Consider the following 72,089-nt stretch of genomic DNA (forward strand, 5'->3'; position numbering starts at 1 on the left):
CCCTTTCAACCCATTCTTCTGCCTTCTTCTTGTAACCTTTGACGCCCTTACTAATCACAAACCCATCAACCTCTGCTTTAAATATATCCAATATACAGAGCTAAGAATATTACCAAACATGACATATGGCTGACATGTGGCAGATGATTCCGTTCCTCATTCATCTCTCTCACGCTACCCTTTGGAACACCATCTTCATTCCCAGCATATCTAAATGCCATTCACTTTGGAAAAGCAGGCGTGAGATAATGCAGACAATTAGCCCTCACCCTAACAGACTTGAACATTTTTTCATTCAACCAGGACAGTCATGAGCAATTGACGACATTTTTGCAGTTTTCAAAACTTACATCTATTAAATTAAACAAAATTACTTTGGAGTTTTCTACTTGTCTTCCAGGAGCTCATTTACATTTAATGAAGCATCTGGAAAGAATTTGGATTTTATGATTGGCCGACCTTTGTGTAATACTGTAGCTACATGCTGCAAATGTCCCGTGTCACATTTCCTTTGCTTCATATGAACCTTGAAAATGATCCCCAGCAGTGTAGGGCACTGCAGGATAATGTTTCATATACCTTCAATATGGACTTAAACACTAACACTTTGTACTCTCCACCACACCAAGCCCCGCTAGTCCAATATCTTAGGAGTAAATACTCAGTTACTGTATTATTCATGTTTATGCCTCTGGGGAAGCTTTACACTCAAGTCAAAACATTTAATTCATGGCACGGGCCATGTCACTGCAGAGGTTTTTGTAGTGTTCTTTTCAATAGACAATAGAGTAGTCAGTATTATGTTGTTCTGAATCTCCTGGTTTGTTTTATAATGCTCTCTCAAGTACACCATTAATTTCTACAAGTATTGCTCTAACAAGAGCTGGGACATTCACAATACCCAGGCTAGTTAGGAATCCTGAGGTGCTGTACCAAACCTTTCTTTCACTATTTTTCTACTGACATAATTAAAGATCTGAAGCCATCTGACGTTTTCTTTGAGATCCTTACATTCATTGAAGAGCTTTGTTGGTAGACGAGATAAGCACTAATGTGACCCGCAAGAGGGTGAGGTAGGAGGAGGAGGACCAGGAAGTACAAGACACAGGATTGCAGAGAACGATCTCAGGGTGTTGAAGGCAGGAAGGGGGTTGATAAGGGTAAAGTGCTGATTAGGGATGTTCAAGTCAAGTCAAAGTCAAAGTAAATTTATTATCAGAGTACATATATGTCACCATTTACTCCTTAGAGATTCATTTTCTTTCAGGCATTTACAAGAAAATAATGGAATTTATGAAAAAAAACTAAACATAAATGAAGCCTGATAGACAACTAATGTGCAAAAGAAGACAAAGTGTGCAAACATACAAACAAATAACTACATAAATAAATGTATATAAGCAACACTGAGAACATGAGCTGCAGAGTCCTTGAAAGTGAGCATGTAGGTTGTGGAGTCAGGTGAGTGAAGTTAGCCATGCCCGCTCAGGAGCCTGATGTTTGTAGGGTAATAACTGTTTCTGAAGATGGTGATGAGTGAATTAAGGCTCCCGTCATCTTCTGCCTGAAGTAGTAGTGAGAAGAGAGCAAGGCCTGGATGCTGGGTGCCCTCGACGATGGATGCTGCTTTCTTTTAAATTCACTCAAAGTTGGGGATGTTGGACCGGAGGGTGGAAAATAGAACTAGGGAGAGTCAAAGTCTTTGAAGAATTTAAGAAGAGAAAAGGAGAATCTTAGAGGCATATTACTCTGTTTGAGGCCTCAAACTACTTTGCTTTGTCAGAGGCATTGCATTGAAGAAGGCATTTAATTTCCCTGTGCTTGGAAGACCCATGTTGAAGATTAGTGTCATGCAGGGGTGGGCTTTATTGCGGAAAACCTTGTGATGTAAGTAACAGATGGTAGGTGGAAGAAGTACGACATCCTGCTGCAACTTCTTGATAGAAGTTTATAAGACGAAGAGAGGCATAGACAGAGAAATCACTGTACATGCCATCCTGCCAGAGGATATCCGGACAGAATATGAGATATTGCTCCTCAATCCTGAGAGTGGCCACGTTGTGGCAGTAGAGGAGACGACAGACTGACATTTTGGAATGGTATTGGGAAGTAGAATTGAAATGGTGGCCATGGAAAAATCAAGAATTAAAGTTTGTTTGATAGCGGGATGGATCTTGGACTGAGCTGTTTCAAAAGACTGAGGTGGCTGGATTGGAGTCACCATGGCTTAAATTATGGTCAAGAATGATTTCAAATTATTTTTATATCTATATCAGTGTCTGTGATGCCATTATGAAGGAATGTTCCTGTAATCTAGAGTTAAAAGTAATTATTTTTATTGGCAAACACCTCATAGGTTTTTAGACCTCAAGTGCCTGAAGCTGTGAATGAAGCACCATCCATTCTAAATGAACATACTCACAGAACGGGTTCAGAGTTATAGCAGCAAGATCAAACTTTGTAATCTTTGTGGTCATATCCAGGTCTGCCTGGTAACTTTAGACAGAAGATTTGTTGTGTGACTCAAAGACTGGAACTAAATTGAAAACCACAAAACCCTCAAGCTGGCCTGCTTCACATTTGTTTATTAGTATCTCAATTGTGATAGCAAATGCAACCATTTATGCTATTTGAAAGCTTATCCTCGTTATGATACTCTTACATCAAAGGATGATACCATTCAGTCCATTAGTCCTGCTGCTAGCTCTGGCAAAAATGGATTCAGTTGGATCTCTTCCACCTGCCTTTTCAATGTACCTCCACAATTGTTTCTTTCTTACTATATATAATTAATTATTAAAATCATGATTGAAGCTGCTCTCATTCTCCATTCAGGGCCATGCATTCCAGACCACAGTAACTTGGTAGATGCACAATTTCACTTCATTTCTCCACTGTATCCCATGACTTACCTGAAATCTTTGGACACTGGCCCTCCTTTTGATGGAGACAGATTCTCCTTATCCGCTCATAACTCTGAACACTTCTAATAACATCCTTTAACCTGTAACCTTGAAAAATACCACTTGCTGTCGTTGTCTTTCCTCTTTGTCATCACTTTGGAAAACCTCCTCTGACCCCTTCCAATCCTGTCTGTCATTTGTTCCCAAGAATTGGACACAAGGTGTTGTATAGGCTGAACCAATGATTTATGGAAGCACAACTTCCTTTTTGTTTAATTTTAAGGTTTTGTTTGTTCACTGTTTACAACCAGTCCCAGTTTTGTGTCATAAGACCATAAGATATAGGAGCAGAATTAGCCCATTTGCCCCGGTTGACTCTGCCCTGCCATTTCATCATGGCTGATCCAATTTTCCTCTCAGCCCCAAACTCCTGCCTTCTCCCCTTATCCCTTCATAGTTTGATCAATCAAGAATCTATCAAACTTTACCTTAAATAAACATAAATATCTGGCCTCCACAGCTGCCTGTGGCAAAGAATTCCACAGATTCACCCCTCTCTGGCTAAAGAAATTCCTCCTCATCTCCGTTCTAAAAGGACACCCTTCTATTCTGAGGCTGCGTCTTCTGGTCTTAGACTTCCCCACCATAGGAAACATCCTCTCCACATCCACTCTATCAAGGCCCTTTACCATTTGATAGGTTTCAATGAAGTCACCACATATTCTTCTGAATTCTAGTGAATACAAGCCCAGAACCATCAAATGCTCTTCATATGACAAGCCATTCTATCCTGGAATAATTTTTGAGAACCTCCTTTGAACACTCTCCAGTTTCAGCACATCCTTTCGAAGATGAGGGGCCCAAACCTTCTCACGATACTCCAAGTGAGGCCTCACCAGTGCGTTTTAAAGTCTCAACATTGCATCCTTACTTTTATATCCCAGTCCTCTTGAAATGAATGCTAACATTGCATTTTCCTTCCTCACCTCAGACTCAACCTGCTAATTAACCTTTAGGAAATCTTGCACAAGCACACCCAAGTCCATTTGCGGCTCTGATTTTCTCTTCATTTAGAAAATAGTCAACTGTTTCATTTTTCTACCAAAGTGCATGACCATACACTTCCTGACACTGTATTCCAGCTGCCCATTCTTTGCCCATTCTCCTAATCTAAATCCTTCTGTGGCCTCTCTACTTCCTCAATATTACCTGCCCCTGCACCTATCCTCATATGTCGGCAAAATTTGCAACAAAGCCATCAATTCCATCATCTAAATCATTGACATATAACGTAAAAAGAATCGGTCCCAACAAAGACTCCTGTGGACCACCACTAGTCACCGGCAGCCAACCAGAAAAGGCTCCCTTTATTCCCATTCTTTGTCTCCTGCCAATCAGCCACTCCCTTTATCCATGCTAGAATCTTTCCTGTAATATCATGGGCTTATAGCTTACTAAGTAGCCTCATGTACGGCACCTTATCAAAGGCCTTCCGAAAATCCAAGTACACAATATCAACCATCTATCCTACTTGTTACTTCTTCAATGAATTCCAACAGATTTATCAGGCAAGATCTTCCCTTGAGGAAACCATGCTGACTATAGCCTTTTTTATCATGAGCCTCCAAGTACCCTGTGACTTCGTCCTTAATGACCGACTCTGACATCTTCCCAACCACTGAGGTCAGACTAACTGGCCTATAGTTTCTTTTCTTCTGCCTCTCTCCCCTCTTGAAGAGTGGAGTGACATTTACAATTTTCCAGACTTCCGGAACCATTCCAGAATTTAGTGATTCTTGAGGGATCATTACTAATGCCTCCATGATCTCTTCAGCCAACCCTTTCAGAACTCTGGGCTGTACACCATCTGGTCCAGGTGACTTATCTACCTTCACACCTTTCATTTTCCCAAGAACCTTCTCTCTAGTTATGGTCATGCCCCTGAAACTTGGAACTTCCATCATACCGCTGGTGTCTTCCACAGTGAAGACTGATGCTAACTACTTATTCAGTTTATCTGCTATTTTGTTGTCCCCCATTACTACCTATCTAGCATCATTTTCCAGCGGTCCGATATCCACTCTCACCTCTCTTTTACACTTTATGTATCTGAAGAAACCAAGATGAGGAGAAATTGATGGAGAGAAGGAGTAACTTTTCCATGTAGAGGGTGTTGATCCTTGGATTTCTCCACCCTGGTGGACCTCTTATTCAATGTCAGCAAAACCAAAGAGCTAATGATTGACTACCAGAGGAAGAAATCGGACGTCCTTGAGCCAGTCCACATCAGGGGATCGGAGGTGGAGAGAGTTAGCAACTTTAAATTCCTCAGCGTTATCATTTCAGAAGATCGGTCCTGGATCTAGCATGTAACCGCCAATACATGTAGATGTAGCACGTTTAGATTTCCAAAAGGCATTTGACAGGATGCATTTTGAAAGGTACACACATGCATCAAGGTGAATGAAAATATAAATACTGTTGGTTTGACATTTATTACCAGTAGATGAAAAATAATGAGGCTCTAACTAAGTCTTTGAAGATGTTCCTCAGTTCATCATCAAACCAACGCAATTCAAGTTGTGATCACAGCTTACAAACAGCAAGATGGCAATGGTTTCAGAGGACAATCATTACAATTTAGAGTTTTGCTGAGGGTCACTTCAAGAAGAGCTTCTTTGGTCTCACTGACCAGTAGGATAACTAAACCTCACCAGATAATATACTGGCAACTTTGGGAGAGCTGAAATTGGGACTGGGACCATGAGTGAATGGGTTACCTCTGGATGTACAAGAAGGTGTACAGGCGTGAGATATGCCAACTAGTGGAGTGATGTCATAGCAACAACCTGGCACTCAATGTCAGTAAGACCAAAGGGCTGATTGTTAGCTTCTGGAAGGGTAAGACGAAGGAACACATACCAATCCTCATAGAGGGATCAGAAGTGGAGAGAGCGAGCAGCTTCAAGTTCCTGGGTGTCAAGATCTCTGAGAATCTAACCTGGTCCCAACATATCGATGCAGCTATAAAGAAGGCAAGACAGCAGCTATACTTCATTAGGAGTCTGAAGAGATTTGGTATACACTGAAAAACTTCTTTAGATATACCGTGGAGAGCATTCTGACAGGCTGCATCACTGTCTGGTATGGAGGGGCTACTGCACAGGATCGAAAGAAGCTGCAGAGGGTTGTAAATTTAGTCAGCTCCATCTTGGGCACTAGCCTACAAAATACCTAGAACATCTTCAGAGAGTGATGTCTCAGAAAGGCAGCATCCATTTTTAAGGACCTCCAGCACCCAGGGCATGCCCTTTTCTCACTGTTACCATCAGGTGAGATACAGAAGTCTGAAGGCACACACTCAGCGATTCAGGAACAGCTTCTTCCCCTCTGCCATCTGATTCCTAAACGGACATTGAACCCTTGGACACTACCTCACTTTTTCAATATATAGTATTTCTGTTTTTTGCACAATTTTTAATCTATTCAATATATGTATACTGTAATTGATTTAGTTAATAATTTATTCTTTTATTTGTTTTTTTTCTTCTATATTGCATATTGCATTGAACTGCTGCTGCTAAGTTAACAAATTTCACGTCACATGCAGGTGATAATAAACTGATTCTGATTCTGATGTGTTTACTCTCACAACATCCATGTTGGGAATAGAAACACAAACATAAAAACATAGAAAACCTACAGCACAATACAGGTCCTTTGGCCCACTATGCTGTGCCAAAGAGGCACTTACTTTAGAAATTACCTAGGGTCACCCATAGCCCTTTATTTTTCTAAGCTCCATCTCCCTATCCAGGAGCCTCTTAAAAGAATGTCTCCGTATTCCCATCGCTGGATTGGAGAGCTGTGGCCACGAAACCACTCAGTGCATCACAGAACAATTGTCATTCCATTTACCAGTTCCATTCCCACTGGATTTTGGATCTAATCATTTAGGAAATCTAAATATAATTAAACCTGGTTTATTAAACAACATGGCTTTATGAAAGATATATCATATTTGACAAATTTTTTTGAATCTTTTTAGGATGTAACAGGGAGCATTGACGGAGGGGAAGCCGATGATGTAACATACTTAGATTTCCAAAAGACAGGGTGCTACGAAGGAGGCGAATGCATAAATCACTCAGTGTTTTAGGAACAGCTTTGTGCCCTCTGCCATCAGATTTCTGAATGGCCCATGAACACTATTTCATTATTTTGCTCCCTTTTTGCATTCTTTTATTTGTTTTTTATATTCCTTATTTTAAACAATAATGGTTTACTATGTATTGCACTCTACTGCTGCCACAGAACAACACATTTCATGATAGCAAAAGTGATTCTGAAATTAAAAGCCCAAAGATATGAAGAAAGTGTGTTTGAATGGATTGAAGCTTGGCTCCCTCTTGAAAACAGAGAGTTGGAATAACCATATCCATGTCAGACTGGTAGTGGAGTATTGCAGAGATCAGTTCTTAGGCCTCATTTAATGACCTGGACGAAGGAACTGTATGTAAGGTTTTCAGATTTGACAAAGATATAAAAATAATTGAAAGGGCGTGTTGCGATAAGATATTGTGATTCTGTAATGGGATACAGACAGACTGATCAAATGGGAAAAAAGACTAGTGAATGGAGTTTAAGGTGGGGAACTGTGAGTTTATGCACTTCAGTAAGAAGAATCAAAGCGCAGACGATTATGAAGAGGGACTGCAAATGGGTGATGTACAGAAGGAATTAGGTGTTTACGTACATGAATGACAACAAAACTAGTAGGCAGGCCCAACAAGTAGTTAAGAAGGCAAGTAGCATGTTGGCCTTCATTGCAATGGATTTAGAGTCTAAGAACAGGGAGAATAAACTCTTCTCGAGTTTCCAGCCCAGTGCTGGTATGGATTATAACTGACGATTCATCCCTGATGATGATGGCAGAGTTTGACATTGAAACATCAGTTATAAACAATAGCTCTACCCGGCTGGAAGCCCGAGAAGAGTTTATTCATCAAATATACCGGAAAAGCTCTCAAACCTTTTTCAAGAACATGGAGGTTGAGTTGTATTTGTGAAGGATGATGCTGAGGCCTCATCCAGAATACTGTGCATGGTTTTGCTTATTTGACCCAAATACATAGCAATATTTCAGGCAGTTCAAAAGAACTTCACCAGGCTAATTCTTGGGATGAGAAGGTTATCCAACCAATAGAAACCATGTAGTATTGACCCGCATTCCTTGGAGTTTAGGAGAACATGGGGTGACATTCTAATATGTAAGGTTCTGCGGAGCTTTATAGGGTATATGTTCAGATGTTTTCACTAGCATGGAAGTCTGAAACAAGGGGATATAACTACAAGATCAGGGGCTGGTCATTTAAAATGGAGGCATTGCATTAGATGGCCAGCCACTGTGAGATTTATTCACAAGGAGGAAGACACACACTCAGCATTTCAGGAGCAGCTTCTTCCCCTCTGCCATCAGATCTCTGAATGGACAATAAACCCATAAGCACTATCTCACTATTTTTGCTCTCTTTTTGCACTATTTAAGTTTTATATAGATATTATAATTGATAGTATATTTTATGTACTGCTGCCACAAGAAGACATGTCATGACAGATCTCAGATATAATAAAGCTGATTCTGATAAGAGAGAATCTACAAAAAAGAAAAGCAGCGTGACGATCCACAAAACAACAACGCCTGATTCTGAATCACTTTCGCTCTCTCAGGACCCATTTTATCACATTGTTACTTTACTGAACCCTGTGATCATCACTTTAATTTATTGCCCTTCGATTGTCTGAAGTCCAGAAAACCATTCTGTTGCATCATAGTAACACCAGAAGGCTAACGATGTTTGGAAGCTCTGCCTCCCCTGCCATTTAGCAAATGATGACTGAATTTGCTTACAAGTCAATTAAACCAAATGAACCCAATCTACCTTGCTGTGCAAACGAGATTTCAATTGCTTATCTCTGCAGGAGACCCAAATAAAGTGTGGATCAGCAATAAACAACAGCTTGGCAATTGCAGGTTACTTGTTCTTCATGCTCAAGCAGAAGGCACAATATTATTGGAAGGTCCCCTTTTATAAATGATATTGTATATTATATCATATTTGTTTTATAAATGGATCATATAAAATCCCAGCTTTCTGCTACCTTGGATCCTTTCCAGTATGCCTACTCCTCAAACCAGTCCACTGATGATACCACAGCTTCAGCCTTCCACTCCGCCCTGTCCCACCTGGAAAACAATGTCTCGTGCTCCAGGATGTTGTTCATCGACTTCAGCTCGACGTGTAACATAATCATCCCTCAGAGGCTGGGGGGGAAATTGACTTCATGCGGTTCAACACCCCTCTCTGTAAGTGGATCTTGGACTTCTGGATGGGGGAGACCCCGGTCAGTCGAACTTGGTAGCAACATCTCAGGCTGCAGCACTCAGCACTGCTGTGTGCTCAGCCTGCTGCTGGCTCACGACTGCACCGCCAGATTCATCTCAAACTGCGTCATTGAGCTCACTGATTGGCCTCGTCAGCAACGATGATGAGTCGGCATACAGAGAGGAGGTTGAGCGGCTTGCCAAATAGTGTTGGAATAACAACCTGAGTCTCATCGTGAACAAGGCAGAAAAGATGATTGTGGATTTTAGGAAGGCACAGGTCGACCACTCTCCCTTGCGCACCAGTGGTTCTGCTCTAGAAGGAGTGAAGAGCGCAAAGTTCCTTGGTATGCGCATAACGGATGATCTAACCTGCACCACAACACCTCTTCACTAGTCAAGAAGGCACAGCAGTGTCTACTCTTTCCGAGGAGGTTGAGGCATCCTCCATTCTCACAACTTTCTGCAGGAGCACCGTTGAGAGTGTCCTGACTGACCACATCATTGTGTGGTATGGAAGCTGGAAGACATACAGGAGCATTGCAGACAAAGGACCCAAAGTGCTGTTGAGGATCCCTACAACCCAATCCACACTCTGTTTGACCCACTACCATCAGGAAGGAGATACTGAGGCATCAGGACTAGGACTGCCAGACTGGCTAACAACTTCTTCCCTCAGGTTGTGAGACTAATGGACACCCTGCCACCATCGAAGTCTTGTCACTAAGACATCGAGCTGTTTACTGTTCACCTGTGCTGCACTTTCCTACGTGCATTTTGATTTTACTTTATTAACTTACTTACAGTATAATTCTTTTGGTTTTGTTGTGTGCGATATATGCTGCGTGTGTACACCGTGGTCCAGAGGAACATTGTTTCGTTGGGTTGTATATATGTACGGGCAGGTGACAATAAACTGGAACTTGACCTTGATTTGCCAAAGGCAGAGAAGGTTGACTGTGCATTGTTTGTACCTGCATTTAGAAATATTGATCGGGACTTTGGAATGTTCTCTGGCAGTGGTATTCGATACCTGCCTGGAATGTTGACACAGAGCCAGAATGACACAGCTGACGGCTGTGTCCGTACTGCTCGGCCTGTTGGTGTAGTTTGAAACACTTTGCCTCCTGTCACCAAACTCATTATTCAGAGGTGAGGAACAAAAGTTATGTGTCAGCTCAGTGTCTTTCACCAGATAAAATAAAGCCTCTGAGTGTCAAATGGTGTCAGTTTGCAAGGTTCTTACACCTATGCGACACTAAAGACATGTAGCCCATCCATGGAAAAATATTATCAAACATACTCCCCCACACACAACCATCCTAGCCTGTGTCTGTCCACCTCTTCTATTTTAAATGAAATGAGCTGTGTTTCTGTCTTGAATGCTTTTAAGTAAGTCTTTCTCTGAAATACTAAGATGAAAGAAATTACTTTCATCCCACTTTAATCAGGCAGTTGACTGGACTCTTCATCTTTAGTCTACCTCGTTATGATCTTGCACCTTATCATCTAGAGTACCTGCACTGCACTTTCCCTGTAGCTGTTACACTTTATCTGTATTCTGATATTGTTTCCTTGTAATACCTCCTGCTCTGGGGAGTGATTTAATCTGTAAGACAGGCTTTTCACTGTACATCAGTACATGTGACAATAATAACCCAATTCCAATGAGCTGAAGAGTTTTGAGAAGAAAGACTTACTAGAATAGTTCCAGAGAGTTCAGTTACATGGTTAGAGTGGGGAAGCTGGGGTTCTCTCTGGCCCCGGTGGTTCTTTTCTTTGGTTGAGAGCAGATTTGACCCATAAAGTTGTGACTGGTTTAGATGGGGCAAATTTAGTCAAAAGAAGCAAGAGACGAGGAGTCCTGATGAAGGTTCTTGGCCCGAATTGTCGATTGTTTATTCCTCTCCATCAATGCTGCCTGACCTGCTGAGTTCCTCCAGCATTTTACGTTTGTTACTCTGGATTCCCAGCAGCTGAAGAATCTCTTGTACTTAAGAGGCGAGGAGAAACTTTTGTATGCACTGAAGAGTTAGGACTTGGAATTCACTACATGGAGGCAGAGGATGCCTTCAAAAGAGACTGGGACTGAATACTACAGGTATGGAAAATTAAAACCAGAAGACATGAGTGCTGCAGGCACTCAGCAGGTCAGGCAGTATCCTGGGGGAGCGGGGTACAGAGTCAACACTACAGAGCCAATTCTGCTCCTCTCCCCATGGATGAATGCCTCCTGGGTATGCTCTTCTGGTTTCTGTGGAAGGGAACCGGGTAGGTACTGAAATAATGCAGCTTGCAAGGCTGTGGGGAAAGAATGGGACAAATGGGGGTCTCCACTAGGGGCTTGCCTTAAATTTGATGGGCTGAATGGCTTCCTGGACACGGTAATTATTCAACAATTACTATTTTACAAAAATGCTGTTGACATGTTGTTGTCCAATAATGAACTGGGGAAATGAGTGGCAATCTAATCGGGTTCTTTGAAATAAATAAATGACTTGATAGTTATAGAAACCTAATTGACCAGAGAGAATTCACAACTGGAGTACAGAGGACCTGCGCAACCCTTTTCAGCATGACATTAGCAGTGTTATCTTGCATAAACTTTAGCAGAAATCCAGAATTCTCTTCTTCATGAGTTATATTCCCAATGTGTTAGACCAGGGCATCAAAATATCTCTGAACATTCAATATGTTGAACCTTGAAGTGGATGGGCTACAGCAGCAGATCATGAACACATATTCAGTGTACTTCACAGGTTTGTGGCTAATTTGATTGGAACCCCACTTCTGCATTCCTGCCAAACAAAATAGACTTTTAACCCCCAGCTTCTACAGAATTTGTCAACCACAGCCTTAAAAATATTCAAAGACCATCTTTTTAATGAAGAGATTCAGATATCTCTTCTGAGAAACAAAAATCTTGTCTCATATCTGCTTTAAATGGAAGATTGGTTATTTTAAAAGTAGCAACTCTCTAATTTTAGATCTTCCACAGGAGCAATTATCTTTTTTACATCATCCATGTTGTCAAAAGTATTATACATCTCAATTAAATTCCCTCTTTTTTCTAAGCTCAAAGTAAATTTTATGGTCAAAGTACATATATGCCACCATATATAATCCTGAAATTCATTTTCTTGCATGCATACTCAATAAATCTATAGAATAATAACCACAACAAAATCAGTGAAAGACTGCCCAACTAGGGTGTCCAGCCAGCGTGCAGAAGGCAACAAACTGTACAAACACAAAAAGGAGAAATAATAATAATAAATAAATAAATAAGCAATAAATATTGAGAACATGAGATGAAGAGTCCTTGAAGGTGAGTCCATTGGTTAAGGAAACATTTCAATGATGGGGCAAGTGAAGTTGAGTGAAGTTATTCCCTTTAGTTCAAGAGCCTTGTGATTGCAGGGTAATAACTGCTTCTGAACCTAGTGGTGTGAGTCCTAAGACTCCTTTACCTTCTCCCTGATGGCAGCAGTGAAAAGAAAGCATGTCCTGGGTAGTGGGGTCCTTGATGATGGATGGTGCTTTCCCGCAACAGCGTTTCATGTAGCTGCGTTCAGTGGTTGGGAAGGCTTTACCTGTGATGGTCTGGATTGTATCCCCAACTTTTTGTAGGATTTTCTATTCAAGGGCATTGGTGTTTCGATACCAGACTATGATGCAGCCAGTCAATATACTCTGCACTATACATCTATAGAAGTTTGTCATAATTTTAGATGTCACACTGAACCTCACCCAGGATAGTTCCTCCAAAATAATAACATCTAGGAATTTAAAAATTCATCTCTGATCCTCCTATGAGGACTGACTCATGGACCTCTGGTCTCCTTCTCCTGTTCCTGTGGTTACAAGTGTAGCCAATTCAACCTTTTCTCCAAGGATAATCACTTACTACGAGTATTAGTCTGGTAAAATTTCTCTGAACTGCTTCCAATGTATTAAAATTTGTCCTTAAAAACACAGTATTTTATATAGTACTCCAGATGTAGTCTCAACAATACCCTATTTAAACTGAAACAGAATCTCCCTATTTTTTGTATTCAAATATCCATAGTAATAAATGATAACTTTCTATTAGCATCCCTATTCATCACTTGTATGTATCATTGGACAGTTTACTGTTTTCCATAAATGCTGTCTGGTCAGCATTTTGTGTGTGTTGCTTGCATTTCCTGCATTTCAAATTTTCCCATGTTTGGGCATCACCGTACCTGTATTTTAGCCTTTTACAAATGTTTCTTTTTTCGGCTTTCTGCCAAAATGGATAATTTCATATTTCCCCACATTCCTTTGTCTACTCACTTAACCTATTTTATAAAATCTTTTTCATGTCCTCTTCACAGCTTAATCTCCTATCTTTGTCGCCTTTGTTTCAGTCATTTAAACTTGCAAAGAGGAAAAAAAAGCTACCCAATCACTAACCCCTGTGATTTATCATTCATGACATCTCAACAACCAGGGAAAAAATACCCATTCATACCGACTTTTCTTTTCCTTGCTCGTCAGTTAGTCGGCTTCTTATTCCGATGTTACTTCCTTCTCCTGCATTTTGTTTCCTGCAATAACTTTTCTTGCAGCATCTGATCAAATACTTTCTGAAGATCTAAATATAGTACATCGCTCAGATCCCTTTTATCCATATCACATGTTACTTTTTCGACAGACTGCAATAAATTGGCCAAACATGATGTCCCTTTCACAAAACCATATTGACTTTACTGATTACCTTGATATTTTTTCACTAAGTGCCCTGCTATAAATTTTAATAATAGCTTGTAATAGCTTCTCAGTGATAGATATAAGCTGAGCTGACCTGTAGCTTCCTGCTTTCTGTCTTTTTGCTTTTTTGAAGCAGCTTTTATCACTCTGAAATATCTTGGTATCATCTGCAAATTTCTTAGCCTTACCTGTTCCATTAAGTCTGGGTCAGAGATATTTGTCTGGTACAGCTCTACTTGCCACCTTTCAACCATTAAAACTCCCTACCTTTGCCCCCAAGCTAATGTTGGATCCAATATGCATAGTTAAATATCATCAGATCAGCTACCCGCATTTACTAGTTCATGACCTATATGGTGATCCGGTAACAACTCTGAGGTCTGTTCTTTGTTTATTCACGGGGCGTGGGAGTCAATAAGAAGTTCATCATTTATAGTCCATCTGTATTTGCTTGCAAACAGAATGGTTTGTTAGACCACTTCAGAGGGTGATTAAAAGTCAACCAACCACATGGCTCTGAATTTGGAGTCACGCATCGGTTGCACCGGGATACAATGCCAGGCTAACTTGCAGGTTGAGCCAGTGGTGAGGAGGGCAAATACAATGGTAGCATTCATTTCAAAAGGACTAGAATATAAAAGTAAGGGTGTAATGTTATAAAGCACTGGTGAGAACTCACTTGGAGCTTTGGGACAAGTTTTGGACCCTTATTTAAAAAAGGATGTACTGACGTTGGACAGGGTTCAAAGGAGATTCATGAAAAAGATTCTGGGATTGAAAAGCTTGTCATATGAAGAGCATTTGATGGCTCTGGGCCTGTATTGACCGGAATTCAGAAGAATGAGGGGTGAAATCTATCGAATGGTGAATGGCTTCGTTGGGTGTTTACTTTGGTTGGGGGAGTCCAAGACCAGAGGATGCAGCCTCAGAATAGAGGGGCAAACTTTTAGAACAAAGAGCCAGGAATTTCTTTAGCCAGAGAGTGGGGAATCTGTGGAATTCATTGCCACAGGTGGCTGTGGAGGCCAAGTCATTGGGTACACTTAGGGCAACCAGAAACCTGTATTTTTCCCCCTCTGTGGTAAGTATATATTTTTAAGTAAGGAGTCAGAATTGTAGATGACAAGCTGGCTGTGGAATCACTGAGCCCCTAAATATTGCGGGTAGACTCCAAAACACAAAATACTCTGCAGATGCTGGGGTCAAAGCAACACTCACAACACGCTGGAGGAACTCAGCAGGTCAGGCAGTATCCGTGGAAACCATCAGTCAACGTTTTGGGCCGCAACCCTTCGTCAGGACTGTAGAGGGAAGGGGCAGAGGCCCTATAAAGAAGGTGGGGGGAGGGTGGGAAGGAGAAGGCTGGTAGGTTCCAGGTGAAAAACCAGTAAGGGGAAAGATAAAGGGGTGGGGGAGGGGAAGCAGGGAGGTGATAGGCAGGAAAGGTGAGGAAGGAATAGGGAGCCCGATCTGCTGAGTTCCTCCAGCGTGTTGTGAGTGTTGCAGGTAGACTCCAACCCTTGTATCCTTAATGTTCAAGAATAGCCAGTAATAGCCAGCTGAACACCTACGCCAGATATTCTCTCTTAATGTCCCTCTCACTGAGCAGAAGATACAAAAGTCTGATAGCAAATAACCACAAAGCTCAAGGGCAGCTTCTACCCAGCTGTTACAAGACTATTAAATGGTTCCCTATTATCATTATTAACTTGCACCTTATTGTCCACCTGCAATGCACTTTCTCTATAGTTTATGCACTGTATTCTGCATTCTGTTATTGTTTTACCTTGTACTACCTCGATACACTCTACAATGAATTGATCTGTATGTACGGTAATCAAAACAAGCTTTTCTCTTGTCTTGCCCTTTATCTTTCCTACCCACCTGGCTTCACCAATCATCTTCTAGCTATCCTCCTTCTGTGCCCTCTCTTCCACCTTTTTATTCTGGCATCTTCTCTCTTCCTTTCCAGTCCTAAAGCAAGGTCTCAGCCTGAGATGTTGACTGTTTATTCATTTCCATAGATGCTTTCTAACCTGCTGAGTTCTTGTGCATTTTTTGTGTGTTGCTTTGGATTTCCAGCAGCCGCTGAATTTCTCATGTTTAAGTTCTTCATTTTACCTCAGTACATGTGACAATAATAAACCAATTTCAATTTGAATTCTAAATTCTAATTCACTGATATTAATGATCAGTTATGGAAAAGATTCCCTGCTTGAGATACGTCCAATCATTTCCTTGCCTCAGAAGCAAAATTATGGAGTGGTCTAAATATATAGATGTGGCTCGCACATTTTAAAACTGCTGTTTATATTATCACAGACCTGACCTTGGGGTTCCAGGAATACGCTAGTCCAGTTTATGTGAAAGCAGGGACATTGCATAGCAGCAAACTAAGTGAAACAGCACACAGCCTGATGATGTTGGAATACCCTCAACTTCACCCAACCAAAAACAAATGTTGCAGAAACATAAACACCAGCAGACAGCAATACACGAGGGACTGGAACCTGATCCAGACCTCCATGTCTGTGTGAGGAACTCACATACTTCTGCACGGAACCTACACCTCAAGACTTTGTTCCAGCTAAAAATGCTTTCATGGCATTCAAATGCTGAATTTAATACCCTGCACCTTCTTATCCAGCCCATTGTGAGTAGAATTGTAACTATCATCTTAGGATAAAGGAGAGCTGTTCAACCTTCCGGAGTATTGCAGGGATACTGTAAATAGAAGGAATGATGTAATTACTGAGGAGGCATGTCAAAGGATACCAGAGGTGGCAGCATAACAAGTAGCTAATGTGATGAAGAAGACATGTAGGATACTTCCTTTATTCATCAGGGCACCGAATACATCGAGAGGCACAGAGATTCTACAGATGATGGAAATCTGGAGCAACACACAAAAAGTGCTGAAGGAACTCAACAGGCCAGGCAGCATCTATGGAGGGAAATAAACAGTTGATCTTCTGGTCTAAGGCCTTTCATCAGGACTGTGAAGGAAGAGGGCAGAAGCCAGAATAAGAAGGTCTGGTTCCCAATCTTCTTCTCTTTATTCTATAGTCCACTGCCCTCACTTATCAGATTCATTCTTCTTCAGCCCTTTATCTTTTCCAACTATCACCTCCCAGCACCTCACATCATTTCCCCCTCACCCACCCGCCCACCTACCTGGTCTCACCTATCACCTGCCAGCTTGTACTCTTCCCCCAGCCCAACCTTCTTATTTTGGCTTCTGCCCCCTTCCCTTGCAGTCCTGATGAAGGGACTTGTTAACTTCCAACCATAGATGCTGCCTGAATCGCTGAGTACTTCCACCATTTTGTTCCTCTGGCATTGCGGTTTTGTCGCAATCCCACAAAACGCTGGAGAGGCCACAGCTGGAGTACAATGTACGGTTCTGTTCCGGTTGCACTGGAGAGCGTGCAGAGCAGGTTCACCGCGACGTTGTTATGCCTATGAGGAGAAACTGGGAAGGCTGGATTTGTTTTCCTTGGCATGGAAGCGACTGAGGATGGACTTGATAGTAGTCATGGGAGGTACGTACAGGCAGGGTAGAAAGTAGGAAATGTTATTCTAGTGCAGAAGTCTCAATTACTAAAGGGCATTGGTTTAGGGTAAGGGGTAAGGGGATCTGAGCGAGAACCCCTCCACCTGGAGCATATGGCTGAAATCTGGTTGGTGGTGGAGACTCTCACACCATTTAAGAAGTAGTATGGCAACACTTGAGTTGCCAAAGCATCAAATTCTATGATCAAGTGCTGGTATCATAATTAGGATGAGTATTGATAAGTACTGCTAATCCTGATGAAGGCCCTTGGCTCAAAACATCAACTGTTCTTACCTCTCCATAGATGCTGCCTGACCTGCTGAGTTCCTCCAGCACATTGTGTTTGTTCCTCTGAGTTTAATATAAACTGTTTACCACAACTATAGAGAGAAGAGAATTCTATTCTGTTCCGTAAATGTCCTTCACTGTCCAAATATCTTCTGTGTCAAATATAATTGAAACAAAAATAAAGATTGAATTCATGTAAAATTTAGCATTTTATACCAAAAGGACTACTGAGTTAATAGAACAGCAGATAGTTCAGCCTCAATAACTTATTCTGCCATTTAGTTATATTATGGCTAGATATAGATACCTGAAATGGCCCTAATGTACCTATCTGTGCCACCAGCCCTGGATTATCATTGGTAAGTATCTGATGCTCAGTGTGGATGAGGCCCTGTTTCTGTGCTGCCTGTCTCTATGAATTGACGATCTCAGAAACTGCAGAATCAGACTGGATGGAAATCATTCTTAGCCCCAAGAGTCCGCCTGAGAAGAAGAAGAAGATAAAGGCACTCTGTACATTCAAACCTCTTGCTATTCACTTTGTTGAAAACATATCTGGAGAAACAGGAGGAGATGAGGTTTTGCAATAGAGATTCCCAGGGAAGGGATAAGCATTGAGGCATCATTTGGGCCGATAAAGACCACATGGGGTAGATCAAGCCAAGGGGAAGGTGTTGAGGGTTGGGGGAGTGATGTGGTAGGAGGCTAGGTAGGATTGGTAAGCGACCACATGCCCATAAGTAGGGTGGGTGGGTGGTGGAGGGGGAAGGGAATCAGATGTTTGGGCTTGTGACTTGTAATGACTGGGGTGCCAGGGTGCCGGGGTGCGGGTAGGTGTAAGGCTCTCCTTCCCTCTGCTAACCTGCAGGTCACTCTTGGGCAAGAGGTAGGGCCACATGAAGCCATGGGAGCAGGTGGTGGATGGTCGTATAGGTGCTGATGCGTATCACAATTCCTGGTTACGTGACCACTGACGCCAGGCAGACAACCTCTGAAGAGTATTGATAACGGCTGGGGTCTCCTGTCTTGCAAAGACACTGCCCAGAAGAAGCCAATGGCAAAATTTGCCAAGAACAATCAGGGTCAAAGACCGTGATCACCCACGACATATGACGCAGCACATAATGATGATGCCGGGGGAATTATTGGTGGAGGAGGGTGCAGGGTCGAGCAGGATGGGATACTTTTTTCATACCTGAGTTGTGTTCCCATGCCGAGCTCAGACTGGGGCCTTTACAGCTGGTCCCCTTGAACGGAGTAGAAAGCTGGTCACCTGATTCTGGGAAGGACTCTGGCTGTGTGGGGGCCTGCATATTTGGATCTACATTGTGGAAGCAGTACACTGGCATACATTAGCTGCACAGGGGACCACGTGTGAAGTTTGCAGGCTTCAACAACCTTGCCATATGTGTCTGGTTTTCCTTTAAATCCTTTTCTTTTATTGAAATTGTTTGGTGTCATGTAGTAAACACTGAGTCTATAATAATAAATTCTCATCTCACTGCTGCTTCTGTTACTACAGTGACCTGCTGGCTGGTGCTCTGTAATAATTCAAAGCAATTATTCAAACAAGGTGTGATAAATAAGGAACAGGCTCCTATCAGCCAGGCAGCTAGACAATGTCCAGGGGTAGATACACTGCAACAGAAGATAGCGAGGGAACCAAAAGTAAGGGCGATATTACTCCAGTGTGTCCTTGTGCGGGATTTGGCAGTCCAATATGGAAACTGATGACAGAAAGTCTGGATTCAAAGAACAGAAGGACACAGGAGTAAGTAAATTCAGTCCCACCCAAAAAAAAATGCAAGTTCTGTGCCTCACTAATATTGATCTATTTTCACTCCACAAACACCCTGAAAACACTCAGTGTCCACTTTGTTGGGTACACCTGCTCATTAATGCAAATATCTAATCAGCCAGTCATCTGGTAGCAACTCAATGCATGAGAGCATGCAGACGTGGTCAAAAGGAGGGGTTCCCAACCTTTGTTTTTGATGCCATGGACTAATATTACTAAGCAAGGGGTCTGTGGACCCCAAGTTGGGTACCTGTGGTTAGGAGGTTCAGCTGTTGCTCAGACCAAGCATCAGAATGGCAAAGAAATGTGACCGAAGTGACTTTGACTGTGGAATGATGGTTCGAGTATCTCAGAAACTGCTGGCCTCCTGGGATTTTCATGCACAACAATATTACGAATTTACAGAGGTTGGTGGGAGAAAAAAAAAATCCTGCGAGCAGCAGTTCTGAGGGTGAGAACACCAAGGATCAAGGAGAAAGGGCAGACTGGTTCAAGCTGACAGGAGGGTGACGGTAACTCAGATAACCACGCGTTACAACCGTGGTGCGCAGAAGAGCACCTGTGAATACACAACACGTTGAATCTTGAAGTGGATGTGCTACAACCGCAGGAGACCATGACCGTGTACTTAGTTACCACTTTATTACATACAGGAGGAACCCAATAAGGTGGCCACTGAGTATAAATGTCTAGCAGTTTCACGTCTTGAAAGAGTCAACTTGAATATAAGACTATTCAGCCCTTCGAGCTATTCTATAGGATTATGGTTGATCATCTATCTCAATATCATATTCTTATTCTCTCCCTATATTCTGTGATGCCCTGGCATCTAAAAATTACATTTTCCTTCTTAAAAAGGTTCACCATCCATTGTTTAGATTTTTGATACCCCTTCCCTTGGAATCTTGATTGGCATGGAGCAGTTGGGTCAAATGGCTTGTTTCCATGCTCTATGACTTGTGACCATAAGACAAGGGAGCAAAATGAGGCTATTAGTCCAGAGTCTGCTCTGCCATTTCATCTTAGCTGATTTCTTCCTGAAACAACATGTGCTCTTCAGTAGAAAACGTGACAAACCAGGAAAGTCAATCACCTCATGTATTAAAAAAATATGGAATCGACAGTCGACATTTTGGCCCATGACCCTTCATCAGGACTCACATCTTGGTACAAAATGTCGACAGATTATTCCTCTCTATAGGTGCTGCCTGACCTGCCAAGTTCCTCCAGCATTTTGTACGCATTGCTCTGGATTTTCAGCATCTGCAGAATTTCTTGCGTGAGGCAGTTTCAAACATTCTGGAAACCGTGCAGTACCTTCAGAGAATATCGCTGACATCAGGATGAGTTGAGTGAGTAACAATTTTCTTATCACAGTTGCCTCTGGAGAAGAAACCTGTCTAAAAATAGTGTTGTTGTTCCAGAGAACATTGTTGTGTGTTCGCATTCCTGCAGCCACCTGTGATTTTCTTAAGTCAATTCAGAAGCTGGAATGTTACCTGTGTAAGATGTTACAAAACAAAATTTGGTTCCTACCCTGCCTCTGGGCCAAGATATTACAGTATTTTTTTCTCTAGCACAGGTCTGAGCCATCAGGTCAGTAGTTCTCAAAACAATGATCTGGAAACACAATTTCTGTGAAATCATAAATACAGGGGATTCTGGAAACCCAGAGCAACACAAACAGAATGGTCAAGGAAATCAGCAGGCCAGGCAGTATCTATGGAAAGGAATAAACATTGGATGTTTTGGCCAAGATTCTGTCCTGTTGAAGGGTTTTGACCTGAAATATTGACTGTTTATTCCCTTCCATAGATGCTGCCTGACCTACTGAATTTGTCCAGCATTTTGAGTGTGCTGATGTGAAATTTTCACAAGCATTCAAGTCTTGCAATTTTACAACGTTTCACATTAATTTCAGCTGTCTTAGATCAGATCAGATTCATTTATTTATCACATGTAGATCGAAACATATGTGAAAAGCCTAGATTGTGTTGGAACATAGAACATAGAAGAGTACAGCTCAGGAAAAGGCCATTCGGCCCACAATGCTGGGCTGAACCAGAAAAGGCCAATCAAAGACACCCAAATACTAATCCCTCCTCCCTACACCATGTCCATGTCCCTCCATCTTCCTTACATCTATGTGCCTATCCGAATGTCCCTCAAAAGCCTCTAATGTAGTTGCCTCTACCACCATACCAGGCAGCGCATTTCAGGCATCCAAGATGTTCTGAGTAAAAAAAATTACCCCTCATATCCCCCTTGAACCTACTCCCTCGTACCTTCCATGCATGCCCTCTGGTATTAGACATTTCAACTCTGGGAAACAGGTACTCTCTGTCCACTCTATCTATACCTCTCATAATCTTGTAAACCTCCATCAGATCTCTCCTCAGCCTCCGGTGCTCCAGAGAAAACAACCCAAATTCACCCAGCCTCTCACGATAACACATGCTCTCTAAACCAGGGATCATTTTGGTAAACTTTTTCGGCACCCTCTCCAAAGCCTCAACATTCTTCTGACAGCAGGGAGACCAGATCTGTATGCAACATTGCAGATGTGGTTTAACCAGAGTTTTATAAAGTTGCAACATAACCTCCTGACTTTTGAACTCAATCCCTCGACGAATAAAAACAAGCATTCCATAAGCCTTCTTAACCACCTTATCAACTTCTGTAGCCACTTTTAATGAGCTATGAACTTGGATCCCAAGATCTCTCTGCTCACTAACACTGTTAAGGACCTTGCCCTTACAGTTTACCGTCTCCTTGCATTCGCCCTACCGAGGTGAAACACCTCACATTTATCTGGGTTAAACTCCATCTGCCGTATCTCAGCCCATATCTGCAACTGATCTATATTGTGCTATATTCTTTGTGAGTCTTTTACACTATTCATAACTACACCAATCTTGGTATCGTCCGCAAATTTACTAATCTACCCATCTACGTTTTCATCCAGGTCATTTACACACTTCACAGACAGCAGAGATCCCTGTGGAATACCACTAACTACAGACCTCTAGTTCGAATAAGTCTCTTCAACTACTAACCTCTGTCTTCTATGCGCAAGCCAATTCTGAATCCGAACAGCCAATTTGCCATGGACTCCAAACATCTTAATTTTCTGGATTAGCCTCCCATGAGGGACTTTGTCAAATGCCTTACTAAAATCCATGTAGACAACATTCACTGTCCTACTCTCATCAATTTCTCTTGTCAAAAACTCAATCAAGTTGTTAAGGCACGACACCACACACAAAGCCATGCTGGTTCTCCCTAATTAGGCCATAGGTTTTCAAATGCTCAGATATCCTATCCCTAAGAATATTCCCCTGAAATTTCCTTAGAACTGACATGAGACCCATTGGTCTATAGTTCCCAGGATTTTCCCTTGTTCCCTTCTTAAATAGAGGTATAACATTAGCCATTCACTGGTCCTCCAGGACCTTGCCTGTGGCTAGACAAGACATGAAGATACTGGTCAAGGGCCCAGCATTCTCATGTCTCGCCTCCTTCAATAACCTGGGGTAAATCCCATCAGGACCCAGGGACTTATCCACCTTAATACTCATTAGGAGGCTCAACACTTCCTCCTCCTTGACCTTTAAATGCCCGAACATATTTATACACTCAGCACTGATCTCTTGGTCCTCCATCTAGGTCTGAGGCGGCGACTGCACTCTTTTCCTAAGTGCTGCTTGCCCTGCTGAGCTCCTCCAGCATCTTGTGTGTTTTGCTTGGATTTCCAGCATCTGCAGATTTTATCTTGTTCGTCTTGGTCTTCCACATCCTTTTCTTTGGTAAATACTGAAGCAAAGTACTCATTAAGTACCTCACTCACATTCTTCGCATCCAAGCAAATGGTCCCACCTTCTTCCTAGTTATCCTCTTGCTCTTGATGTATGTATAGAATGCCCTGGGATTCACCCTAATCCTATTTGCCAAGGACTTTTCGTGGCCCCTTCTGGCTTTCCTAATTCCCTTCTTTAGTTCTTTTCTGGCTTCTTTATACTACTCATGTGCTTTGTTTGATCCTAACTACTGAAGCTTTTCTTCTTGACTAAATTCATCACCTCTCTGGACATCCAAGGTACTCTTATGTTTCCATTCCCATCCTTCCTTCCTTCTAATGGGAACAGGACTTTCCTGTACTCTGTGCAATTGATCTTTAAACACCCTGACATGTCTGATGTGGACTTCCCAGAGAAAAGGTGTTCCCAATTAACACTTAGTTTCTGTCCAACACCCTTGTAATTTGCCCGACTCCATTTTAAAACTCTCCCACAAGAACCACACCTATCTTTATCTATTGCGACCCTGCAGATTAAGGAGTTGTGGTCACTGTTCCCTAACTGTTCACCCACTAGTCAGTCACCTATCCAGGCTCATTATCCAACACCAGGTCCAATATGGCCCCTCCTCTCGTTGGACTGTACACATACTGATTTAAGAAACCTTCCTGGATACACTTAACAAATTCATCCCCATTTAAACCCCTTGTATTAAGATGGTTCCAGTTTATATTAGGGAAGTTGAAATTCCCCATGACAACAACCCTATTATTTTTACACATTTCCTTCATCTGAACATGTCTGTTTCTCAATGTCCCAGTGGCTGTTAGGAGGTCTGTAGTACAATCCCATCAGTGTGATTGCACTCTTCCTGTTCCAGAGTTCTACCCAAATGGACTCAGTGTCTGACCCCTCCATTATGTCTCCCCTGATTTGCAGTTGTGATATTGTCCCCGATTAGTAGTACAACTCCCCCACCTCTTTTATCTCCTTCTCTATCTTTTCTAAAACTTCAAAAACCTGGTACATTAATCACTCATTCTTGTCCCTCCCACAACCAAGTTTCGGTAATGGCTGCATCATCATAGTTCCATGTGTGGATCCATGCTCGAAGTTCATTCCACCATTAAAATATACATACTTCGTCTATCTGATCCATCATACCTGTTACTCCTATTTTACCTTTTGATACCTTCCCTGACATCTACCTTCTGGTCTGATCCTTCCCTTACTGACCTGGGGCTCCGGTTCCCAGCCCCCTGCAAAACTACTTTAAATTTTCCCAGCAACACACATAAAAGTTGCTGGTGAACGCAGCAGGCCAGGCAGCATCTCTAGGAAGAGGTGCAGTCGACGTTTCCGGCCGAGACCCTTTGCCAGGACTAACTGAAGGAAGAGCTAGTAAGAGATTTGCAAGTTGGAGGGGGAAGGGGAGATCCAAAATGATAGGAGAAGACAGGAGGGGGAGGGATGGAGCCAAGAGCTGGACAGGTGATAGGCAAAAGGGATACGAGAGGTTCATGGGACAGGAGGTCCGGGAAGAAAGACAAGGTGGGGGGAACCCAGAGGATGGGCAAGGGGTATATTCAGAGGGACAGAGGGAGAAAAAGGAGAGTGAGAGAAAGAATGTGTGTATAAAAATAAGTAACAAATGGGGTCCGAGGGGGAGGTGGGGCATTAGCGGAAGTTAGGGAAGTCGATGTTCATGCCATCAGGTTGGAGGCTACCCAGATGGAAATTTTCCCAAGTAGCATCAGCAAATCTCGCGGCCAGAATATCGGATCCCTCCCAGTTCAGGCACAACCAGTCCCTCTTGCACAGGCCAGCCACGGCGGCAGAGAGCTTAGCTGTCAGTTCAATCTCTTCACAGTGCCACCTGTAACAACAGGGTTTTGTTTCCTGCCCCTGCCTGTCAGGAGTTTGTACATCCTCCCTGTGATTGTGTGAGTTTCCTCTGGTTGTTCCGGTTTCCTACGGTTCGTGTTAGTGAGTTGCGGGCATGTAAATTTGGTGCTGGAAGTGTGGCTGATTGGATTTGATGCAAACCACGCATTTTGCTGTGTATTTCCATGTAGATGTGATAAATAACTGAAACAAACATGTGGCGTAGAAAGCTAATCTTCCAAACCAACGCAATCTAAGAATGTGCTGGAGGCAGCCTGTAAGCGTCACCTAGTGCCAATATCACACGTTCATAAATTCAGCGGAACACCAACAGCAATGGGGCCGCATCATTGAGATGTTCCCACGACCAATGATCTCAATTTAAGGTCTCCTTATTCATAATCTCATGTTCTCATTATTTATTGCGATTTATTTATATTTGCATTTCCACAGTTTGTTGTCTTCTGCACTCCGGCTGATTTTTCATTGATTCTATAGATTTTGCTGTGTATGCCCGCAGGAAAATGAATCTCAGGGTTGTATATGGTAACATACAAGTACTCTGATAATAAAGTTACTTTGGGCAACAGGAAAACAAGCCTTTCATTCCTAACACTCACTCACCCACTCACGCACACTGACAGGTATCAAATGCTTCACAGCTAATCAACTACTTTTGAGGTGTAGTCACTCTTGGAAACTCAACAATCAGATAATCTGTTAACCCTGAACGATGACTAGACACTGGGAGACTCCCTTACTCTTCTTTAACCAGCCTCTATGATAGATTTGCCAGTGCAGGTAAAAAGAGAAAAGGCTGTGAACAATTAGCAGGTCAGGCAGTATCTGAGGAACAAAGAAGAGGGGTAACCTTTCAGATCTGAGGCCCTTCACCAATCTAAGTAACTGTGTGGTGACTTGCGTACCTTTTCAGAACTGAGCTCTCCTTGTAATTGGTTGAAGGGAAAACAGTAAACAGCAAACCGATTCAAAGTCAGTGACTCTGAATGAGCTCAATTTTCCCAGCCTACCACTTGTATTTAGTTCCAGCCAAAACAGACTGTGGCAAAAATAACTCCCCTTGTTTACAAAGTCTTCGAATCGAGCCAGGGATTTCTATGTTCTTTTTGTTTGGGAATTGGTGTAATCAGGACAGGGACAAGGTGTTTGGAGTGAATTACCTTCTGTCAGTTCTTGCCCCCTGAATAGAATTAATGAAAGTTTTCCGTTGAGCTTCAGCCTATGCATTCCTTCAACTCACCCAAGCATTCGTTGTACTGCAGGGGCCACTATTTCTATGGCCAGACAAGCTGGCTCTTTCCTTCGCTGCAGCAGACATGTAGCTTCAAAGTGGTTGGGGTGGTGGGACAGGAGGACCAAGGTCTGAGCAGGAGCAGATTACGCCCTAAAGGACCTCACTGGGAAAGGCCATTTCTTCTGGCTTTACAGATAGGAAGAAAATATTTTAAATCCACGCTTCTCTCGGTATTATTTATTTACATTCTTATTACTTGTACAATTTGTCTTCTTTTGCACATTGGATGTTTGTTAGCCTTTGTTATTTATATTTTTCATAAATTTTTCTCTATTTTCTGGTAAATGCCTACAAGAAAATGAATCTCAATGCAGTGATATACTTGGAAATTTAAACTTTCTGACCTTTGCCTTCAGCAGTGTCCTTGGCTAAAGGTAAGGTCACGTAAAGACGTGGATATTATAGATGCGTCTGGTCTGATTCTGGTTTCATTCAGGCCAACCTGACTTCTGGAATGATGATTCCAAAAGGAATAGCCTTTCCCTGTAGCAGCTGGTTTTTGAGAATGGTTCCTCAGATTAGAGACTAAAGTTACAAGTACAGAGTAGAGAGGATGGAGCGAATTTCTTTGGAGAAGAGGGAGCTGAGGGGGGATTTGATGGAAGCACATGACACCTCTTTTTATCGGATGTCACTAGAGATGCGGCTCGTTAGCCCCTCGCTAACCGCCACTGGAGAAAACCCCCTTTCTCAGACTCTGTACGTCTGGGGTCAACATGACTTTGGTCCCACCAAACCTGGGAGGTTGGGATGTCTCGCCCAGCTGAACGCCGATCCGTGTGAATACTGTGAAATTACTGCTCCCTTACAATTGCCCGCCGGCAAGAAATAACAGACCGTACAATGCCTACAATTATAAAGAAAGTATATTTATCAATGTTAACTTAACTAAACCGTTATTAAAGAAGAAAGAGAGAAAAAAGAAAAAAAAACAGAAGGGCCCATCATAATTAAAACAGTCAAATGTGCACAAGCTCAATTCTTCCTAAATCTGATGTGTCCAATGTATTCACGGTGCCAAATTCTATCCACCGATCACTGGTAGGATTTCCCTCTTGGACTCCATCAAATTGGGCATTCCCATTGGATTGAATCCTATGGCTAGTTCTCTTGAGCTTCTTCTCTCTCCAACTCCCACTGAAAAGACCTCAACCCACCCCAGTGTCCATCACAAAACCTCTCCACCCAGCGTTTCCTAGAACCTTCTCCCAGTTCCACCATCCTGATTGCATGACACAACATTTCCAAGCATGAACATCACAACCCCTCATCTTTAACGGTGAACCAGACACTACCAGCAGAACACACTGCTTCAACAGAAAGCCATTTAATGAAATACCCTACAACATTAGCCATAAAATCTTAACCAGGGCATTATACATATAAAATGATGAAGCTTCTGGGCAGAGTATGTACAGGGAAGCTATTCCTTCTGATAGAAGGCTTAAGGATTTGAAGTCATAGGTAGGAAATTATGGCGAAGAGAGCTAAGAGTGACATGAGGGGAAAATTTTTCATGCAGTGTGTGGTTTAAAGGTGTAAGGTGATGAAGAGAGGGCTGGTGGTTGGAACCAGTGAGTTGCTCTGGTAGAAACCCAACATGTTCACAATGAACTAGATGGCCTCATTCTGAATTTTAACTTTCCTATGACTTGATGAGTTTCTTCACTAGACAGAAAGTGAACACCTCTAAAATTATGGCGAATCATTGCTCCAGGTATTTCTACAGTTCCTGGCAGGCTGCATTAGTTGTTATTTGTATTCTAAATCCTACTGCAACTGTTAACTTTAATGGTCTTGGTCTAGGGCAATGTGGTTAAATCTCCTGATGCACTCCCAGTAAAGTGCTTTAGTTGTGTTGAGTCTGTCAATTTATCTGAGGTTATGGTTACAGGTCCTTCATTCTTGTATTCTGGTGTAGTGCATTAGTTTATGCTGATTGTAATCATTGCCAGAGCCAACAAACCTCTGCTGTTTGCCATGCAGCCTTAACACAAGTGGCAAATGAATGACTTGCTATACGAGGCCACAAGTTACACAGGGCAATGTTTTTCTGTTGAAGCTATAATGCCTCAGTTTATCTTTACCATTCAATGTTATTGGAAGTAGGTGGTTTTCAACATGGGCAGCACACCTGAGCCAGGCAGCAATAATTTTATATAGTTACAAAAGGAAAATGATGTCCCAGTCTGAGGCTCGGCTAACAATGTTGCAGGAAAATATTTTCCTTTGATTCCCAGACCAAGAATGTTACCCAGTTTAACTTTGGAAGCTATTCATAACTCTTCTTTCTGAGGCTGAGGAGGAAAGTTCTGACTGAATTCAAGGTCCAAAGAAAATTTATTATCAAAGTACATGTCACCATCTCATGCCTGAGGTTCATTTTCTTGCAGACAATCACCATAGAACAAAGAACTGCAAAAGAATTAATGAATAGTTACATACAAGGACAGATAAACAACCAATGTGTAAAGATGACTAACTGTGTAAATACAAAATAACTAAATAATAATAATAAATAAGTAAATAAATAATACTGAGAACATGAGTTGTAGAGTCCTTGAAAGTGAGTCTATAGGTTGTGTTCAGTGATTAATTCAGGGGTGAGGTGAGTGAAGTTGTCCATGTTGGTTCAGAAGTCGGATGGGTGAAGGGTAATGACTGTTCCTGAGCATGGTAGTGAGGGACCTAAGGCTCCTGTACCTCCTTCCTGGTGCCAGCAGTGAGAAAAGAGAATGAACTAGAAGGCAAGGGTCCTTGATGATGGATGAATTTATCTGATATCAGGAAGAGGATACTAAATGGCAAATGGCAATGGACACCTGGTTTATATGCAAACCAAGCAATGGCTGTTTCCAACAAATAAGCCCCTGTTACTTCTACAATTTGCAAAATATTCACCATTTTCATGCCTTGCACATTAAGACATTGGGTGTTACCATTGAAGAGAAGCTGAAGGCACTTAAGTTGTTAATATATTTGACAGCTCTTGGGAATGCAAGAAGCATTCCTTGTGTCTTCATATATCTGATAAGACAATGGCTCATTCCCTGTGGTGTTACTATATTTGACACAATTGATTGCTGTATCCTGTGTGGGGTTAAAATATCAGCATGATATATATTTCCTGGTGATGTTAATATATTGGAGAGCAGCACATGCTGCATGCATTCCCTGTGGTGTGATTACATTTATTACATCAGATAGGAGTTTGTGGTAACATTGAACACAAGGAAGATGACAGCCATTATCTGTTTGAAACTGTGGTATGTAGGTCACCCAGCCCTGTGAATCTAACACTTAATTTCTCCAATACTAATTTTTTGTTCTTGTGAATATTCTTGATCACCTCAGTTACTTTGGACCGATAGTTCTCTATATTTCCTGAAGTGTTTTCGGGTGAAGTGTCTCCAGAAATGCAAAAGATCTATTTGATTCCCTGTCATTTCTTTAATCCCCAATATAACTTCTCCTGTTTGAGTCTGTCAGAGATCGCGTTAACTTTGGCTAAACTTTTCCTTTCCAACACTTCTATAGACATTTTGTACAGTGTGTTTCTATACTTCTTGCTGGCTTGGTTCACTTTCCCCAGCTTTATTCTATTTAGCTGAATGCTGAAATGTTCCCACTCTTTAGGTTTCCTGCTTTATTTTGGCAACCTGAAAAGTTTTTTCCTTTGATCCAAAAATATTCAGACAGGATAGACAAAGGAGAGTCAGTTGATGTTGTTTACTTGGATTTTCAGAAGGCCTTTGACAAGGTGCCGTACAAGAGGCTGCTTAACAAGGTAAGAGCCCATGGTATTACAGGAAGGATACTAGAAAGGACAGAGCATTGACTGACTGGCAGGAGGCAAGGAGTGGGAATAAAGGGGACCTATTTTGCTGCCGGTGACTAGTGGTGTTCATCAGGGGTTGGGGGTTGGAACCACTTCTTTTCACATTATACTTCAATGATTTGGATGATGGTATTGATGGCTTTGTAGCCAAGTTTACATATGTTACAAAGATAGGTGGAGGGACAGGTAGTGTTGAGGAAGCAGGGAGTCTGCAGAAGGACTCAGACTGATTAAGAGAATGGGCAACAAAGTGGCAGATGGTAGTGTAGGGAACTGTATGGTCCTGCAATTTGGTAGAAGGAACAAAGACATAGACTATTTTCTGAACAGGGAGAAAGTTCAGAAATCAGAGGTGCAGAGGGACTTGGGAGTCCTCGTGCAGCATTCCCTGAAGGTTAACTTGCAGGTTGAGTTGGTGGTAAGGAAGGCAAATGTGGTTTTAGGATTAGAGCATAAAAGCAAGGATGTAATACTGAAGCTTTATGAGGCATTGGTCAGACCACACTTGAAGTATTGTGAGTAGTTTTGTGCCCCTTATCTAAGGAAAGATGTGCTGGGATTGAAGAAGTTCATGAGAATGAATCCGGGAATGAAAGGGTTAAAGTATGAGGAGCGTTTGACAGCTTTGGACCTGTACTTGCTGGAGTTTAGAGGAACGAGGGAGGATCTCATGGACATCTACTGAACAGTGAAAGACCTAGGTGGAGTGGGTGTGGAGAAGATGTTTCCTATTGTGGAGTAATTGAGGACCGGAGAGCACAGCCTTACAACACAAGGATACTCCTTTAGAACAGAGGCGAGGAGGAATTTCTTTAACCAGAGGAGGCAAATCAGTAGAATTATTTGCCATGGACTGCTGTGGAGGCCAAGTCAGTGGGTATACTTAAAGCGGAGGTTGATAGATTTTTGATCTGTTAGAGTGTTAAAGGTTACGGGTAGAAGACAGGAAGATGAGGTTGAAAGGGAGTGGAGCAGACTAAATGGGCCAAATTGCCTAACTCTGTTTCTATTTCTTACATCTGGAAACAATATTCCCTTCATTTTTTGCCTTATTTGTAAAGTGAGTATTATTTCTTTAAATGTTAAACATTTGGTATTAACTGTCGTACTTTTTAAAGACCTTTGAAAGGAGTTTCCCAATCTACCCTACCCAACTCACATGTCTTTAGAGTTTGATTTATTCAGATTTAAGACCCTGATTCTGAATTAAACTAATTCACTTCTGATTTTTATATAAGTTTCTGTTGTCAAGTATGATGACTGTTCCCGACTTCCTTATCTTTCTGTTTATCAGGTAACCCTTTTACATTACACAAATGTGGACCTTAAAATAGTTTGCTTCTTACACATACTGATCAATCAGCTTTTACGCATGTCACGAATTTGCCCTGGGAACTATAACTGTTAAATTTCCTTTGCCCATTCTACGAATTGGTTGAAGTCCACCATGATAGTGAAATTGCTTCTTTTACTGTGATACAATGCTCTGCATTATGAGCTCGATCCTTGGCATCCGTTGTCAGGACCGAGACACAAACCTAGAGGTCCTCGACAGGGCAAGGACCATGAGTGCTGAGGCAATGATTGTAAATGTACAGCTTCAGTGGTCAGGGCATGCCATACATATGAAATATTCCCAAATCCCCAAGAAGCTAATGTATGGTGAGGTTCTACTGAGTAAAAGGAATCGAGGCAGGCCCTGTAAGAGTTTCAGAGACTGCAAGAAAACTAACATTGATTGTACCAAGATGGCTGGAAGAGTGCGTGCGAGACTGGGGTGACTGGTGAGCCTTAGTTAGAACCACTCACAACAACCTGGAGGAGAGAGACTGAGCAATACTAATCACATCCCAAAAAAGAAGGAAAGTGGTGGCAACAGCTCCTCTTCCAGGTCCAGCACAGATCCCATGTCCTTTTTGGGATGTCTATGTCGCTCACAACTTGGACACGGTAGCCACACAACCGAACTGCACAAATCCAACTGTCATTGTTGGATCGATGGACAACCAGTCAATCATGCTCTGCATTATCATTACTGATCTATGGTCTCTATGTTTTCCACCCATTCCTGTTTATATCCCTTCCTGTTTTTTTTTCTCTCAACCCAAACTGATTCTACTGCTTGACTTCTGAAAAAAAACTGCCATCAAGGACATACTGTCTATACAGAAAGTGGCCAGGAAAAGGTCGGCAATATCATCTAACCTGCTATTGACTGTTTGTCCCACTGCCATCGGGAGAGAGGCTACGCAGCATCCACGGCAGAACTCTAAAACAGTTTCTCCTGATCAAACCTTCCATCCATTAACCCGTCCCACCTCCACGACGTACACATCACCTAGTGTCACTTCATGTACATAAAATCAGTCTATGTACATAACAGTTACTTGTACATTGTGTTTAATAAGGTTGCTTTAGTATTTATATTTATCTCATTTTTTCATTTCTATTATTGTGTTCTTTATGCATATTGTGTTTTTATGCTGCATCAGATCCAGAGTAACAATCATTTTGTACTGAAGAATGACGATAAACAGCCTCGAATCTTGAACTTTTGAGCTAAGTTTCCTCCTCTGTGCAGTCTTTTTCCCACATACATATCAGGGACAATGTGCGTTTTCCCTTTGCTTATCTCTTCTAAAGGCTAATTATCTATTACCTTGTAATTTACCAAATGTCCCCTCACCAAATTCCCACCACTGACAAATATTTAGTTTAAAGCCTAAACTACGGCAATCCCTCTGGTGTTAACATATCAAGTATATCAGCACAGTGTAATTCTTCTGCTGTTGATACTGTATATCAGACAGAATTGCATGGTGCATTCCCTGTGGATTCAATGTGTTCATTGGGATTGTTCAGCACATTCCCTGTAGTGTTAAAATATCAGATTGCTCTGTATGAGGAGCTCCTTGCGGTGTTAACATATCTGATGGTATTGTTTGGCACATTCACTCTGGTGTTTTTACATAAGATAAGACTCTATGATTAATTACGTGGTGTTAATCTTTTAGATAGGATTGTTGGTGCATTCCAGGATGCTTATACATTATAAACACAAGAGGTTCTGCAGATGCCAGAAATCCAGAGTAACACACAAAATGCTGGAGGAACACAGCAGGCCAGGTAGCATCTATGGTAAAGAGTAAACGGTTGACGTTTTGGGCTGAGTCAGCTCGTCAGGACAGGAAAAAAAGAGACGAGAAATCAGAGTAACAAGGTGGGGGGGGAAGAAGTACAAGGTAGTAGGTGATGGGTGAAACTGAGAGAGAGGGTGGGGGTGAATGATCTATGCAATCTTCTTGAGGCACAAAGAAATGTTAATATATTCGAGAGGATTTCACAGTGCAGCACTCTTGGTGTTAATATTACTGAGAATATAAAGGATTTTAAAAAATTGCACAGTGGTATAATTACATCAGTTAGGACCATGTGGTACACATGTAGTGTACCAGATGGGGCAGCTGAGTATATTCTCGGTATTTCTGATATGTCTGGATAGAACTTCATAGATACTTGCACATGGCATTAGAAGTCTTCACAGTGTACTCTCCACATCGTTAGTATGTCTGAGAGGACTCAGTTGCTCTGAGTCTCTGGAGCTAATACCTCACATGAGAGTCTGAGTCTATTCCCTGTAATATTAACACATTAGCTGGCGCAGTATGGTCTACATCTACATCCTGCGATATTGATATGTGAGTGAGACCAGTGTGGTCTATTCCCCGTGGTGTTAATATATCTGATAACACAGCATGGTCTACTGCCTGTGGTATAAGTATATCTGATAGCACAGTGTGGTCTACACCCTGTGGTATTGGTATATCAGACACTGTGGTCTATTCCCTGTAGTGTCAGTATATCTGATAGCACAGTGTGGTCTGCTCCTGTGATATTCATATATCAGATAGAATAGAGGGGTCTACTGCCTGTGCCATTAATACATCTGATAGCACAGTGTGGACTATTCCCTATAGTACTAATATATCAGACAGACCAACTATCAACTTTCTATTCCCTGTGGTATTGTTGTTGTCATTCCATTTCGTGCCTTGTGGCATTTCGAGCGGCAATTTTTGCCGTTTGCTTAACATTTTTCTGTTTTTTTACCAGGCCGACTTGCTCGCTCGATGCTCAACCCAGCATGGATGGAAAGCATTCAGGGAGCCGACTGGATTCGAAATCAGAACTATTCACCTCGAAGTCCGCTGTGGTATTAGTATATATCCATTAGCTCAGCAATTCCCTGTGACGGAAATATACCTGAGATAACACATCACGGTCTGTTCCCTAAGCTGACCAGACATTAAGCAGCATGGGTCCGTTCTCCATCATATCAACGGGACACCGTGGTACTTGCCCTGTGTGGGAATATATCAGACCCATTTGAATGACCTATGCTGTACTGTTGAGGAGCATTTACTACACTGTTGCTGTATCAGTTCCTTCAGAGAAGTGCCACTGCCCCTTGGGTAGATAGTACTCTCACTTTGAGGAAATAAGGAAACTAGTTTTCCCAATTTCAGAATATCTCTCTCCTCTTACATTTTTCCTGTCAGTAAAGGAAGAAAGGGAAAACTAGAGCGAAATAGAATCCACGTGTCTCTAGCTTAATGGATCCCAGATAGCTACAATATCATTCTGCTCACTGGCACAGTATGACAGCCTGTAGACAGGACAGGACAGGATGGTGCACACTCCACATGAGAGAGCACCATAGTCACATGGTACATGAGCGGGTGACCCCTATTCCAGCATTTAGTTAGTAACCAGGTGCTGTGACATGTTGCAGACCAAACAGAGGAGGTCACTCTGGATCCTCCCCATCTCTGTCCGAGATTAATGCTGTTGTTCCCACATCTGTGCCCTCATCCCCCCCCCCCCCCCCGCTTCCCAAAAGGCTCTCCGCGTGGTTTTAACAAATGCCAACTCTAGATTCTGGGAGAAGAAAATGATGAAAAAAAAATATCCATTTCCACAGATGTTTGATTTTGTTTCTTGTACCAGCCATTGGTTGGCTTCAGAGAGCCACTCTTAGCTTTCATGATCACAACACATTCTTAGGCTGCTCCAGCCACTGCGCCCACATCTGGGAGGATTATCACCAATTATCAGATTGCATTGATATTGCAGAACTATTTGAAGATCTGTAACATATAAACAACAGCAAAAATGTGCCTGTATTTGAAAGGCAAGTTTGTCATCACAGTTTTCTGCTAACTTTTAATAAGGAAAGATCAGCCTTTATTGTCTTTTATATGTCTTATCTTCTTCTCTAGCTGATTTTCCATTGAATTTGCTCCCTCTGACAGTAACGGCCTCTCTAATTAAGAGAGGTTAGTTTTATTTATCACATGTAATCATACAGTAAAATGTGTCATTTTGTGTCAATGACCAGCACTGTCCGATGATTGGGCTGGGGGCAGTCCGCAAGTGTTCACACTTCCAATGCCAAAGTAGCATGCTGACAGCTTATAAACCCTAACCCACACGTTGTTGGAATGAGGGAGGAAACTGGAGCACCCGGAGGAAACCCACACGAACATGGGGCGAATGTACAAACTCCTCGCAGACAGTGGTATTTGAACACCAATTCGTGCTGTAACGTGATTGGCTAACCGCGACACTACAATGCCCCCCTACTCCCACCCCCCAGCACAATCCCTGGACTCACACCTCCTTTTCTTTGTGCTGCTTATTCCATTTGAGTGGCTGTAACTGTGTAGAGTTTCTCGCCTTGATTATAGTTGACATTTCAATTGTGCTATTTTCATCCTGTGTTAATTTTCTTCAGCCGAGAGCTTGTGTGACCCGAGTTCTAGAGTGGAGGTGACGTAGAATGAATTTTGCTGTTTGTCTTGTTGATTAGATCCACTTCATTGAGGAGCCGTTAGAGAAGAGCTGCTGCATTGTGGTGAGAAGAAGTGAGAAAAGTGTTGGGGTAATGATGCATCCTTGTGTGACTTCAGTCCATGAGGAGATCGGGGCCCTTTAGCCATTATAAAACAGATGGTAGGACACAAACCATAGAACATTCCGGCACAATACAGGCTCTTTGACCCACAACATTGTGCCGATCTGCTAACCTACTCTAAGAATGATCTAACCCATCCCTACTACATAGCCCTCCATTTTTCCATTATTCATGTGTCTAAGAGGCTCTTAAATTCCCCTAATGTATCTGCCTCTGCCACTATCCCTGGAGGGCGTTCCATTTACTCCCCACTCTGTATAAAGAATTTAACTTGACATCCCCTCATACATTAAAAGCTAAAACTGAATTTCTGCATCCAGCCAGCTTAGAGAACGATGTTCCAGTCACTCTTGTGTTAAGTATTGTAGATCGTGAAAAAGGAGCCAATGCTCTCCAGGCCTATATGATGAATAAACCCTTCCTGGGCTTCCAGCTGGGTACAGGTATCAATTTTAGCTGCCATTTCGATGACTAACTCTGCCTTCATCTTTGTTAAAATTCTTTTCCTCTCATTTTATTTCAATGGCTTCCTTTACCAGGTGGTGCAAAAAGTCATCAGCCCAGCACAGCAGTTTCGTGCCGTCTAACTCAATCCTATGGCCATTGTAAATGCAATTTTAACAAAGATGAAGGTCTCACTCTAAGTGAGAACTGGAATTCGATTGTAAACAAGGTGGTAGAGCGGAAACCTGATTGAATGAGGACTAACCAACCAGGACGGACAGACTACAGGTGTATATATACCACCGAACTAGACATGCCCGGGCATCATCCCTGATGAAGATGGCAGAGGTGGTCATTGAAACATTGGTTATAATCGATAGCTGTACTGGCTGGAAGCTCAAGAAGAGTTTATTCAATGTAGAATGTCTTTATGAGGTCAAAATGGACCATATACCTGGATTGAAAGTCTTTCTTGACTTCTATATAAATCTCCAGATTCACAAGATGGTATCTACTGCAGCATCTAGTGCAGTAAATATAGTATCTACTCTGCATTCAGGTGGATGGAATTCATATTGTGATATGGGTTCTTTGGCTTCTGGGTGGAGGTGTTAAAGAAGCCCCCATCAATGATTTTCCCTGTGGCTGACAGCAGGGAGATCCTGCTGCAGAAACTAAAAAGATACAGATGTGCTGCCTTTGATACAGGTGGTGGAAGGAGATTAGGAGAAAGGGGGTTGAAGGCGAGGGTATGGACAAGAGCATGCGAGTCTGGTCGGAATGCATTCATGTATGTGCTCGTGATGTGTGTGGGCATCTTTGTGTGCGTCCATAAAGAAGGGCGTCAGTTATATTAGCAGCCGAGCCTCCTCTCTAATGTTTTGGACCAAAGCCGCAGTCTATTAAGACCACATGGTAACAGGAATGGCAAGACTCGTCCTCGTTAAGAAAATTCATACGTAGGCATCTTCGGCTCTTTGGAACAAGAGCAGAGGGAATTTATCCTCAGCCCCGAGGGATTGCTCGAGAAGAAGAGAAGAGTGTGTAGTGTACCACCAAAGGAAGTGGCTGAGTCTAATAGTTCAGACGGTTTCACAAAGAAACTGGAGAAATAGTGAAGAGAAGATGAAAGAAAAAGACCGAGCTGGGGAAGATAGATTGTGGGTGGGGGGGGGGTGCGGGGAATGGGGTCTCATATGTAAGGACTAAATGGTCTGCCTCAGCACTTTACCTTCCATGGTATTTTACATAACATGCATGCAGGCCGAAGCTTTTGATTTGCAAATGCTGTACATATTTAAAGCTGAGGAGGTACTGCTGACAACACAAATGAATTCCAGTTGTACTGGTGGCAGGATCAGAGCAATTACTGCAGCCGAGAGACACAGTGACTGAGTCACAAGAGTTACTTTATGTAAATATGGGCGTCTCCATCCAATAACTGTAAGTGATGTGGGAATACAACTCGGCAAGGACAAAGTCAATAGAATGAGACCTCCCAAGAGAAATTGCTGGCTGCGATGATTGGAACAGTCTGCCTTTCAAAAGGGCGTTAAGATGTGGAGGCTAGGCAAGGATTGGAGTATGATTCACAGCTTTTGGTACGCAGAAGAACGACAGCTTAATTTAGGCCAGATAAAGCCACCATTTTGAAAATCAAGAAAAAAATCTGTGGATGTTGGAAATCTAAAATAGATACAGAGAATGCTGGAAATACTTTGCAAGTTAGGCTACATCTGTGGGAAGAGAAACGGAGATAAGGATTTAATGTTTCAAGTTGAAAATCCTTCATCAGACCTGGGAAGGAGAGAAAAGGAGCCTGTTTATCTGTGGGAAGGGGGATATATATTTGATGGTGTAAAACCAGTAAAAGCCAACAATTTATTCTGCTGAAGCTGAAGACTGGTATCATTACTCCTACTTATTAACTACAATATTGTACAATAATACTTGGCAGGAACAGAATAGATGTACTACTGCAGTTTGGCACTTCTTCCACTTCTTTGTAAACTTTAGAAACTTTGTAAACTTTGTTATATGTGGCACTGATGTAAAGTGTTTGTTTTCATTGGGTTTACTGGGGACTAACATGGACTAACATGAAAACAATGTTCCCTCATACCAAGTTTTAAGTAAAGGCAAAGGAATGGGACAAGAGTGGAGGCCAACACCACACAGATTCAGAGTCAGGGAACATGAGTGTAAAATAATGATAAAAAAAGAGTCTGTTATAAACTTGCTTCTTTTCTTGTTGAGATAGATTAGCTAATTTGGCAGGTATTTTTCTTTTAGATGTATTTTTATAATTCTTGGAAGTAATGAAAATTTCTTTCTACATTAAAGAAAAAGGAGATGGTTACCAATTTCAGGAGAATTTGCACAACTCACAACCCTCTTTTCGTCGGCGGCACAGCAGTGGAAATAGTGACCATTTCAAATCCCTGCGGGTGCACGTCTCACACAACCTGTCATGGTCCCACGACCTGCTTTCTGAGGAAACTAAAGAAAGCTGGACCGCGCACATCTCTACTCATGTCATTTTACAAATGCACAGCAGAGAGCATCCTGACAAGCTGCATCACTGCTCAGTATGGAAACTGCACTGTGGTGGTTAGGAAGTTCAACAAAGGGTAGTCAAAACTGCCCAAGGTATCACCTGCATCAGCCTACCTGCTGTTGAGGATATATGTACAGAAAGGTGCCAGAAAAGGGCTAGTAACATCATGAAGGATCCCACCCACCTTGCTCATGGACTATTTGTCCGACTCCCATCATAGAGGAGGCCACATAACATCCACACCAGGGCCTCTAGGACTCAAACAGTTACTTTCCCCAAGCAGTAAGGCTGATCAACATGTCCACCCACTAACTCAGAATCAGGTTTATTATCACCGGCACGTGACGTGAAATTTGTTAACTCAGCAGCAGCAGTTCAATGCAATACATAATAAAGAAAAAAATAATAAATACATAAGTCAATTACAGTATGCTTATATTGAATAGACTAAAATCGTGCAAAAAGCAGAAATACTGTATATTAAAAAAGGTGAGGTAGTGTTCATTTAGGAATCAGATGGCAGAGGGGAAGAAGCTGTTCCTGAATCGCTGAGTGTGTGCCTTCAGGCTTCTGTACCTCCTGCCTGATGGTAACAGTGAGAAAAGGGCATGCCCTGGGTGCTGGAGGTCCTTAATAATGGACGCTGCCTTTCTGAGACACCGCTCCTTGAAGATGTCCTGGGTACTTTGTAAGCTTGTACCCAAGATGGAACTGACTAGATTTACAACTTTCTGCAACTTCTTTCGGTCCTGCACAGTAGCCCCTCCATACCGGACAGTGATGCAGCCTGTCAGAATGCTCTCCAAGGTACATCTATAGAAGTTTTTGAGTGTATTTGTTGACATGCCAAATCTCTTCAAACTCCTATTGAAGTATAGCCACTGTCTTGTCTTCTTTATAACTACATCGACATGTTGGGACCAGGTTAGATCCTCAGAGAACTTGAAACTGCTCACTCTCTCCACTTCTGATCCCTCTATGAAGATTGGTATGTGCTCCTTCGTCTTACTCTTCCTGAAGTCCATAATCAGCTCTTTCGTCTTACTGACGTTGAGTGCCAGGTTGTTGCTGTGACACCACTCAACTAGTTGACGTATCTCACTCCTGTATGCCCTCTCGTCACCACCTGAGATTTTACCAACAATGGTTGTATCATCAGCAAATTTACAGATGGTATTTGAGCTACACCTAGCCACACAGTCATGCGTATACAGAGAGTAGAGCAGTGGGCTAAGCACACACCCCTGAGGTGCACCAGTGTTGGTCATCAGCGAGGAGGATATGTTATCACCAATCCACAAAGATTGTGATCTTCCGTCTAGGAAGTCGAGGATCCAATTGCAGAGTGAGGTACAGAGGCCCAGGTTCTGCAACTTCTCCATCAGGATTGTGGGAATGATGGTATTAAATGCTGAGCTATAGTCGATGAACAGCAGCCTGGCATAGGTGTTTGCGTTGTCCAGGTGGTGTAAAGCCACGTGGAGAGCCAATGGGATTGCATCTGACATTGACATATTGTGGCAATAGACAAATTGCAATGGGTCCAGGTCCTTGCTGAGGCAGGAGTTCAGTCTAGTCATGACCAACCTCTCAAAGCATTTCATCACTGTCGATGTGAGTGCTACCGGGCGATAGTCATTAAGGCAGCCCACATTATTCTTCTTAGGCACTGGTATAATTGTTACCTTTTTGAGGCAAGTGGGAACTTCCACCTGTAGCAGTGAGAGGTGGAAAATGTCCTTGAATACTCCCGCTAGTTGGTTGGCACAGGTTTCAGAGCCTCATCAGGTACTCCATCGGGACCTTCTGCCTTGCGAGGGTTCACTCTCTTTAAAGACAGTCTAACATCGGCCTCTGAGACAGGGATCAGAGGGTCATCAGGTGCAGCAGGGATCTTCGCAGCTGTAGTTATGTTCTCCCTTTCAAAGCGGGCATAGAAGGCATTCAGTTCATCTGGTAGTGAAGCGTCGCTGCCATTCATGCTATTGGGTTTTGCTTTGTAGGAAGTAATGTCTTACAAACCCTGCCAGAGTTGCCGTGCATCCAATGTTGCTTGCAATCTTGTTCGAAATTGTCTCTTTGCCCTTGAAATAGCCCTCCCCAAATCATACCTGGTTTTCTGGTACAGGCCTGTGTCACCAGACTTGAATGTCACAGATCTAGCCTTCAGCAGACAACGTACCTCCTGATTCATCCACGGCCATCCCTCCACACCCCACACCAACATTACTTTACCATTTCCTGTCAGTTGCCTTGTGTACAGACACTCCTGTGCCCAGCGTCACTTTATGGACATATAATCAATCTATGTATACAAGATATCTTATGTATTTATATTTATTGGATTTTTATTATTGTATTCTTGATCTTATTGTGCGTTTTTATACTGCATCTGATCCGGAGTAGCAATTATTTTGTTCTCCTTTTCTCTTGTGTGCTGGAAATAATATTAGCCAGCCTTGAATCTTGAATTTAGCTGATTTGAAACAGATACTGCTTTTCCCAGCTGCTCCCGAGGAAGGTTACTATTGACAGATTATAATTTCTCATATGCAACATCCCTTCAGCACACGAAGAGACTTTTACAGTTCAAGCAACTGTACATACCTTGTGACTATTCACGTCCCATAACCAGACGTGGTAAAGTGACCTTTCCTGCCCATGCTTGCTCAAATAACATTTCTTGAACAAGTAACAAATGCTGCTTGGTGAATGATCCTGCTCAAGTGATTCTTGCCCCAACAACCAAACCTGTCCAAGTATTAAATTCTTCTCCAGTGTCTATTCTTTCCTGTATATTTTTACACTGAGTGGTGGGCGTGTGAAATGCCGTGGCAGGGATGGTGGCAGAAGCATATACATTAGAGGCAATTGTGAAAATCTTAGGTATGCTCATAGGTGATAGAAAAGTGGAGGGCTATGTAGGAAGGAAGAGTTAAATTGATCTTAAGAGTAGGTTAAAAAGTTGGAACAACATTGTGGGCCAAAGAGCCTGTACTGTGCAGTATTGTTCTATATTCTATGTTTATTCCTTCCTAAATGTCCGTTCCTCCCCAAGTGACCACTCCTCCCCACTTGTCCGTTCCCTCCCCGTGTGTCCATCCCTCCCCGCGTGACCATTTCCTGGCTAGGTAACCACTCCTTCCCACATATCTATGTTCATGTGCTATAATGAAGGGTTACACAAACTTGGGTTGTGTTCTCTGGACAGGCCTTGTCTGAGGGGAGATCAGATTATAAATTTATAAGATTATGAGAGGCATAGACAGGGAAGATTGCCTCGTACCAGAGGGTATGCTTTTTAGGTGAGCGGGATAATTCCAAAGGAGATGTGAGGGGCAAGTTTCTTTACACAGAGAGCTGTGGGTGTCTGGGTTGGTGGTAAGGGCTGGTACATTAAGGACTTTTAAGACATGTTTAGATTGGCACATGATAATGAGGAAAATGGAAAGATATTGACATGAGGGATGTTCATTTGGCCATTTGGTTATTAATTTATTTGGTTCAGCACAACATCGTGGGCTGAGGCTGAGAGCCTACTCCTGTGTTGTACTGTTCTATGTTCTGTGCGTTATATCCATTCCTGCCTATTGCTGGCAAGATGACCGTTTGTAACCACACCTCCATTCCTTTTCACAATTTTGTATGTTTATCTCTGTAACTTAATATCGGTGAGTAGTTAATGATTTTTACAGATTTCTAAGGGGAGGGTGCATCCAGAGTACTGTGAGTGAACTGAATATATCATGTGGGTTGACCTTGATACATGGTACAAATCGCTTCCATTTAGTCCTGAGAACTTATGCCTTCAATAAATGCCGTTCTATTGCTAGCTCTGCCTAGTATAAATGATAAAGCTTACAGCAACATCAGAGAAACGCATTGGCCTCACAAAACACAGGCTGACATTTCATTTTCCCTGTGGCAGTGAACTTGCCACAGTGTCTTCATGTGGGTGCCCCTCCCATGTCATTGTAGAACCTATCTGACTGGGTAAGGGTGTGAGAGATCCCTCATCATTATTGTCACATTGACTCACTAACTTGATAGCCATAAACCATCTATATTAAGACTGGAATCTGCACACTGAGATGTGCTCAGTTATTTACATAGATTCTCTGCTGGTTCTTCCTGCTGAAAGCTGCTCCTGGCAACAGAGCAAAACAGTCAGATGCTTATTTCTCATCAGAATTGGACTAAGGGTGGGGAGGAAAAAGAAATGTTAGTGCATCTAATCCTTGTTAATATTTTCCAATTCACCCATTGTCTCCTCTCCAAGTAATGACAATGAGAGGAATTTATTTATGAAGTGAGCAGGAAGCCGTTGAGCATGGTGTTGGGCGAGAGATGGTACACACCCCACGATTGACCCAGAACTGGCATCTAGGAGATGATGGACTTGTTTAGATACTGTACTCTAGACCAGTAACACTGGTTTCAGCTCTTGCACTGTCCCCCCTCCCCCTTCTTTCTCCCTAGGCCTCCTGTCCCTCTCCCTTCTCCAGCCTCGTATCCCTTTTGCCAATCAACTTTCCAGCTCTTAGCTCCATCCCTCCCCCTCCTGTCTTCTTCATTTCGGATCTCCCCCTCCCCCTCCCATTTTCAAATCTCTTACTATCTCTTCTTTCAGTTAGTCCTGATGAAGGGTCTTGGCCTGAAATGTTGACTGTACCTCTTCCTATAGATGCTGCTGCGTTCACCAGCAACTTTTATGTGTGTTGCTTAATGATCAAGACACATAGGTATTATTGGACCCTATTCTCAATGGCCAAATCAATTGATTGCTCCTTCATCCAGGTAGTCAGCCTGACTAAACATTGCCTTATCAACTCAATTTCAAATACTTAGAGGTTGAATCCTGATTTTTAACCCAGTCCTATCTGTAACATTCCTGAAAAATGGCCGAATATATGGCCAAAGTCTTCCCCAAGGTTTTCTTCTACAGGAGTGCACCCATGGACATGCTTCCAAGCCCGGGTCAGGCCGCCTCAGGACCTCCAGCAAGCATGCAGACATCTGGGCTCAACTTCTGGACTGACCGACTTTGGTCTTTAATCCTCAGGCTTCGACCTTCAGTACTGACCTCAAGGCTTGTCAATTGCAGGATTCCACCAGCGGCACCTGGCCCTGACTCTTCCTTAACCGCCCCTGACCTCTAACTCCCTCTCATTCCTGTCACTAACCTTAACCTTTGCTATTGGTCAGAAAGACACAGCTAAGAAAGTACATTAGCTGAGCTCAGGTGCTAAACAACGGTTGAAATCTCTAAACTTGCGTTTCTCCTGATCTGAAAACTTACCTGAATTAATGACGATTTGCTCCACCAACTAAGAATGGTCAGGAACTGCCAGGAAAAGGACTGGATGATCTAAATGGATGCTTACCTGAGACATGGCGCTGCTTGCGGCCCAACAATGAGGCTGCTGAGCTCTCGACTGGATCCTCAGGCAGGTTCCATCCTACACTCCATCCCACTCCGCATCGGCCAGCAGGCAGCCAGGGCAGTAACATGACCAGCCATTCCACACACTTCCTTTGTTTCACAGGTGATTAACATGCAATCCCTTGCTACATACATATGAACTATATGAATTTGAAGAAAGTTATAATACCCTTAAACCTATCCTATTATTTCATAAGATCATGGCTGATCTGATTGTTACCTCAACTCTGTATTCCCACCCACCCACAGTAACCATTCAACCTTTTGCCTATCAAGAACATATTTATCTCTTCTCTCAAAAATACTCAGATTCAGATTCATTTGTCTATCGCATGTACAATGGAACATTGTAATGCAATGGGCCATAGTAGTCATAGTCATAGTCATACTTTATTGATCCCGGGGGAAACTGGTCTTTGTTACAGTTGCACCATAAATAATTAAATAGTAATAAAACTATAAATAGTTAAATAGCAATATGTAAATTATGCCAGGAAATAAGTCCAGGACCTGCCTATTGGCTCAGGGTGTCTGACCCTCCAAGGGAGGAGTTGTAAAGTTTGATGGCCACAGGCAGGAATGACTTCCTATGATGCTCGGTGTTGCATCTCGGTGGAATGAGTCTTTGACTGAATGTACTCCTGTGCCCAACCAGTACATTATGTAGTGGATGGGAGACATTGTCCAAGATGGCATGCAACTTGGACAGCATCCTCTTTTCAGACACCCCCATCAGAGAGTCCAGTTCCATCCCCACAACATCACTGGCCCTACGAATATGAGTTTGTTGATTCTGTTGGTGTCTGCTACCCTCAGCCTGCTGCCCCAGCACACAACAGCAAACATGATAGCACTGGCCACCACAGACTCGTAGAACATCCTCAGCATTTTCCGGCAGATGTTAAAGGACCTCAGTCTCCTCAGGAAATAGAGTCCATAACAGACATTGCCTTCACAACCATGATAACCTAAGGATGTCCTGAGAGCAGGCTGCAAGTGTCACCACACATTCCGGTGTCAACATAGATCGTCCCCTCCCCAGTCTTCAGCAGAACAACAACAGCAGAACAAACCCTTTATCTCCATCCCACCCACTCACACACACAGACACGTTTCTAATTCCAGGACACATAGAAATCAGAAATATAGAAACATAGAAATCTACAGCACATTACAGGCCCTTCGGCCCACAATGTTGTGCTGATCATGTAACCTGCTCTAGAAACTGCATAGAATTTCCCTACTGCATAGCCCTCTATATTTCTAAGCTCCATGTACCTGTCTATTTGCCTTCCTCACCACTGATTCAACCTGCAAGTTAACCTTTAGGGTGTTCTGCACAAGGGCTCGCCAAGTCCCTTTGCATCTCAGATTTTTTGATTTCCTCCCCTTTTAGAAAATAGTCCGCACATTTATTTCTTCTACCAACGTGCATGACCATGCATTTTCCAACATTGTACTTCATTTCTCACTTTCTTGCCTATTCTCCTACTAAGTCCTTCTGCATCCTACCTGTTTCCTCAACACTACCTGCCCCTCCACCAATCTTCGTATCATCTGCAAACTTGGCAACAAAGCCATCTATTCCATCATCTAAATCACTTATATACAGCATAAAAAGAAGTGGTCCCAACACCGACCCCTGTTCAACACCACTAGTCACTGGCAGCTAACCAGAAAAGGATCCTTTTATTCCCAATGGCTACATCCTACCAGTCAGCTAATGCTCTAACTATGGTCGTATCACTCCTGTAAAAGGTGTTGTAAGTTTTGCCATCTGCTCTTAAATTTGACGAAAGTGAAGAGTTTTCTCAGTCACACAAGGCAGCATATTTCAACAGAGTGAATGAGAATTGAATCAGGGACTAAGGGCTTGAAGAAGTGATCAGGTTTTCCTGAATGTCCTGTAGGGAATCTTTACAAAATTATTATATGTTTTCTTGTCAGTAAATATTTTTGTATAAATTAGCAGAAAAAAACCAGTCTTTTGTATTTGAGAAAATCACCTGGGATCTTCCTAAGAGGTGAAGGAATCTTGTCCCCTTGTCCCACGAAAAGGACATGGGCTGGAATGACTGGTATGCATTTGCACTGTGAATATCAATGGGTTTTATCTCTCTCTACTGATATCTGATTTAGTGTGAAATATTGCGTCAATGCAAATCAGTATTGCTTTCTTTGGTCAGGTGAAGCTGATTATTCTTAATTCTGCTGCTGTTGGGTCTAATTATTGACCCTCATTTGAAATAGTCGATCACTCAGTTTGTTACACTCCCTTCTGCTTTAGGAGACAGAGCTTAACGTCACTGAGTCCATTCAATAATCTGATAAAATGTTGTCCTTTGTGCAAGAACAATAGCTTTGAATAACTATAGGACCAGTCCACTAGAATGTATGCAGAGTACCATTATTATTCTTTAAGCATGGCAAAATCTTCCTGTTTGAGCTTTCATGTGAAAGCACTTCAAAATAAGCACACTTGTAAAGAATTACATTCGGTCAAAAAACTGAGTTACTCACACGAGGACCTAGTGAAGTTGATGTGGCCTTAAGGGCTCTTTAAAACAAGTTATCCCTGACCCTCTTTAGGAAGGCGTTAGACTAATATCAGAAATTTGTCAGTAAAAAAATGTAAAGCGTTATATATCAACCATTCCAACTTGCAAAGGAATAAAGGAACATTTGTTGTGTGTCACAAGCTGCTCTCTTTTCATTTCAATGGAAAGCGGGGTACAAAAAATAAAGACGTATCTTTCTTGGAGAATTTTATAGTCCAGTGTGAGGGGCTGCAAGTGAGCCCATGCGGTCTGCGCACAGATTTCCACCAGGGTTCTGTGCTGCTGAGTCCAACAGGCATATGATTCATGTGATTTCAGAATCAGATTTAATATCACCAGCTGTGTCGTGAAATTTGTCAACTTTACGGCAGCAGCACAGTGAAATACATGATAAATAAATATAGAGAAACAAAACTGAGTGACATTATGTATATATATGTGTGTCTATTAAGTAGGTAAGTTAGGATAAATAGTGCAAAATAACAGAAACGGAAAAAGTAGTGAGGTAGTGTTCATGTCTTCAATGTCCATTTAGAAATCGGATGGCAGAGGAGAAGAAGCTGATCCTGAACCATTGAATGTGTGCCTTTAGGCTTCCATACATCCTTCCTGATGGTAACACTGTGAAGAGGGTTTGTCCTGGGTGGTGGGATCCTTAATGATGGACGCAGCCTTCCTAAGGATTCACTCCCTGCAGATGTCCTGGATACTACGGAGGGTGGTACCCGTGACAGAGCTGACTAAGTTTACAAGTTTCTGCAGCTTACTTCAATACTGCGCAGTAGGCCAACCACACCCCCCTCCCATACCAGACAGCGATGCAGCCAGTCAGAATGCTCTCCACAGAACATTTTCCAGTGACAAACCAAATCTCCTCAAACTCTGAATAATATATAGCCACTATCTGGCCTTCTTTATAGCAACATCAATATGTTGGGTCCAGGTTATGATTTCCATTTCTTCTCTACTTTCTCTGAAGCTGCTATACTTTATTCTGCATCGTTATTGTTTTGCCTTGTTCTACAGTTCTGTACAGCAGTCTAAGGCATCCGAGATTATTTTTACATGGATTCAGGTTCTTTGGTCTCCACAGAGCCCTGATCTCAACATCATTGAGGCTATCTGGGATTACCTGGACAGACAGAAGCAAGACAGAAGCCAAAGAATGCAGAAGAACAGTGTTAAGTTCTCCAAGATGCTTCGAACAATCTATCAGCTGATTTTCTTATAAAACTTTGCAACAGTTTACCCAAGAGAATTGATGCCATTTTAAAGCCAAAGGATGGGGGGGGGGGGAGAACACATCACAATAAATATTGATTTGATTTAGTTTTTTCCTGTTACTGCTCTTTATAGTATTTTTTTTGATATTTAGAAACTTTTCATGTCATTATTTTTGAAAGCATCTTGGCTTTACAGATTTTTTACATGTGCCCGAGACTTTTGAACAGTACTGTACCTCAATGCATTGTGTAATAATTTGACCTAAATGAACAATGTTTTTCACTGTGTCTCAGTACATGTGTCAAAAATAAACCAATTCCAAATGCCCTCAATACAGAGCCACTTCTTATTTTGAGTGATTTATTATTTTGAGTGATTTATTAATAGAATTTTCTTATTTTTTTCTTACTGTAAGGTTTGCACAATTGTCTTGTAAATTGTTGGTTGCTGTTGTGTTCTCTGAAATGCTATTGTCTCGCATTATATGCTAGGCAGCGAACCACAATCACAATATGGTTTGTTTCACATACTGGCAATGAATGGATTTTGACAAACAATCCCAAATTGTCCTGGCATCATTCACAGTTCTCCTCTTTGGCACTTTTAGTCACTGCAATGTGAGACTCAGTTGCCTACAGACCCTGCAAATGCTCTCCAAATATGAGGGCACTTTTTAATTATCCTGATTAACTCATGAATATTTTTCCTCTATGATATTGTTCGTTTGTGTTTATTGTTGAGTGATTGCTTGTAAACTGTACAAAACTATGCTGTCCATGAGACACGGAGGCAGAATTAGGCTATTTGGCCCACTGATGATGCCATAGTTCTGGCCCCACACTCCATCCTATCCCACCAAGAATACAATGCCTTGTATGTACACATGACAGACAGTCCAACCTGGACCCCAAACATCTCCTCACTAGTCAAGAAGGTGCAGCAACATCTACACTTCTGAGGAGATTGAGGTGTGCAAAGCTCCCCGTTATTCAAAGCATTTTCTACAGGAGCACCATCGAGAGTATCCTGTCCAGCTGCATCACGGTGAGGTACGGAAGCTGTGACGCATCGGACCGGAAGACCTACAGAGGACAGTAAAAACCGTCAAGAGAACCATTGGGACATAGGCTCAATTGAATCAGTGTTTCCAGTTTACGACCATAAGATATAGGAACAGAATTAAGCCATTTGGCCCATCGAGTTTGCTCATGACTAATCCATTTCCTTATCAGCCCCAATCTCCTGCCTTCTCCCCGTATCCCATCATACGCTGACTAATCAAGAATCTATCAACCTCTGCCTTAAGTATACCCAATGACTTGGCCTCCACACCTGCCTGAAGCAACAAATTCCACAGATTCACCACTCTCTGTCCAAAGACATTAGCCAGCTATCTTGCATGAATCTATGATTCTAAATCAGGAAAGTATTCAGCTCTGCTGAGTGTTCCATCAGATAACCTTCAGAACCTGGATCATTTTAGATGGACAGAGACTCAGCACTATTGACTGTTCTGTCAGATAATCTTCAGACCCTGGATTATCTTCAGAGAATCTGAATTGAGGCTTGAACCCAAAACCTTCTGCTTCATGGGTGAGAGCTCTAGCACTAAGTCAAGCTGATAAAGCAGAGGTGAAATATTCAGATGCAAAACCTGCAGAACAAAAAACATGGAGGAGTGCCAGTGTTGATAAGAGAGCATTTACGCCTTTAGAAGCTGAGATAGCCATCGTAGAGAGAACTTTTATTTCTTCACCATGTGTATCTGAACAGAAGAGAAAGATAGATCGAGAAATATTTTGCAGGTGAGAAAATTTAATTATAGCCGGTTTAATTGTCTAGACCATGAAGATGAAAACAGCAGGGTCTCCCTCCCCACTATTTGTGACATTTACCAGAAGCTTTGCAGACGAAGGACCCAAAGCATTGCTGAGGATCCCTACCACCTATTCCACAAATTTTCTGACCTACTACCATCAGGAAGGAGGTACTGAAGCATCAGAGGACTGCCAGACTGGGTAACAGCTTCTTCCCTCAGGCTGAGAGACTAATGAATACCCTGCCACCACCAAGGTCTCGTCACTAGGGCAGCAAATTGTTCACTGTACTGTTTACCTTTGTGTGAATTACTACATGCATTTTGAATTATATCTTATTAACTTATTTATAGTATAATATTTTGGTTTATGTGCTGTGTGTGATGTATGTTGTGTGGGTGCGCTGGAACATCGACTTGTTTTGTTGTATATCCGTACTGTCAGATGACATTTTTTAGGATGTAAAACTAGGCTGAGAAGTGGCAGATGGAGTTCAACCCAGATAAGTGTGAGGTGGTTCATTTTGGTAGGTCAAATATGATGGCAGAATATAGAATTACAGTAATGGTAAGACTCTTGGCAGTGTGGAGGATCAGAGGGATCTTGGGGTCCAAGTCCATAGGACATTCAAAGCTGCTGTGCAGGTTGACTCTGTGGTTAAGAAGGCATACGGTGTATTGGCCTTCATCAATCCTGGGATTGGGTTTAAGAGCCGAGAGGTAATGGTGCAGCCATATAGGATGCTGGTCAGACCCCACTTGGACTACTGTGCTCAGTTCTGGTCGCCTCACTATAGGAAGGACGTGGAAACCATAGAAAGGGTGCAGGGGAGATTTACAAGGATGTTACCTGGATTGGGGAGTATGCCTTATGAGAATAGGTTGAGTGAACTTGGCCTTTTCTCCTTGGAGCAACGGAGGATGAGAGGTGACTTGATAGAGGTGTACAAGATAATGAGAAGCATTGATCGTGTGGAGAGTCAGAGGCTTTTCCCCAGGGCTGAATTGGCTAGCATGAGAGGGCATAGTTTAAAGGTGCTGGGGAGTAGGTACAGAGGAGATGTCAGGGGTAAGTTTTTTTTTTAAAAACACAGAGTGGTGAGTGTGTGGAATGGGCTGCCGGCAGCGGTGGTGGTGGCAGAAACAATAGGGTCTTTTAAGAGACTCCTGGATGGCTACGTGGAGCTTAGAAAAACAGAGGGCTATGGGTAAAGCCTAGGTAGTTCTAAGGTAGGGACATGTTTGGCACAGTTTTGTGGGCCAAAGGGCCTGTATTGCACTGTATGTTTTCTATGTTTCTAATAGGAATTTAATAGTTTCCTGAGCAGTCAGGGCATTAAAGGTTATGGCAAGAAGGCAGGTGTGTGAGGTTGAGTGGGATTCAGGATCAGCCATGATGGAATGGCAGAGCAGACTCAATTAGCTGAATGGCCTCATTCTGCCCCTGTGTCGTATGGTCTTATAAACTTGAATCTGATCCATCATTACATCATGGCTGATTTATTTTTCCACTCCACCCCATTCTCCTGCCTTCTCCCTGTAACCTTTGGTACACTGACTAATAAAGAACCTATCAACTTCCTCTTTAAACATACTCAATTAATTGGCCTCCATCCGTGGCATTGAGTTCCATAGCTTCACCATCCTCTGGCTAAAGAAATTCCTCATCTCTGTATTAAATCCCTCTCATCTGAGGCTGTGTCCTTTGGTCTCAGACTCACCCAATACAGGAAATGTCTTCTCCAAATCCACTCTATCTAGGCCTTTCAAAATTCGATAGATTTCAATGAGATTCCCCTCCTCATTCCTCTGAACTCTAGTGAATACAGATCCTGAACATCAAATGCTCCTCATATGTTAACACTTTCATTCCTGGAATTATTCCTGAACCTCATCTGGATCCTCTCAAATGCCAGCACATCTTTTTTTAAGATAGCAGCCAAAATCTGCTCACAGTACTCTTAAGTGGGTCTGACCAAAACCTTATAAAGCCTCAGCATTATATCCTGGTTCTTATATTCTAGTCTTCTCGAAATGAATGCTAACATTGCATCTGCCTTCCTTATCACTGACTCAACCTTTAGAGAATCCTACACAAAGACTCCCAAGTCTCTTTGCACCTCTGACTTCTGAATTTTCTGTTTAGGAAATAGTCTATGCCTTTACTCCTTCTACTTAATTGCATGTCCCTGCACTTCCCTACACGATATTCTATCTGCCACTTCTTTGCCCATTCTCCCAATGTCTAAATCCTTCTACAGACCCACTGCTTCTCAACACCACCTGGCCCACCACCTATCTTTCTATTGTCTGCAAAATTGGCCACAAAGCCAATAATTTCATCTTCCAAATCATTGACATATAACGTAAATAGTACCAAGCCCTGCAGAACACCACTAGTTACTGACAGCCAACCAGAAAATATTCTCTTTAGACTCTTTGCCTCCTGCCAGTCAGACAATCTTCTGTCCATCTTTCCTGTAGTACATTAGGCTGTTATCTTGTTAAGCAGCCTCATGTGCGTCATCTTGTCAAAGACCTTCTGAAAATCCAAGTAAGTGACATCCTTTGTCTATCCTGTCTGTTATTTCTTCAAAGAATTCCAACAGATTTTCAGGCAAGATCTTCCCTGAAGAAAACCATGCTAGCATTGGCCTATTTTATCATATGCCTCCAAGTACCCTGAAGTCTCCATCCTTAATAATGGACTCCAAAATCTTCCCAACCATTGAAGTTAGGTTAATTGGATTATAATTTCCTTTCTTCTTCCTTCTTAAAGTATGGAGTGACATTTGTAATTTTCCAATCCTCCGGAACTATTGCAGAATCTAGCGATTCTTTAAAGATTATTACTAATGCCTTCATAATCTCTTTAGCTACCTCTTTTAGAACCTTGGAGTGTATTCCATCTGGTCCAGGTGACTTATCTACCTTTAAGCTTCCCAAACACCCTCTCCTTAGTAATAGCAGCTGCACTTCTGCACCCAGCACGCTTGAATTTCTGGCATTCTGCACGTGTCTTTCACAGTGAAGGCTAATGCTGTTCATCTGCCATTTCTTTGTCTCCCCCCCCGCCATTAGTACCATTCTGGTGTTATATTCTAGTGGTCTTCTTTAGGATCCTCTTTTATATCATTATCTAGTGTACCCTTTATATCATATTTCATCTCCTTATGGTTTGTTTAGTTGCATAAATTCCCATTAATTGTGATATATTGCATGCTGGCTCTTTTGCTTTTATGCTGTCTTTGATTTCCCTCATCAAAAACAGTTGCCTCATCCTCCCTTTAGAATACTTTTTCATCTTTGGGATGTATCTATCCTGCTCCTTCCAAATTGCCCCCAGAAACTTCAGCCATTGCTGTCTGTCATCACCCCTGCTAATGACCCCTTCCAATCAACTTTGACCAGTTCCTCTCTCACCCCTCTAATTCCCTTTACTTCACTGTAATACTAATATATCTGACTTTATCTTCTCCCTCTCAAACTGCAGGGTGAATTCTATCATATTATAATCACTGTCTCCTAAGGGTCCCTTTACCTTAAGCTCCCAAAATTAAATCTGGTTCATTACACAACACCCAATCCAGAACTACCTTTCACCAAGTGGGCTCAATTAGAAGCTTCTCTGAAAAGCCATCTCATAGGCATTATACAAATTCCATCTCATAGACATTATACAAATTCCATCTCTTGGGCTTCAGCCTCAGCCTGATTTTTCCAATCTACCTGCATATTGAAATGCTCTGTGAGTATCATAACATTGCTTTTTCACATGCCTTTTCTATCTACCATTGTAATTAATATCCCACATCCTGGTTACTGTTTAGCAGCCTGTGTATTTCTCCCACCAGGGTCTTTTTACCCTTGTAGTTTCTTAACTCCACTCACAAGGATTCAACATCTTCTATGTCACCTCTTTCTACAGATTTGATTTCATTTTTTGCCAACAGATTCACAGGTGAAGTGACATTTACACTTGCCCCTACATCTCCTCACTCACTACCATTCAGGGCCATAAACAGTCTTTTCAGGTGAGGCGACACTTCACCTGCAAGTCTGTTGGGGTCATCTACTGTGTCCAGTGCTCCTGGTGTGTGGTCTCCTGTATATCAGTGAGACCCAACATAGACTGGGAGACTGCTTCACCAAGCACCTACACTCTGTCTGCCAGAAGAAGCAGGATCTCCCAGTAGCCACCCATTTTAATTCTACTTCCCATTCAGATAAGTCAATCCATGACCTCCTCTACTGTCACAATGAAGCCACACTCAAGTTGGAGGAACAACATCTTATATTCCATCTGGGTAGCCTCCAACCTGACAGCATGAACTTCAATTTCTCAAACATCCAGTAATGCCCCTCCCCTTCACCATTCCCTCTCTCATTTTATCACCATGCCTATCCATTACCTCCCTCCGGTCCTCCTCCCTTTTCTTTCTTCCATGGCCTTCTGTCCTCATATCAGATTCCCCCTTCTCCAGTCCTATATCTCTTTCACCAATCAACTTCCCAGCCCTTTACTTTATCCCTCCCAGTTTCACCCATCACCTTGTGTTCCTCATTCCCTTCCCCTCACCTTTTAAATCTACTCCTCATCTTTTTTCCTCCAGTCCTGCCAAAGGGTCTCAGCCTGAAACATTGACTACAAGTGTTTCCATAGATGCTGTCTGGCCTGCTGAGTTCCTCCAGCATTTTGCTCTCTTCAAAATGATCTAAATTACTTACGCATATAAAACACCAAATAATTGATTGCATAAGTATTCACCTCCTTTAATATGACATACCAAATCCTCACTGGTGTAGCCAATTGTTTCAGTAGTCACATAATTAGTTAAATGGAGATCACCTGTGTGCTGTCAAGGTGTTTCAATTGATTGTAATAAAATACACCTGTAGCTGGAAGGTCCCACTGCTTGCTCACCCACTGAGAGATCTGTGGTGGGCTACGTTGGATTATGGAAGTGTGGCATACTTTCTGCTGCAGAAAGTAATTTAAAAATGTTGGATGTTGAGCAAGCTCAGGCCCTCAGGGTTTGTAGTGGCGCATTCAGAACATCACCTATATCAGCTCTTCAAGTCGAAATGGGGGAAATGCCATTAAGACTTAGAAGAATAAAGCTAATGCTAAATTACTGGGTTAACATCATGGGACATAACTACTCACATCCAGCTAAAGCTATATTACAAGACTGCTGGGAATATAATAATTCAAATGGATCGGGGATGCAGCTGCACAAAAATATGGTCTACACCTACAGTTCCATTATCTGATGTTCCTCCATGGCTCTTTACAATGCATACAGTAGATATAAACCTGCAACAACTTTTAAAAAAGTCTAACTATGGAATCAAACTGATAGTACAAGAATATATAGACTCGCATTTTAGAAACGAACTTGGAATATTTACGGATGGATCAAAAGACCCTAGATCTGGCCACACAGGTATTGCAGTCTACATTCCTCAGTGCGAAACTAGCATCAGGAAAAGAACGTCAACCCATTTATCAGTGTATACAACAGAATTAATGGCAATATTGAATGCGTTATCTTGGATAGAAGAAAATAATTTCAAAAAGGCTGTAACCTGTTCAGACAGTTTATCTGCATTAACCTTGATCAAATCAAGAAAATCAGAAAGTAGACAGGATATTTTATTGGAGATTCTATACGAGTTATATACACTGACCAAAAATGGGGTAGAAGTAAGCTTTCTTTGGGTTCCTGCTCATTGTGGAGTGCAGGGTAATGAAAAGTTGGATAGTATAGCTAAACAATTGCTCAAATCGTCTATTATAGAGGTCCAGATCCCCCTGGAAGTCAAGAGCATTTTATTAAAACATATATTGAGGAGACATGGCGGAAGCATTGGAATGAGAATGAAACAGGGAAACAACTGTACAAAATACAGAGGCAGGTCAGATACAAAAGATTGTCAAGTGGATATAGAAAGACAGAAACAATCATCAGTCATTTGAGAATTGGACACACAAGTCTTAATTACACATTGCACAAAATAGGGCAACATCCAACTGGGTTGTGTGAATACTGTAATCAACCAGAAACAGTTGAACATGTATTGATAAAATGTAAGAAGTATCAAAAAGAAAGAGTGAAGATGATAGGAGCGCTTAAGATAAACAAAAAAACTGATGTGGGTATAGAACAACACAAGAAGAAGAGGGTCCAACTGCTGGTGAGTCAGTATCCTAGCAAATACTACACCACGAATGCAAAAGAACACTTCAAACAATGCCCTGAAAAGGTTGTTGAAAAGAACAAGTCAGGAGATAGATACAGGAAAATTTCCAAGTCACTGAATATCCCCAGGGTACAGTTAAGTCAAGCATCAAGAAGTGGAAAGAATATGGCCATCCTCAAAAACTGAGTGACCGTGCAAGAAGGGGACTAGTGAGGGAGGCCACCAAGATGCCTATGACAACTCTGAAGGAGTTACAGGCTTCAGTGGCTGAGATGGGAGAGACTGCACATACAACGACTGTTGCCCAGGTGCTTCATCAGTCACAGCTCTATGGGAAAGTAGCAAAGAGAAAGCCACTATTGAAAAAAACTCACATGAACTCTTAGCTAGAGTTTGCCAGAAGGCATGTGGGAGACTCTGAAATCAGCTGGAACAAGGTTCTACGGTCTAATGAAACCAGAATTGAGCTCTTAGGCCATCAGACTAAATGCTATGTTTGGCATAAGCCAAACACAACATATCATCAAAAACACATCATCCCTACTGTGCAGGATGGTGGTGGCTGCATCATGCTATGGGGCTGCTTAACTGCAGTAAGCCCTGGAAGGTTTGTGAAGATAGAGGGTAAAATGAATGCAGCAAAATACAGGGAAATCCTGGAGGAAAACCTGGTGCAGTCTACAAGAGGCCTGCGAACTTGGGGGAAGATTTGTTTTCTAGCAAGGCAATGGCCCATAAAGCCGATGCTACACAGGAATGGCTTAAAAAACAACAAAGTTAATGTCCTCAGCACAAAACTTACCCCTGACATCTCCTCTGTACCTACTTCCAAGCACCTTAAAACTGTGCCCTCTCGTGCTAGCCATTTCAGCCCTGGGGAAAAGCCTCTGACTATCCACACGATCAATGCCTCTCATTATCTTATACACTTCTATCAGGTCACCTTTCATCCTCTGTCGCTCCAAGGAGAAAAGTCCGAGTTCACTCAACCTATTCTCATAAGACATGCTCCCCGATCCAGGCAACATCCTTGTAAATCTCCTCTGCACCCTTTCTATGGTTTCCATGTCCTTCCGACCAGAACTGAGCACAGTACTCCAAGTGGGGTCTGACCAGGGTCCTATATTGCTGCAATATTACCTCTTGGCTCCTAAACTCAGTCCCAGGATTGATGAAGGACAATGCACCATATGCCTTCTTAACCACAGAGTCAACCTGTGCAGCAGCTTTGAGTGTCCTATGGATTCCGACCCCAAGATCCCTCTGATCCTCCACACTGCCAAGAGTCTTACCATTAATACTATATTCTGCCATCATATTTGACCTACCAAAATGAACCACCTCACACTTATCTGGGTTGATCTCCAGCTGTCACTTCTCAGCCCAGTTTTGCATCCTATCAGTGTCCCGCTGTAACCTCTGACAGCCCTCCACACTATCCACAGCACCCCCAACCTTTGTGTCATCAGCAAATTTACTAACCCAACCCTCCATTTCCTCATCCAGGTCATTTATAAAAATCACAAAGAGTAGGGGTCCCAGAACAGATCCCTGAGTCACACCACTGGTCACGACCTCCATGCAGAATATGACCCATCCACAACCACTCTTTGCCTTCTGTGGGCAAGCCAGTTCTGGATCCACAAAGCAATGTCCCCTTGGATCCCATGTCTCCTTACGTCTCTTGACTTGACCTATGTCTCTTATTATCTTTCAAACTAAACAGAAGTGGCCTTCTGGTGAAATTGGGTTGCCTGTCCAGGCTTGAGATCTGTAAATTTAAAGAGAAAGGCCAGCCACAAGATATCCTTTGGTCTACCCATTGCAGGAAACTGGCCTTTCCCCGGACGTGTGTTGAAAGATCTGACACTGGACAGTGGACATGATACAAGTGAATAACTCATAAGGAAGTGAGTTAGGCCATCAAGGAAATCTGATTCTGTATGATGTATTACTGAGAGAACCATCAAGTGCATTGCATCTTTCTGACAGCCAGGTAGCTCAATTAGATCACCATGTAAAATGCATCTCCAGAAGTTGATTAATGTGACCTATAAGCAAATTTCATTCAAGAGATCAATACAATCACCAAGGTCTTCAAGTTGTGAGATCGATCATTGCAAAGTGAACGAGTCAAGTAAATGTAATGAGGTAATTAGAGAAAGAGAATTCCAAATCATTTGACCTGGTTGAACTGCAAAAAAATTAAATGCTATTGACAGTAATGGAGTAAAGAGCATGTCTGATCCTTTCAAATGAAGCTCACAGTACGTGCACTGCTCCCTGCTGGGTAAGCAGAATGATGATGGTTCATGACTGCTCCTCTTTCCACAGATGCGACCTGATTTCAGCATACTCTGAGTTTATTTTATGTTCAACACCATGGCCCTGTGCTAAATTGCATGGACAATCACGCTTGCACCCTTTAGCATTGTAATAGGAGATAAAGACCAGCTTTTTTTTGGGTCACATATACATCGGAACATACAGCAAAATATGCCGTTTGCATCATCAAGCAATGCAGTGTGAGGATGGGCTGGGGCAAGCCCACCAAGTTTCCATGCTTCGATCATCAACATAGCATGCCTACAACTTACCTTCCCTAACCCACACGGTATTGGAACGTGGGAGGAAACCGGAGCACCCAGAGAAATCCATATACCCATGGAGAGAGCGTACAAACTCCTTACAGACAATGGTGGGAATTGAACCTAGGTCACTGGCACTGTAAAACATTATGTTAGATATGACACTGCCATACCACCCCTCTTATCATGTGGCTAAATATTCTTTTTATGTGGGATTATGGGAGCACGGAAGCCTGCTGGATCCGAATCGTTGTGATATTCACCATCCAAGCTCACACAAAAAGAGTGACCATGTGGGAACTGTGGTTGATGCTGACTCTTACACTGGGTTACGTTCCAATTAATTTATGCTAATAATTCATCGTGCTTGCACAGATAAGTACATTTCAATTCATGTCTTCATTGCCACACAACTAGTGATACATCCATGTAGCTGTCAAGGAGCAGTGCAGCAAGAATTCATACTGATTTACTTTTGATTGTCGATTCTTGTAACACCACGTCAGAGATGGGCTGATGGAAACTGGTTTGTAAATGAACGTAAAAGATGCTAGGGAGATTCCTTCTTCTCCAGCCCTTTACCCCCTCTAGCTAGCCTCCTTCCACTCCCAGCACCTTTTTATTTTGGCATCTTCCCCCTTCCCTTTCAGTCCTGATGAAGGGTCTTAGCCCGAAACATCGACTGTTTATTCACTTCCATAGATGCTGCCTGACCTGTTGAATTCCTCCAGCATTTTGTGTGTGTTGATAAAGAGATTAGCTTTATTTGTTACTTGGGCATTGAAGCATACAGTAAAATGCATTGGTTGTGTCAAATTATATTGAATCAGTGAAGGTTCTGAACTTAAAGAGGGGTAACTTTGAAGGTATGAGATGTGAATTAGCTAAGATAGACTGGCAAATGACACTTAAAGGATTGACGGTGGATATGCAATGGCAAGCATTTAAAGATTGCATGGATGAACTACAACAATTGTTCATCCCAGTTTGGCAAAAGAATAAATCAAGGCAGGTAGTGCACCCATGACTGACAAGAGAAATTAGGGATAGTATCAATTCCAAAGAAGAAGCATACAAATTAGCCAGAAAAAGTGGCTCACCTGAGGACTGGGAGAAATTCAGAGTTCAGCAGAGGAGGACAAAGGGCTTAATTAGGAAGGGGAAAAATGATTATGAAAGAAAACTGGCAGGGAACATAAAAACTGACAGTAAAAGCTTTTATAGATATGTAAAAAGGAAAAGACTGGTAAAGACAAATGTAGGTCCCCTACAGACAGAAACAGGTGAATTAATTATGGGGAGCAGGGACATGGCAGACCAATTGAATAATTACTTTGGTTCTGTCTTCACTAAGGAGGACATAAATAATCTTCCAGAAATAGTAGGGGACAGAGGGTCCAGTGAGATGGAGGAACTGAGCGAAATACATGTTAGTAGGGAAGTGGTGTTAGGTAAGTTGAAGGGATTAAAGGCAGATAAATCCCCAGGGCCAGATGGTCTGCATCCCAGAGTGCTTAAGGAAGTAGCCCAAGAAATAGTGGATGCATTAGTGATAATTTTTCAAAACTCGTTAGATTCTGGACTAGTTCCTGAGGATTGGAGGGTGGCTAATGTAACCCCACTTTTTAAAAAAGGAGGGAGAGAGAAATCGGGGAATTATAGACTGGTTAGCCTAACGTCGGTGGTGGGGAAACTGCTGGAGTCAGTTATCAAGGATGTGATAACAGCACATTTGGAAAGCGGTGAAATCATCAGACAAAGTCAGCATGGATTTGTGAAAGGAAAATCATGTCTGACGAATCTCATAGAATTTTTTGAGGATGTAACCAGTAGAGTGGATAGGGGAGAACCAGTAGATGTGGTATATTTGGATTTTCAAAAGGCTTTTGACAAGGTCCCACACAGGAGATTAGTGTGCAAACTTAAAGCACACGGTATTGGGGGTAAGGTATTGATGTGGATAGAGAATTGGTTAGCAGACAGGAAGCAAAGAGTGGGAATAAACGGGACCTTTTCAGAATGGCAGGCAGTGACTAGTGGGGTACTGCAAGGCTCAGTGCTGGGACCCCAGTTGTTTACAATATATATTAATGACTTGGATGAGGGAATTAAATGCAGCATCTCCAAGTTTGCGGATGACACGAAGCTGGGCGGCAGTGTTAGCTGTGAGGAGGATGCTAAGAGGATGCAGGGTGACTTGGATAGGTTGGGTGAGTGGGCAAATTCATGGCAGATGCAATTTAATGTGGATAAATGTGAAGTTATCCACTTTGGTGGCAAAAATAGGAAAACAGATTATTATCTGAATGGTGGCCGATTAGGAAAAGGGGAGGTGCAACGAGACCTGGGTGTCATTATACACCAGTCATTGAAAGTGGGCATGCAGGTACAGCAGGCGGTGAAAAAGGCGAATGGTATGCTGGCATTTATAGCGAGAGGATTCGAGTACAGGAGCAGGGAGGTACTACTGCAGTTATACAAGGCCTTGGTGAGAGCACACCTGGAGTATTGTGTGCAGTTTTGGTCCCCTAATCTGAGGAAAGACATCCTTGCCATAGAGGGAGTACAAAGAAGGTTCACCAGATTGATTCCTGGGATGGCAGGACTTTCATATGAAGAAAGACTGGATGAACTAGGCTTGTACTCGTTGGAATTTAGAAGATTGAGGGGGGATCTGATTGAAACGTATAAAATCCTAAAGGGATTGGCCAGGCTAGATGCAGGAAGATTGTTCCCGATGTTGGGGGAGTCCAGAACGAGGGGTCACAGCTTGAGGATAAGGGGGAAGCCTTTTAGGACTGAGATTAGGAAAAACTTCACACAGAGAGTGATGAATCTGTGGAATTCTCTGCCACAGGAGACAGTTGAGGCCAGTTCATTGGCTATATTTAAGAGGGAGTTAGATATGGCCCTTGTGGCTACGGGGATCAGGGGGTATGGAGGGAAGGCTGGTGCAGGGTTCTGAGTTGGATGATCAGCCATGATCATAATAAATGGCGGTGCAGGCTCGAAGGGCCGAATGGCCTACTCCTGCACCTATTTTGTATGTTTCTATTGCGCTGGGAAGCCTGCAAGTTCCCCCATGCTTCTGGCACAAACAGTATGCCCACAACTCGTTAACCTTAACCGCACATTTTCGGAACGTGGGAGGAAGCCCACGTGCTCGTGGGGAGAACGTACAAACTCTTTAAGATAGCGGTAGGAACTGAACCCTGGTCTACCTGTTGGCTGCTGTAAAAACATTGTGTTAACCACTGCGCTACTTCACTGCTGCAGTTTCTGAGAATTTGCAACTTTCTGCATCACTGCAAAATGAAGATGTTCTGCTCAGATTGAAAACTGCAGCTATTGCAAAAGAAAATCGATGGTGGCTCCACCTCATGAAGAGTTGTTATCCTGAAACATTTTCTTGCTTTCTCTCAGCTGCAGCCTGAACAAGTTAAAACCATATTTGTTTTATCTCTCTTTCCAGTTCTGTGGAAAGATTTTTCTCTCTACAGATGCTGCCTTATCTGCTGAGTAATTGCAGCATTTTCTGTTTTTATATCCAGTTTCCTGTACCTGCAGCTTTTTTTGATTTCTGTGAAGTTGGAATTTGCACAAACTTGTCTTACAGCTGTTGTCTAGGTTAGGTATAATGAACATCAAGTATTATGACTTAAGTGATCAGAAACTAGGAGTTTACATGTATAATTGGCAAATGCTACTAGCCCACCCAAAGTCCTCAGTACCTATCGTGAATAAGCTGATTCTGATTTAGTTTTCTCCCTTTCTTTTTTATCTGCAGACTGCTGCAGTTCTTTTTTTTAAATTTTATTTTTATTTGGATAAGGAATTCACAAGTATCATGTACTTTTTTCACACATATAACCTTTTCCATTTTTTTATATGTATAAAACTATAATTATTTATACATTCTTAAGTACACATTGAGATGATATAAAAGGAAATTAGACACTTAAATAGATAATTATGTACTGTGGTAACTCTAATCTATTAGGCTAAGTAATGGTATTAGTTGTTAAGAAAAATGGTAATAATAGTTTCCAAAGAACTCTTCTGGACCATTTCCACTGGTCCAAAATGTTGTATATAAGCCTATGTAACAACCATTGTAGGTGTTTATATCCTAACTTGTTTATGCTTGCTCCTGCCCGCAGACATAATTATCTAATCCCTATGTACTTATTTACTTAATTTTTTCATTTTTTATCTCTTTCCCAAATCTTTCCCTTTACTTGTGTTAATACTCTATTTTCCAAAAGAAAACAAAAAAAAAGACATTTAGACTAGGGGTGCTTACGTTAGCAATATTACTGTGTTGATGAGAGGAGCAGTATAAATCATTAGGAGAGTCATCTAAAGTCTGCTCGCATTGGGGTTATGTATTCAATCCATTTATTCCAGATTTGATAAAATTTTTCTTTTTGAATTCTCAGGGAGTAAGTCAACTTTTCCATTTTAAATATTTCCAAGATAATTTCGTGCCAATCTTCTAATGTAGGTGGTATTGGATTTAGCCACTTTCTAGTGATTGATTTCTTACTTGCTGCAAAGAGGGCCTGCAGCAACTTTATATCTTCCTTCTGTTCAAGAAACAATACATGCCCCAAATAGAGCATCTCAAAGTTCAGAGGTATCTGGGACCTAAGTACCTTAACTAATGTTCTATGAATACCTTCCCAATATAGACTTAATTTAGGGCAATCCCAGAAAATATGAAAATGATTTGCCTCCTTGGAGCCACACCTTCTCCAACACGTCACGTTTATATCTTTATATTTTTCCTGATATGGGGTCTTGAAGTATCTTATAATGTTTTTCCAACAATGTTCTCTCCAAGTCAAAGAATTAGTCGAGGACCATTGAAAGCTGCAGATTTTCCCCCAAGCCTCCTTTGAAAGTACCAACCCCGCTTCTTTCTCCCACTTCTCTTTAATATACAGTGTATTCACATTTTTAGCATGGGAGAGTGCATTATATACTCGAGAAACTGATTTACTAGGTATTGAACTGCAAGCCGAATTCAGAATCTTGAAAAATTCTAATTCTACTGTTGATAGGTCTGTATATCTACAACTCTGGTTAACATAGTTTCGTACTTGAAGGTACCTAAAAGAGTCATTATGTTCTAGGCCATGTTTGTCCTGCAGGATTTGGAAACTTTGTAATACTCTTTTATCTATAAATGAGAGGTAGGTTGTAAGACCTTTCTTTAACCATAGCTCAAATCTTTCATCTCCTCTGTTGGGAAGGAATTCGGTATCATATGCACACCATCTAAAGAGTTTTAACATGTTATTAATTCCACATGAATTAACCACCTTCTGCCATACTTTTAATGTAAGATTTATCCAACTGTTTTTAAATTTTTCCAACTGGGCCATCAATCCTTTGTCAGCTATTGAGGCCTGTAGAGGAAAACTGTCAACTAATCCAAATTCTATTTCCTTCCATCTAGCCTTATATTCCCTATTACACCAATATAACAGAGGGTTTATCTGTGAGGCATAAAAATAATTTCTCAGGCAAGGAAGAACCATACCTCCTCCTTCCTTCCCTAACTGTAAGGTGTTATATCGAATTCTAGGTTTCTTTCCTTGCCAAATGAAGCGGGAAATCCATTTGTCCCATTCCCTGAATTGATTATCATTCACCTCCACCGGTAAAGTACGGAAAAGATACAATAACCGAGGAAGAATATTCATTTTTATAGTATTTATCCTTGAATTTAAACTTAAAAAGGGGATAAGATTCCATCTATGCATATCTGCTTTTATCTCTGAGATTAATGGCCCATAATTTACCTGTGACAGTGTTGAAAGATCCTTCGGCAGGGTTATTCCTAAATATTTTAATGATTTAGCTTCCCACTTAAGATTGTATGTATCCTGCAATTTTTTGGATGGTGTATAATTTAGGGACATAACCTGTGTTTTCTTTACATTTATTTTATAACCTGATATTTTCCCAAAGTCATCCAACAGTGTAAACAATCCTATAAATGATTTTTCTGGTTCACTCAGATAGACCAAAACATCATCTGTGAATAACGCCACTTTCTGTTCAATCCCTGCCACTTTGATACCTTTTACGATTTTGCTCTGTCTTATTAGTTGGGCAAGCGGTTCAATATATAGCGCAAAAAGGAGAGGAGAAATTGGGCATCCCTGTCTAGTGCCTCTCTCTAAGATGAAGGAGTCAGAGAGGTCCCCAATTTAGTTTTCTCATGTACAACATACGGTGAAATGTTTTATTTGCATTAACACCCAACACAACTTAATGATGTGCCAGGGGTAGCCTGCAAGTTTCTCCACACATTCTGGTGCCAACAGTGCACACCCATAATGTTTAGCAGAACAACGCAAGCAACAACACAACAGCAGCAAAGCAAACTCCTTTTCTCCTTCCCTCCTTCCCTCCCACTCACGCCCACAGACTGGCCTCTCAGCCCAGGAGGGGCCCTCCAGCCCCTCCAGCCTCCAGCGGACTCATGGACTCGCAGACAACGGGCTTCCAGCTTCCTCAGTGGACTCGTATGCTCACAGACCCAGGACTTCGGCCTTGACTTCTGTACTTGCCCACTCAGCCCTTGATCTTGGGGCTTCGATCCTCACTGTCCAGTCCAGAACTCGCCAATGATGGGATCCTGGACGCCAGACCTTGAACTTGCCAGCTAAGGGGTCACTGGCCTTTGCTGGAGCAAAGCAGGGTGACAGAAGTTTATAAGATTATGAGTGACATAGATAAGGTAGAATGTCAAGATCTTTTTCCCACGGTAGGAATATCAAATGCAAGAGGGCATAGGTCTAAGGTGAGGGGTAGGAGATTTAAAAGAGACATATCTGTTGCCAGAGAAGGTGCAGGAAGCAGATATTAAGAGGAACTTAGCTGGACACAAATAGGTAAAGATAGAAGGTTATAGTCTGAATGTAGGCAGTGGAGACAGCGAAAAAGGTCAGTATGGATATGCTGGACTGAAAAGCCTGCTTCTGTACTGTTTGACTCCGATTCTATAAACTGAGTCCAAAATAGAGATTGACACTGGATTTCTTTCACTAGTATAACTCAGAAACAGAAATGTAGGAAGTCCACAGAGCTGAGTTCCCAACGCGAAGCACCACACAAGGCTGCTCTGCATAGCATGTCTAGTGCAGCCAACCCAGGAAAACTTTCTACTTAAGAGGCTTTTGGGGGAATGCCTCATAAAACTTTGAAAGATCAAGTCATAAAGATCTGAGGATCACTGAAATAATTGATTTAAAAAGAGCCAAGGTGTTTATTTCCCATCACAACCAGCTACCTTATTCTGCAAAGGTACCATCCCTGACAAGTATCTGTAAACCGAGTTCTCCAGAAGCCAGAAATGTCTGTTTTCAATAGCTACTCAGGTCATACTGCCCAACATGCACAAAACCAGAAAAACACCAGAAATACTGACAGACTATGCCACATCTGTAGAGAGTGAAACAGCATTAATGTCCAGGATTGGCCAGCACCCCACCACTATAGGCCATCAATCCTCATAATCTAATCTAATCTAATCCGATTCCCTAACCCTCAGCCAACCCCTAACTACACACACTTGCTGACTTAACATGAATGGTCAGCAGTGGCTGTTCTCATACCAATCCCACTTAGTTCTGACACAAACTGCAAAGGCTGGTTATCTGAAATTCAGTGTTGAGCCCCAGGGCTGCTGCACCCAAAGAAGGGAGAAGAAATGTTGTTTCCTGAGCTTATGATGGTCTTTGATGGAGAATTATGAGAAGCCAGATTGGGAGTACGACAGACAGCCAAAGTGACAAGCTATTGGAAATTCGGAGCCACATTTTGAACTGAAAGGAGATACCCAGTGGTCACCCAGTCTGCATTTAGCTTCTGCGATACACAATAGACCACATTGTGAGCACCAAGTGTGACACACTAAACTGGAAGTAGTTTAGTTATTGATGTTTACTTAGAAGGGATATTTGGGCAAAGACTGATGGTAGAGGAGGTGAAAGGTTGGGCCTCTGTTTACGAAAGAATCAAAAGATCCTAAGAATATCGTGATGTGGGATGTAAGTGCAAAAGGAATTGCTGTCCATGATGAAATTTAATCACAATGCTTGCATTAACTAATCCTGAACAGGCCTCAGCTTCTTCCTTTGTGGGTGTGCCAATTATGGGCCTCGAATGCAAAACAAGACAATTTTGTCCACATGATGTTACCACATGCACTGCACACTGTACAGTATCACTGCAGGGGCCTGGTGGTCTCTGCATAAAGGACCCTGATTGATAGAAACATTATGATAGGAATGTTTAAGAGGCATTAAGACAAGTACACAAACAGGCAGGGAATGGAAGGATTTAGTCCATTTGGACATGGGATTAGTTAAAACTGGCACCATGATGGGGCAAAGGGCTTGTACTCTTCTATATTCTAACCTGAAGATGTATGTTACACAGTGATAAAAAATAGTAACATATTTTCTATAGAATTTACTTCTGTAGCTCAAAGTCAAGTTTATTGTCGTATGTACAAGTACTGCACATGTTGAAAAAACAGAAGACCCCGCCACTCACCCCAGTCAGCATTCACTCCTGGATCGATCACGAGAACCAGCTGAGGACCCACCAATAGACCACCCCTTAGGAAAACATCACACTCAACTCGAGTAATCGCAAAGGAAAGGAAGGGAATGGAATGAAAATCTTATCTGCAGTAGCGGCACAGGAACGTAGCATCAGATGCACAACATCCACAAGATAAAGATAAATTATCCAAAATCGAAACAAGAAAGAACACAATTAGATGAACTAAAAAGTCCATTGAGTGAAAAATGGTCATAAGCCTGAAAAAGAAATATTGTGCTTTCGTGTAGATTTTCTCACCCAGAAGGATGAAGGAAAAAAAATACTTCTGATGGAGACTCAATAAGACAACAGTCCATTAATGAAGAGTCTCAGAGAAGGTTCCCCTGAGCCCCATATACAGTAAAATAGAGTAACACACACAAAATGCTACAGGACCACAGTAGATCAGGCAGCGTCTATGGGGAGGAATAAACAGTCGATGTTTCAGTCCAAGACTCCATCAGTCCTCCTGATGAAGGATCTCGGCTCAAACATTGACTGCTCATTCCTCTCCATAGCTGCTTCCCGACCGATTGAGTTCTTCCAGCATTTTGTGTGCACTACTCTCACTTTTCAGCATCTGCAGAAATGTCTTGTGTTTATGAACTGGATGTGTGTAGTTACATTTGCTGCACATGATATTTTGAGATGCTCTTCTCCTTGCCTCCAGGTCTTGTGCAATATCGATCACTGTCTTTGAAAACTACACCTAAGGGCGAACAACAGTAATCAGAATCAGATTTACTATTGCTGGCATATGTTATGAAATTTGTTGTTATGTAGCAGCAGTACAATGCAATACGTAATATTAAAACTCAGTTTCTGTAAGAAGTATATATACTTTATAAGTTTATATATATATATCAGTTCCTGTAAGAAGTATATATACTGTGTGTATATATATATATATATATATATATATATATATAAAAGTGAAATTAAATAAGTAGTGCATTGAAAATGGCTCAGAGAGGGCCGGCTAGTGGCACAACGACATTGGCGCCGGACCCAGGAGCAGAGGTTCCCGGGTTCGAAACTAGTCAGGTCTGCTTCCGAGTACACTTTCCATGCATGCTGGGTTGAGTGTCAAGACTGCAACTCGACCTCGTAAAATAAAGGGAAAATACTGCACAAAATGTCTGTGTCAGGAGTGGCGCGCCACAGAGTCTCTCTCTATCTCGTTCCGCACCTTGTAAAGGCCATGAAAAAGACATCATCACGGACACGCAGACACACACACATAGACTCGCACGCACGCAGGCACACGCCAAAAAAAAAGAAAATGGCTCAGAGAAGGTTGATGTCAAGTTCAGTTTATTGTCATACACTGCCAAATGAAAGAAGGTAATTCCAGACCGAGTTGCACAACTCAGTACATGTAACTCACAGACAACACAAAGAAATATTACCACAAACAAGTTAACAAATAATAAAACGCATTCTAGAAGATAAAATATATTCTAGAAGGTTTATAGTTATCAAGGGCATACATGAAACTGTAAACAGCGTATGTCATCAAAATTAGCTTTTTGTAATAGCAGCACAATAGAAGCTAGGACAAACCTAAGATAACATAAATTATACATAACGTACACTAGGCTGGAATAGGGTTTTGGAAGGGTGGGTGTAGGAGTAGATGCATCCTCTTGTGGGAGAACCTAGAACCAGAAGTCACTGCTTAAAAAAAATGAGGTAATCCTTTTAAAGGAAGGATGAGATTTTTTTTTCTGTCCTGTGAATCTGGAAGTCTGTTCCTGAAAGGGTTGGGGGAAGCAGGATGGTTGTTGAAAGCAGAGTCCTGAAATATTATTGTGAAGTTGATACTCTCACTCAGTGGCCACTTTATTAGGGAGCCTGTACACCTGCTCGTTAATGCAAGTATCTGATCGGCCAATCATATTGCAGCAACTCAATGAACTTCACTGGCCCCATCACTGAACTGTTCCCACAACCTATGGACTCACATGCAAGGACTCTTTACCTCACACTCTTGATATTTATTGTTTATTTATTTATTTGTATTTGCACAGTTTGTTGTCTTTTGCACATTGGCTGTTTGTCCACCCGCCCTGTTGGGTGTGGTCTTTCAATGGTTCTATTATGGTTTCGATTTACATAAGAAAACAAATTTCAGGGTAGGGTATGGTGACATATACGAACTTTAAATTGATTTTGAACTTTTAAAAGCATGATCTTAAGAATTTATTTGTTGTTCAGACCAAACATCAGCATGGGGAAGAAATGTGATCTAAGTGACACTGACTGTGGAATAATTGTTGGTGCCAGATGGGGTGGTTTGAGTATCTCAGAAACTGTTGATCCCCTGGGTTTTTCACACTCAACAGGGAATGGTGTGAAAAACAAACAAAAAAAAAACATCCAGAGAGTGGCAGTTCTGTGGGTGAAATCTTTTTGCTCATAAGAGAGGTCAGAGGAGAATGACTGGACTAGTTCCAGCTGACAGGAAGGCAACAGCAACTCAAATAACCATGTGTTACAACATTGGTGTACAGAAGAGCATCTCTGAATGTACAGTATATTGAACGTTTAAGTGGGTGGGCACAAATATACCTCCTGAAACTATTAAAGTGGCCACGAAGTATGGATACTTGATAAGTAGGTTAGATCGGGTAGTTGGGGTGCAGTACTGAGGTTACAGTCAGATTAACCATGACCTTAATGAACGGTGGAGCAGGCCTGAGCAGCTGAGTGGTCTTCTCCTGCCAATAATCTGTACGTTTATGTTTGGTTTTTACATTGACCTTTGCTGATGCTGGAACTGACTACTGAAGTACTCTTTTGCACCTAGCTCACTCGGCCAACTGTACTATTGGCTCTGGCGCCTCCTTAGAGATCAGTCAACCTGCTATTTATTGAGTATTTGTACCAAGACCATCGTAGTTTAATGCATCATGGTTTTAGGCAGTGGAGTCATTTCTTGCTACCAGGAGCCAGGCTGACAGAGAGACATAGCGCGCCCCCCCCCTCCCTTTACTTGAGGCTTAATTGATGGGAAACACAACTTTTCCACAGAAAACCAGGTGGCTTAGTAAACCATAGTTTTACATTTTGTGTATTCAATATGAACCTTTCCACTTTATGTCAAAGGTAGAAACTATACATATATGTTTGTTTGTCAGCAGAAATCATTGGAAGCACAAAGCAACTTTATCTGTAAACAGAGGAGCTGTTAAGAGCTTTGCTATGAAAGTATCAGTCTCTCTCTATACTTAACTAGGAGGAGGAGAAGATGGTGGCCACTCCGGTGAATGATATTTGTAATCTGTCAAGTAGGGTGCTGTGCACAATCCTGATTTGATGGAGACAGATGTGAGAGCATGGAGGAGCATCTGGTGAAACTTCTGAAATGCCTGTTTCACTGCTGCTGCTACTGTGTGATCCAGAATCTCCAGAGGAGAAGGCCCCGAGTCCTCGGCTTTGCTTGTTGCTCGGCGGCCGGGGCGAGGTAGAAGCGCTCGGCAGAGGATGGTGCTCGGGAGGCTGTATCAGAGGGGTTGATCAGAGGCTCGAAGTTTTTGGACGGACTCAGAGTCGGCTGTGGTCGGGTGCTTCCAATGCATCGGCAGTTGTTGGCGCCTGGAGGTTTATGGCACGGAGAGTTTCTCCCTTTTGCTGCCTACTATTGGGACTATCGGGAGTCGATTGAAACTTTGAGACTTTTTTTTACCGTGCCCATGGTCTGCTCTTTATCAAATTATGGTATTGCTGCACTGCTGTAACTATATGTTATAATTATGTGGTTTTGTCAGTGTTAGTCTTTGGTTTGTCCTTTTTTTTGTGATATCACTCTGGAGGAATGAACATTATATCATTTCTTAATGCATGCATTTCAAAATGACAATAAATGAGGACTGAGTATCCTCATAATCTAAAAAATAAAAAAAAATCTGACTACATGCTAAGTCTAAAGGCTCATAGATGCAGGCTAGTTAGCGGTTGTTAGGAAAGATCTGACACAAAACTGCCCTGAGTGAAGTCATTGTGACTATTCCAGACCCTGACTTCAGCTATAACCTTGCTTACTTTGGTCTGGTTACTCAACAAACCTCTTGAAGATTCTGATGGATGGCCCATTTGGTCATCAGACCAGAACTTCCCACTCCAAATCATTCACAGTACACCTAGAACGGATGGACATTTTTG

This window comes from Mobula birostris, chromosome 4 (genome assembly GCF_030028105.1).
Source record: "Mobula birostris isolate sMobBir1 chromosome 4, sMobBir1.hap1, whole genome shotgun sequence".
In the NCBI taxonomy this organism is placed as follows: domain Eukaryota; kingdom Metazoa; phylum Chordata; class Chondrichthyes; order Myliobatiformes; family Myliobatidae; genus Mobula; species Mobula birostris.